We start from the raw sequence: 65,517 nt of genomic DNA, 5'->3' as shown, positions 1-65,517 counted from the left end.
GATCTTTTTGTGTCCACAGAACTGCGTCACATCTTCAAGTTCAGAGAATCTGGCTTAGAATCAGCAGAAAAGGTGAGTGAGGGGTGGGGACTGCACGAGGCCCCACAGCTGGAGCAGTTGGGCTAAAATAGCCAAGGGTAGGGTCAGGATGAACACCTAACTAGGCTCAGACCAGGGATGTCTAGGCAGCCTAAGACAGAGACTAATCCCGCTGGCCTTGACTCCTGCTCCAGCTGTGCCCTCAGCTAAAAAGATATACTTCTGCATATCCTTTCCCCCATCTGTCCCAGGGTCAGGCCCTATGTGACCATCAGGGAACTTCTTGAAGGAAGGATGAAGCAGGGCATATAGCAAGGGTCTGCTCCAGGCCAAGGGAGCATTCTGGGCAGCTTCCTAGAAACCAAAGTCCTGGCAAAGCAAAGCCTGGAATAGGAAACTTGGAACTTGAAGAAACCATTTTATTGCTGGGGAATCAGGCTCAGTGTATTCATTAGGGGAAAGGCGAAGCTGCTGTAATAGACCCCAAACTGCGATGGCTTGAATAAGATGGAACTTTATTTCTCTCTCTCATAACAGGAGGTAAGAAGCTCAGGTTGTCAGGGCTGCTCTACAAGGTCACTCAGGGACCCAGCTTCCTTCCACTTTGTTTCCCTGCATCCTTTCTGGTGTTGTCACCTGCACAGTCAAATCTGGGTATTGGAATGTCTGTATTCTAGCTTATGGGAAGGGGGGGAAGACAGGAAGCCCTGGATAAGCAACGTCCTTGTACACAAGAGAGGGAAAAGTAGCTCATATCTCTCCTGCCTACAGATGAGAATAGTAAGTTGTCTACACCTATTTGCAAGGGAAGCCGGGAAAGATAGTCTCCAGTTGGGCAGCTGCCCCGGAGGGAGGGGAGAACGGAGGCTGGGGACACCAACAGCAGTCGGCCATGCTCGGGAAGGGGAAGTTGCCTGAGATCTGCATGAAGTAGTGTTCGAACCTGCATCAGGATCCAGGCCTGAGCAGTCAGCACCAAGTCTGAGAGGCCTCAGGACAGCACCGCAGGCTCTTTGAGGGTCTGAATTAGCAGCCGGTCTCCAGGCTGTGGGTGACTCAGTCTGCTGGGCTGGGGCATATTTAGTGCACGCCCTCAGTAGTGGCTGACTGTGACCTTCAGCCCTGACAGGACTCAGATATTTCTATGACTGACCACAGAAGGGGCCCAAGTGTGAGGGCTCAATGCCTGGCTTGGAGAAACCCAGGCAGGTCCTGGGTAGCAGCAGCCATAGAGGACTAGGTGCTTCCAGGGTGATGGGTTTTTCTCCAAATTTGTATCATTTGGGAGCTGGTGGGGCCTCTCAGACAGACTGAGCGTGACAAAGAACCACTTGGGCCTCTTCAATTTGCGGCAGGGGTAGGACAGAAGGACCCCACTAGATAGAATCTGGAGGAAGCAGACCAGGAGCACTTCCCCATCAGGTTCATGTACCTTGGCCCCTGCCTGCAACATTGGGAGGACGGCTTCTGGGATGCGTGTGCTGTTGGGACATGCAGTTGTAGCTCCAAGGGGACCACCTGCATGTGGGTGTGTTCACTCTGGTAAGCTTGTCGGAAACTGTCTGTTCTCTGGGACTGAATCACAGTGCTCAGCCCACGGGCCGGTCAGCAGGAGTCCATGAAGCTCTGGGACCAGCCCCAGCCCCACGAGTACGTGGGAATGCCCGGCTTCGGAGACCCAGCCCAGGATCACTCCAGGTCTTCAGCCCTCGGTGGACAGGTGATTAGGAGGACGGGAAAGGGAGCAGAGGACCCTAATCATGCAGGATGATTATTCAGGATTCTGATTGGGATTGGGATTGGGATTCTGAAGCTGCCGATAAGGCTGGAGCTTGGTTCCTGGGGTGGCTGTGACCTCAGAGGGGACAGTGGGGCTCCAGGACGCCCCCGTGGTGAGGATCTCTGATGGGTGGGAGGTGCAGAAGAAAGCCATTTGGAGACTGAGTGTGCCGCACTCGAACTGCCGGGGAAGACTGCAAGCTCACCAGCACCGCAGAGGGCCCTGTCATCACCAGTTCTCAGAACAAGCTAGATGACTAGATAGATAAAAGAGTGGAGGGAAATATTTGAGGAGACAGATTCTCCCAACTGTGGTTAGGGTGGTGGCTGTGAGAAGGGCAAGGACAAGTTCAGAATCTCAGAGCTGGGTTAGACCCCTGGGCCTTCTTGTCTGACCCATTTCTCCCCCAAAGCAGGGGGTTGGAAGAGAAGATGCAAACACTTACAACTTAACAGTTTTTCTTTTATCCCCGTCACACAAATAAGTATACAAATAACTATGTAATTAACTAGATCGTTGTGATAAGAGCTATGGAGGAAAAGCAGAGGGCCCTGCCAGACTGTAAGAGGGAGATCTAACCTAGTCTGGAGGGGAGAGGCCACCCTGACGAAGAGAGTGACATTAAATCCCAGATCCACGGGGTGAGCAAGAGGTGGTCCAAATGAAGAACGTTCCATGTAGACGGAACAGCGAGCCTGCAGGCCCTGAGGCAAGCAGTGGTTCAGACAATGACAAGGGCAGCGACTGCAGGTGGGAGCAAGTGGTGGGTGCCCGTGATGTGAGGTGCTTCAGGAGACCCTACTTGTGCAGAGCCAAGGGACAGGCTGCGGATGGCGGCTTTCTGCGGAGAGCAACGGGCAGCCATTACAGCTCTGACGGTTGGTCGACAAAATCTGATCTGCATTTTGAAGACATCTCCTGGCTGCATACGGGGTATGGAGGCTGTTTTAGTGGGCCTCGGGGTGGATGCGGGGAGGCTAGCAGAGAGCTCTTGCAGCAGCGTGCAAAAGATAATGGTCCCTCAGACTAGTGCAGTCGTGGTGACTATGTGATTGGAGGGAGTGTCAAAAATGACTCCAATTTATTTCTAAATTTTTAAAAATTACAAGTTACTTATTCATTATAAGTAATGAAAAGATTCTAAAGGTACACAGTGAAGAAAGTTGGTACTTTGCCCTTAACTCCCGCCTTCCACTCTCACCTGCTAAGGCCACCCTGCTGACAGCCTGAACAGGAGCAGCCTTGCACATCTTGCCTTTGTGTTCATCTAAGCAGAGAGAGGTTTTCTTTTAAATGGGATATTACTTGCTACTTACTCTGCAACCTACTTTTCTCGCTTAACAGTACATCACAGACACCCTTCGCAATTCCATAGCTGTGGGTCTCACTCCCGTTTTAACAGCTGCATGATGTTCTACAGCTGGGCTGTACGACAGTTTATTTGATCATTGAGTGACATTGATATCAGATAGTTTCCAGTTTCCTGCCACCACAAACAATGCTGACATTATAAGGTTATCCTTAAATACGGGTGATTTTCCTCCATAAGATATATTCCCAGAAGGAGAATTTCTGGGTCAAAAGGTATGTGCATTTCTAATTTTAATCAATAGCACCAGGTTACTTGCCCCAAATTGTAACAGATAGTGCCTGACGACTTGCTCAGCAACAAATGAGAGCACCCATTTTCTCACATTTCTAGCAGACCTTAAATTTACTCCTAATTTTTTTTCCAATCTGATGAATTAAAATAATGAAAACTTATTTTGCTTTAATTTGCATTTTCCTAAACAATAATGAGGGTAAGCATTTTATTGGCCATTTAGATTTCCTCCTCCCACAACAGCCTGTTCATACCCTACTTCCATTTTTCTTTTGGGCATTTGTCTTTTTCTTTACAATTTATAGAAACTCTTTGTATATACGACATTTTCCCTTTTACTGGTTTATATTTTGCATATATTTTTCTGGTAAATCATTTGTCTTTTTTCTTTGCTTATGGTATCTTTTGCCATCAAAGTTTTAAAAATTAACTTAGTATAATGTCTATCCTTTCTTTTGCTACTCTTGCAGATATCTCCCACCAAATTTATTCATGTTTTCATTATCCAAATCTATTCCATTTTTCCTTTAAATTTCTTCTAATATTTTCATTGTTTCATTTTTGTATTAAAATCTCTAACCCATTTGGAACATAATCTTTATGGGAGTGGGTAGGGATCCCATTTGTTTCTTCCAGATGGATAACCAATTATGGCAGCACCATTTTAAAAAATAGCTTTATTGAGATATAATTCACATACCATACAATTTACCCATTTAAAGTGTACAATATAATGCATTTTAGTATATTTATAGATGGGTAAATCACCACAGTCAACTTTAGAACCTTTCATTACCTCAAAAAAAAACCCTGTACCTTTTAGCTGTCATCCCACTATTACCCCCACTCATCTGTTTTCTGTCTCTACTGACTTGCCTACTCTTGACATTTTGAATGAATGGACTCATATAACATGTAGACTTTTGTGACTGCCTTCTTTCACACAGCATAACATTTTCAAGGCTCATCCATTTTGTGGCGTGTATCAGTACTTCATTCCTTTTTATGGCCCAGTAATGTCCATTTGTCAGTTGATGGACATTTGGCTTTTTCCCACCTTTTGGCTATTATAAATAATGCTGCTATAAACATCACTGTACAAATTTTTGTGTGGACGTGTTTTCAGTTCTCTTGTCTATATACCCAGAAGTGGAATTAATGGGTCATATGGTGATTCCATGTTTAGCTTTTGAGGAATTACCAGGCTGTTTTCCAAAGTGGCTGCACCATTTCACATTCCCACCAGCAGTTATGAGTTCCAATTTCTCCACATCTTCAGCAGCATTTGTTATTATCTGACTTTTTGGTTTTAGCTTCTTAGTGGGTGTGAAGTGGTATCTTATTGTGGTTTGGTGTGCATTTCCAATGGTGTTGAGCATCTTTTCAGGTGCTTATTGTCTTATTTGTATATCTTCCTTAGAGAACTGTCTATTCAGATAGTAGTACCATCTATTATTTGTTTTCTCTGATGAATTGAAACTTTTATCATATATTAAATTCCTTTCTAATTTGGATCTATTTATTGGCTCTTTGTTCCTCTGATCTATTTGTCTCTTCCTAGCTTAATCCTGTACTGTTCAGATCACGGTGGCTTTGCAGTATGTTTTATTATCTAATAATGCAATTTCCCTTCAACTAATCTTTCTTTTCATGTTTTCCTAACTAGCCTCAGATATTTATTTTTCAAGTATACTTTAAATTAATTTTTTACACTTCTAAAGTACTTTTAATTTGGGATTCTAATGGAAATTGCATTAAATCTGTTTTTGAAAGGATTCGCTTTTTATGAGAATAAGTCTTTTCCTGGAAACATGGCTATCTTTCTATAAGTTCAGATCTTGTTATATGTCCTTCAATATGATTTCATAACTTTCTTCAAAGAACTTTATCTTTGTGATGGTTGTTGTTTTAAAATCATTCCTTGGTATTTTACAGTTTTGTCACTATTGCAAATGATCTCTTTTGTCATTTCCATTTCTATTATATCATTGCATTGAGAAAAAAAACCTATAGATTTCTATTTACCTTGTATTTAGCCACCTTCCCAATTATCTAACTAATTCTAGTAGCTTTTAAACTAAATTTTATTGGATTTTCTTGATATACAATCACATCATTTGTAAGCAAACATGTTCTTGTCTTTTTTAAAAAATCAGCTATTTATTCCGATTAGTTTATCTTCTTGTCTTATTGAATTAGTTAAAATCTCCAAAAAATGTTAAACATTAGTGATGATAATGAGCATCTTGTCTTGTTCCCAATTTCTGGAAAGAGCTTCTGAATGTCATATATTTGCTATTGGGTTTTGGTAAACAGTCTTTATCAAATTGAAGTAATTTTCTACTATTTTTCTTTGTTTTGTATTTTATTAGCAATATTTGCTGAATTTTATCAAATGATCTTTGGCATCTATTACTATAATCATATTTTGTTCCTTTCATTTGTTGATGCACTGACTTATATTGATAGATTTCCTGATGCCGAATTATGTTTTTGGTGTTAAAATAAACCCTTCTTTGTATGGTGTAAACTTTTGATACTTTTCCCATATCTAGTAGCTAATATCTTATTTCAAATTTTGCACTCATTCAAACTGGTCTGTGATTTTTTTCTTCCTTTTTTTGTTCAATCTTTATAAGTTTTGGGAATTAAGAAAATGCTAGCTAATAAAACAAACCAAGAAACTTTCCAACTTTTTCTCTTGTCTGGAAATAGTTTAGGTAACATTAAAAATCACCTGTTTTTAAAGGTTATATAAACCTCATTTTTACTATAATCTGTGGCTTGAGATATTTTTTGGGTTTTTATTTATTTATTTATTTATTTTATTTATGGCTGTGTTGGGTCCTCGTTTCTGTGCGAGGGCCTTCTCCAGTTGCGGCAAGTGGGTGCCACTCTTCATCGCGGTGCGCGGGCCTCTCACTATCGCGGCCTCTCCCGTTGCAGAGCTCAGGCTCCAGACGCGCAGGCTCAGCAACTGTGGCTCACGGGCCTAGCCGCTCCGCGGCATGCGGGATCCTCCCAGACCAGGGATCGAACCTGTGTACCCTGCATTGGCAGGCAGATTCTCAACCACTGCGCCACCAGGGAAGCCCCTTGAGATATTTTTAATTTTATTCTTAATTATGGTAAAATACACAAACATAAAATCCACCATCTCAACCATTTTTAAGTGTACAGGTCAGTAGGGTTCAGTACATGCACATTGTTATGTAATCAATCTCCAGAACTCTTTTCATCTTGCAAAACTGAATCTCTATACCCATTACACAAAAACTCCCCATTTCTCCCTTCCCTCAGCCCCTGGCAGCCACAATTCTACTTTCTGTCTCTATGAATTTGATTATTCTAGATACCTCAATATAAGTGAAGTCATGTAGTATTTGTTTTCCTGCGATGGTCTTACTTTACTTAGCATAATGTCCTCAAGTTTCATCCATGTTGTAGCATGTGTCAAAATTTCCTTCCTTTTTAAGGCTGAGTAATATTCCATCATATATATACGGCATTTTGTCTACCTATTTGTCCAGTGATGAACACTTGAGTTGCTTCCACCTTTGGGCTATTGTGAATAATGCTGCTATGAACAGGGGTGTACAACTATGTCTTCAAGACTTTGCTTTCAATTCTTTTGAGTATATGCCCAGGAGTGGAATTGCTGGATCATGTGGTATCTTGTAATGTTTTAATAGCAGAGTTTTCATTAAAAAACAAATCTTCTGCTATTGGCCTATTCAGGATATCAACTTCTGTGCTCAATTTTTCACAGTTTTCTACTTTGGTTGGAAATCATCTATTTTGTCTAAGTTTTCACATTTATTTTCATAGGCTTACAAACATTATTGTTATAATTCTTTAACCTTTCCTGTACCTGTGATATACCTCTTTTCTTATATCTAATATTGTATGTTTTTGCTTTCTTTTTTTTCTTAAGCAGGTTTGCCTGAAAAAAATTATCTATTTTGTTGGTCTTTTCAAAGAACCAGGGTTGGACTTTCATTTTTTCTTTTAATTATTTTTCTATTATTTGTTTATTTTCTATTGAATTAATTTCTGATTTTTAACTTTGTTAATTTCATCTATTTTCTTTTGGCTTTGTTCTCTTTCTGATTTCTTAGATTAAATATTAATTAAATTTTCTTTTAGTCTTTTTTTAATGTTAAAAGCATTTAAGATGCAACTATTTTAAGTTTATTTATTTATTTATTTTTGACTGTGTTGGGGCTTCGTTTCTGTGCGAGGGCTTTCTCCCGTTGCGGAGAGCGGGGGCCACTCTTCATCGCGGTGCGCGGGCCTCTCACTGTCGCGGCCTCTCTTGTTGCGGAGCGCAGGCTCCAGACGCGCAGGCTCAGTAGCTGTGACTCACGGGTTTAGTTGCTCCGCGGCATGTGGGATCCTTCCAGACCAGGGCTCGAACCCGTGCCCCCTGCATTGGCAAGTAGATTCTCAACCACTGAGCCACCAGGGAAGCCCAGATGCAACTGTTTTAAAAGACCTCTGTTATAACTGTAATAAATATATAGAAAAAGTAAAAAAGCATTTAAGGCTATATTTTTTCCTCTGAGTACAGCTGTGTGTCATAAGTTCTGTATGGTATGCTGTTATACTAGGTGATTTATAATTTCAGTTTTGATCTTATTTTTGATCCAGTAGTAATTTAAGGGAGTGTTTCTTAATTACCAAGCAGTATATACTTTTGGCCTTGAAATTAGTCTTATTTGACATTAATATTGGTGTCCCTTCTCCCTCTCTGATTGCATTTACTAGGTGTATCTTTGCCCATTGCTTTATTTTCAGTCTTCTTTGTCACCTTGTTTTGGGAATATTTCTTGTAAACAACATTTGGCTATATTTTATGTTTTAACTTAGACAAACTGTTTTTTGATAGGGAAATTCAGTCTCTTCACATTTAGTGTAATATACTGATATACTTTACTTATTCCATCTTATTCCATATATTTGCTGTTTCTTACACACACACACACACACACACACACATACACACTTCTTTTTGGTTCCTTTTGCTGGCTTGGTTGAAATTCTGCTTTACTTCCAGATTTCTGGTGTTAAGAACTGAGTGGCTGGTTTACTGGAACAAGATGAAGAAAGATTTGGGAAGAAAATCATGAGCTCAATTTGTATTTTAAATTTTAAGATACCTTTGAAACAGCCAAGTGGAAATATCAAGGGGACATTTGGAAATACTGGAGTAGAACTCAAAGGAGAAATCCTGAGTAAGGGCTATACACCCCAAGAGCCGTGGACAGAACCCCAGGGGAAGGTGTTCGGCAGGGGGAGGTGGGCCTTTCTGTCTAACACCTCTCATCTCATAGGGTAGGAGGTGACATCATCTGCTGAGACTGCAGTGGAGCAGGGGGATGAATCAGACAATTGGGGAGACAAGAAGAGAAATGAAACAGAAGTTCAGGAGCATGGGAGAGCGTGTGTGGCTTCAGGAGACCTTCCGGGCAGCGAGGGGCAGTGGGAACAAAGCCTTTGGTTGGCCTGATGTTAATGATGCCCTTTGCATCTCCTGCTGATCTCCACCCCCACCAGGGAAAGCTGGCAGTGGGGGCTGTTCCGGCCCATTCCTGCTCCCACAGCCTCTCCCTTCATGCCAGTCACATAGCTACAACAGGTTGGAATATGGAGCCCATACCTATGCTGGGTACCAGATCTTACACATTTACAACAATTAGCCCTGAATTCTCATGCTCTGATTCTCTTCTTCTGGATCCTCTTCTCCAAAAAGGTGTAAGACCTTCTAGGAATGCTTACATGTGTTATCCAAGTGCCCTCTGGACACTATCAGATTTGGAGTTCTGGATAAAGCCATTTTCTCTCTAACAGTCCCAGGGTTGGGAGGTAGGGTTGATGGGCTAGGGATACAGATGCCTCCCATATAACTAGAGCTGCTCCCCAATACTCTTGCCATCTTGTCGTCCATTGCATGCATGTGCTGCCACCAATGCCACCGAGCTGCTGACCCAGTTGCTCTTGTCCCTCTTTACAGTTACCTTTTGTTCCTAGTGACCAGCTCTTTCAGAGGAGGCTTCAATAGTAAAGCCGTTACTGACTTGCTTCCTCATCTGCACCATTGCCCTCTTCCTATGGGAGTGCCAGGTGGAAGTGGGTCAGGCCTCGCTTTGTGCCATACCTGGAATTGTTGACCCTCCAAACTCCAGGCCTTGCTACTCAGTCTAGATGCCCATGAGGATCTCCTTTCAGGAAGCTCACTGTCTCTCCTCCAGCGTGGTTTCCGTTGGGGACCTGGATCCTTACAGTAGGTCTGTCCATGTCTGAATCTCAGGCATGGACTGAGTTCAGTGTCCTTCACCAGTGCTTGCGGCCCATATAAATTCAGAGATGGGCTGGGCATCTGTTTCAGTATCCCTGACCACCCATCATGGTTAAACTCTCTGAATTTTCTCTTCCTCTATGAAAACCAGGAGGCTGGTCTTCTAAGAGCTCACACAGGCCCTTGGTGTGAGTGAGGGTGGGGGCAGAGGAGGCTGGGTGCTCAACCCCTCAGGCCGGCCTCTTTGAGTGTCAGATCTGGCCAAGCAGATCACTCAATTGCAGGGCCACGCTAGTCCACATGGCGCTTCTGTGCAAATTAGCAAAAAGTGCCCTCTTTTGGTGGGTGCAGCCCATGTCAGGCACATGGCTTGGAGAGCAGAGAGAGGGCAGAATTTCAGCCCCCTCTTGTCCTGTTGGCCAGATGCCCTAGTGCCAGGAACAGCCGGCACCAATCCAGGCAGTGGCCATGCCCAGCAACACAGAGAACTAAACAGCATGGAGATCCAAATATTAGATCCAGAGGAAGCATGCACCTGGGTTCTGGTCCCATGCCACCTGAGATCCTGGGGAGGGAGGAAAGATGGTACCCAAGGTTCTCTCCTTCTGAGCCTCCATTCTTATATCTGAATCCCTCCCCTACCTCTGCAGCTCCCATTTTCTCCAGTGACCCAGTGTAGACTCTTCATATGATATCTGTCCTTCCACTCCAGAGGAGAGCTGAAACTATGCCCTCAGGGGCTGACTTTATACTCCAGGGCTCAATGGAATAATCCACATACCACTCAGTAATCCAGACTTCACACAGAGACACTCACTTAGAGAAACGTAGGGGAGATGTTTCCTTAGAGGGCTTTGAGAGGTGGGCAAGGGCTTTCTAAGCAGAGGGATGCCATGAGAAGAATCACTAAAGCAAGAACCTGCAGGGTGTGTTCAATTACAGTAAAGCAGTCCAGAGGGGCAGAAGTGTGAGATTGTTGTTGGAGATCAATAGATAGCAATTGAATTGAAGTGAAGGGCAGTGGTTGTTACAAAGGCTTCCCCAGATCTCCCAAAGGGCCTGAAATGATAGGATAAGTAGTTAGGGCTTTGTCTTATGGACAAAGGGGAGCCATGGAAGCTTTTTGAGCAGGAGAGTAGCAGGGTCAGGTCTTGGCACCAGGAAGATGACTCTAGCAGCTTGTGCTGGATGGTGAGGAGGAGGATTTGCCAGACCTAGTCATGGCATGGCTATATTCAGTGCTCATGGGATACTGAGAGCAGCAGATTTGGGAGATCATCCTGAAGAGTCCTCTCAACAGTCCACTTTTCTTTACTGAATTGAATATAATTAATTCAATCATTTCACAAACTTTTCCCAATATGAACTGTGTGGGTCCATGTGCAAGGATGGAGGAGGGCAGGAGGAATCAGGATGAGCCCTCCCTTCCCCCCAGCCCTCTCTCCACCCCTCAATCAGAATGTGTTTTGATAAGTGGGGGCTTGGGGACAGCATAAGGGTGACAAGCTGTGCTTCCCCCACCAATTAAATTTTTTAAAAAGCGGCTATGGAAGGAGCGAATATTAGTTTCCTGATTTATAAAGCCAAATGGATTAAGCTCATTCATTGCCCGAGGAAACAAAAAGGAAATCTTCAATACCTCTGTGCACATTGAGAACAGGAACAATACAGGTCTTTAGAAAGCAGAAACCTAATTTGGGGGAATCAATTACCCTCTGTGTCCCTGCCTCTGTGGGCTCTCTCACTGGCTCTCTCTCAATAGAGATTTCCTGGGAGGTAAAATGTGGAGAAGTTGGTCGACCATAGGCACACCCTCCATTCAGCCTTACAGACAGGAGGCAAAGAAGTAAGGTTTGTGGAGTTGGGTGGGGAGGTGTGCCTAGATATCAAGCACTTGTGGAAATGGGAGGGGGTGAGCTGGGACTGGGAAGGGCTTTGGAATAAATGCTGGAGAATGGGGGAAGTATAGGAATGTGCAGTGAGAGGGCCAGGGAAGGGGATGATGGGAACCTGAGGTTTATAACTGGGGGGAGGGGGAGCATAGTCCAGTCGGTGCACAAACAGGTGATGGGGGGAGGGGGACACTGCCCCAGCCTGGGCACCGCCTCCTGATTCTTCCGGTTTCTCTTGTGTGGTCTGCACTTGCCCTTGTGGGTTTGAGCGTGCAGTGGGCAATGGCCAGGCAATTAGGCGAAAAGGAAAGGGGATGGGTGCCTACCACAGTAGCCAGGGAGTCACATTTACAGCCACACACAGAAGCACTCGCACAATCTCATACATTCCTGCGCTGGGCCTCGGACCCTCGCCCTCAGTCCCCAGACTCAGAGCCACACCCAGCCCGATGCACTCACAGTCGCACACGTGGAGTCCCACACACAAGGACAGGGTTACAGACTCAGAACGACACCCCACACACTCCCACCCGAAATCACACACATTCCGCCACCCCCAAGTCCCAGCTGAAGCTCACACAGTGGCTCACCACCCCACACAGCCCACACTCTGGCATGTGATCACACACACACACACACACACACAGTCCCTCACACGCACACACTCTGGCTGTGCTTTTGTGTTTTGTCAGAATTAATGAGAAAAGTTCCCGTGCCCTGCGGGTAATTAGTGTCCTTGGAGTTAAATAAGCTAATGGCGGGCACCTCTGGCCCAAGCAATTATGTTTGTGTATTGAATAATTGATTCAAAGGGGGGAAGGGCCGCTAATCAGATCTGAGCATAATGAATTGATTTAATTAACAGGGGAATCTGAGGGGCCCTGGGAAACGCAGGCTTCACTCGGCTGCGCGAGCGCTGCCAGCGCGCAGAGAAGGGCGCGCGGCGGCGGCGGCGGCGGCGGCGGCGGCGGCCCGGCTCGGGCAGCGGCTGCCGGATCGGCTCGGCGATCCCGGCCCGGCGGACGCGCCCCAGCCCCGCCCCGCCCCGCCCCCGGGTTGCGCCCGCCCGCGCGAGCTCCCTGTCCGCTGGGCTCAGCTCCCGGCGCCCGTCCGTCCGCCCCCGTCCGTCCGCCCCCGTCCGCGGCAGCGCTAGCCGGACGCGGAGCCCGCGCGGGGCCGACGGGAGCAGCGCAGGCGGGCGGCGGCGGAGTCCGAGCCGCCCGCCCCTCCGCGTCCTCGGCCCGGGGGGGGAACCATGGTGTTGGACCAGGAGGACGGTAGGTGCCCAGGGGCCCGCGGGCCGCAGGGTGGGGGCGGCGGCGCGGGCCCGGCCGAGGCCACCCCGCGCGGCGGCAGCGCCCCCGGCTCCCGGCTGCCTCGGGCCGCTAGGCTGCTTCCCGGAAGCCGGGCGGTGGAGGTGCGCGCGGGTGTGTGTCGGGGTGCCGGGCTCAGCCCCCGAGGCTTCTCAGCGGGATTAGGAAGTCACACGGGCCACCCCGAGCCCGCCAGCCCCGCACGCTCGGGCCGGGAACTTTCTCACTGGCTCTTGTCGCCTCGCAGACACGGGAGCGCCTCTCCGATCCGCGCCGCGGGCTTCCCCGCAGTGCCCGCTGGCCCCAGTCTCCCCGCCTCCCACTTGGGTATATGCACGCCCTCCCCCTTCTGCACCGACTGCGGAACGACTCCCCCAGGGGGATGCCCAGAGAACCCGGCACTGTCCTGGGGTCCCTCAGGTCTGGAACTTCATAGCTGCGGGATGGGTGACATTGCTTCACCCCTGGCAGGGCTGGGGAGGACGCTCGCCATCAGCTCCCCAAGTCCAGCGTGCTGGGAGGTGCTCCGCTGGCTAGGGCCCGTGGATGGGCCATGTATCCAAGATAACAGGGCCGGATTCACCTTGAAGCTAATGAATTTTAAGCTTCAGAGTCCTTCTGTTGTAATTTGTATTAGTGATCTACTGTTCCTTTTCTTAAAACCCCCCCGCCCCAGTTGCATAAGGAAGCTTGGCTCTCCCAAAATCTGGACCACCCCTGGATCCAACTCACACCCTTCCCATTCTAACTACCAGTCTCTCAGGAGAACTCACAGCGCTGCTGGCCCAAGGATCATTGCCAGTTGCTAGGGCAGTTCTTTGGTGCCCAGGAGATGGAGCCCTGAGGCAGGAGGCTGGGAAATTTGGGGTTGGGAGGCAGCTGCTGGTCTGCAGGGAAGGGTCTGGCTGCCTGGCCTTTCTCTCCGGCCCCACTAGTCCCTTGTCCCACCCTACCACATCCCACTTCGGTGATTAACTGTCCTGGTTTGCCCAGGACCGTCCCTGTTTTATCATTGATAGTCCTGGATCCTGGAAACCCCTCAGCCCCAGGGCAAACTAGGACATTTGGTCGACAGCCTATATCGACAACCTTCTCTGGGCTGTTGTGCAGGGGTGGATTGGACTTCATCAAGTGAGTGGGGAGACTTGTTTTCTGGAGTGCAGTTTCTGCCTAGGCACCCACAAAGCCTAATAAGTTGTAACTGCAGCTTCCTAGAAGGCCTGTCCAGGGCTTCCAGAAACCAAAAGAGGAAAAGTTTGCCAACCGTGTACTTCTCCACTCTAGCTGGTTGCAAATCTCTGTGCATGGGCTGCTTTTGTGTGAGTAGGGGGCAGGGCAGGGCAGGGCATCTGAACTTGGCCAGCAGGCATCCTGATTGTTCTGCAACGTCTGTAGATTCACCCTGTCCCGTCAACTGTGGCGGCCACAGGGAAATGGCCTTTGTCACTCCAAATACCCCTTTGAGTGTCACCTGTGAGGCCAGCTTGTAACCCCATCTTGGAGACAGCTGCACTGTGTTGGGAGCAGGGCCCTCAGGCTGAGGCACATCTGACAGGCTCTACTGAAGAGTTCTGGAATATCTGGTCTGCCTGGGCCCTCGGGCACCAAGTCTCCAACCTCCCCCCCAACCCCCAACCCCGATGCAGGAATCCTTCCTCAGGACTTTACTGCCAGGTACAACGACAAAAACTTTGTAAAGCAGCCAGGAGCACCCCCTCTTCCCTCACCGTAACCTAGGGGACTGATCAACTGGCCTCCCTCTGCTGTCCCCAGAGGCATTTCAAGGGCATTTTGGAGCACTCTTGGCAGTATGGAAGTGAGAGTATATGCTCATCACCTGTGGAATGTGTCAGGTGCAGACAACCTCCCCCAGCCCCAGGGGATCCGAGGCCTGCACCCTGGTGTTGTGGGCGTGCCCCTGGACCTGGAGGCGTAGGAGTGAGCGTGGGCGCAGGAGATACCTGCCTGCACAGCAATTACCCATAAGCTGAGAGGGAGGCCGCTGGATGAGCCAGGCTCGTGTCTGGGTTTGTAAACCCAGCAGGCCTCTTCCTGGCTGGGAGCTCAAGTCACCCGAACTGTCCAAGGCTTGCTGGGTAGCTCTGTGAAGCAGAAGGCCTCTGCAGAGGCACTTCTCCAGGTGAGTGTGGGAACTCAGTGCTCACCACTGGGGCTGCAGAGAGAGCTGCCTGTGGGCACAAGCAGCCAGCCCTTCACACACAGCACCGATCACCTGCTCAGTACCCCAAGGCTGCACCAGTCCCTGGGGTGGGGTGCAAGGCCCCTGACTCCCTAGAGGGATGCTGGCTGTGCGGCTGCTAATTGGGCACCCTGGGGGCTGGGAAGAGCTGGTGTTGGCACGGAGTCCCGAGCACAACACATGGATGAAAGAGTGAGCATGTGGCCCCAGCTAATGGAGTCCAGGTTTGTGGGTCAGGGCCAGACCCTGAAAGTCAGGAGAAGCAACCCTGGAGGTCAGGAGTAGGGCTGCAGCCCTTGTGGAGTGAATACCTCCAGGTAGCACAGAGGTGTCTACAGCAAGAAGCTACCCCTTGCCAGCCTGTCAGACCCTGTGCTTGCTACACTGTCTGGGCCCCTCACTCAGGCTGGGGTGAGGGGCTGGCACTAAATGTGCCAGCGGCAGCAGTGCCAAAGCCTCCCTCAGACCCTCAGGGTACAGTTCAGCTGCAGTGGCAGGGGAGAGATCAAGCTTGCAGTCCTGAGGGATGGTGAGTCTGAGCAAAATGATATATTTAACATCAAATATACTCAAGGACTATTAGGATTAAGTATTCAAGATGAAGGGGAAAGCGAAGCTCTCTGAGCTGCGGATGAAGCAGCTCATTAGAAGCAGCCTCTCTTCTGTTTTCTCAAAGCTTGACTTTCCTGCCTAAGACAGAGGACCATAGGCTGCGGCACCACTCCCCTATCCCCCTCCCCAGTCAAGCACCCTGCACTGGGGCCTCCCAGGGCTTAAGGGGCATGACCTGGCCTCCAAGTCTCCTTTGTACCCACTACGTACCCTTCCATTGTCTGCGGTGCCACAGTTCACAAAGCACATTCACATGCTTTATCTCCTCTGGTCCCCACAGCAACCTTGGAGATAGCAGAGCAGGTCTCCCACTTCACAAACAGGGAAACTGAGGCCTGGGGAGAGAAAATGACTTGCTAAGGTTCACTGTTGGTAATAGGCAGAGATGGGATGAAGTCTCAATTGGTGGCCCTTTGCCCCTCCAGGGACTCCAGCTTCCTTCTCCTTGCGTGGGTCTAGTCCTCAGAAATGACTGCGGGGATGAGCCTCTGACACATCTGTCTGGAGAAAAGCCATTAAGATTTTCATGCCATCCTGGAACTCTGTACTGTCAAGAAAATAATGCTCTTGATATGGAAGAGTGGCCTTCCTGGAGCAGGCAGCCTGGGCACCAGACCCAGGGCTCTGGGAGAGAAGCAGGGGTCAGAGGGAGAGGAGATGAACACTGTCTCCCTTCCTGCCTCCTGAGTTACAGAGCAAGAATTGTCAACTCTGCAATAGCAGGAATCTTTGTTTTCACTGCTGTATCCCCAGGGCCTTAGAATAGTGCTTGGTGCATAGTATATGCTCAATAAATAGTTGTGGAATGAAAAAAGCCTTTAAGGCCATGCTGTGCTTGCTCAGAGAGAAGTTGAGACAGGATCCCATTCTCTATGGAGTCAGGATGCTCTTGGGAGGGGCTGCTGGAGTAAAGGTGGTGCTGTAAGACAGACAGTGGGAAAATTTGTGCCCTGCAGAGGGTTAATTTTGCCAAACAATCCAGGAAGCAACCAGAAACCTCGGGCAGAGGAAGTAGGAAGGGAGGGCACGAGGTCAGAGAAAGATTGCCCTGTGGGAGGGGGGCAAAATCAAAGTTGAGGGGCTGGGAGTGACAGACAGGTGTGGTCCACCAGGCAGTTAATGGGGATGAGGACCCTGGGTCCTGAGCAGAGCCACACGCCGAGTTGGGGCCGACAGGCCTCCAGGCGGCGCTGCGGAGCCGGACAGACGCGCGTCTTCACTCCCCATTAACCCGGGAGGGAGGGGGGCCTCGGGAAATGTGTGCATTTATTCAGTAGCAGGAGTGCAAACCTCATACATTGAGGGAGAAAGGCAGCGGGAGACGGCCGCCGAGATTCCCCCATCTCTTTGAATATAATTTTAGATTGAGATTCAGATTAAATCCGAGGGGAAAACACTTTATGAGGCTGAAAGCTGTGTCGTTGCCAGAGCCAGGGTTATGAGCTATCAAATGCAATTACATTAAGACAGATTATACTGGGCAAATTGAGCCATTTAGAAGGTGAGAATCAAAGAAACGGCTCTGATCCTCTCTTCCCCCTTCTCTCTCCCTCTCCCTCTCTCTCTCTCTAAATTGCAGTTCATAGTTCCTTGCAATTCTGAGGCACAAAAGTAGGTGAGACTGCTTTTGTATCTGCGAAGTGCTTCACTCCTGAATGTAATTCTAGCTGAGTGCAATCTAGGTTAAGAGCAGGGCAAGCGGGTAATTAGAGCCCGCTAGCTGCCCGAGGACCGGCCGCCCCGCCGAAGCGCGCCCGGAGCCGGCGCCCTTCTCCCGGCCGAGCCGAGCTGCGGCTGGACACGGAGCGCCCGAGATGATGGTGCTGGACAAGGAGGACGGTAGGTGGCGGGCGGGGGTCCCGACTCCCCGCACACCCGCGCCCCCCGCCGCGGCGCGCGGGAACACACACGCCAGGACACCGGCGCGCACACGCCGGGCTGTGCCGGGCTTGCCGGGCGGGCGGTCCGCCGAGGGCTGGGGCTGGAGCCGGGGGCGGGGGGAGGACCGAGTGGGACTGGCGTGGGGAGATGAGGGAGCCCCGGGCTGCGCGGCCCCGGGGCCGGGACAGGCCGGACCGAACCGCAGGAGGGCGAGCTGTGCGCCGGCCGTGTGATGCTCTGCGGGGCCGCGTGGAGGCTCCGGCTGCCCTCCGATCTCGGCGCAGCGGTGGTTCACGTAGAGCGTTTTCGTCTTTGCGGCTGCTCCTCTCACCGCAGCCATCAGCCTCGCGCCGCCCGCGTAACCCGAGAGGCGCTGAGCGCCGAGCAAATCAGTGGCTTCGGGAAATCGGACTCCAGAGCTTGCGGAGAGCGGGCGCGCGGGGAAAGACGGTGGCCGCCGGGTGCCCGGCAGGCGAGGGGAAAGGCCGGCCGGACCCTCGGGGAGACAGCTGCCCGAAAGCTCGGTGAGAAAAAGGGTTGCCTCCTGTGATTCCCACTGTCTCCCTGTCTCTTGAAATCGGAGGCAGGAGTTTGGCCCAGAGGAAGAAAGTGTCCTGCTCCCGGCCAGTAGCACGAGTGCAGGAGCGGCATGGACTTGCCCTGGCCAAGAGCCTCACTGCGCCCAGGAGGTCAGAACAGAGGGACCCATGGTGGTCCCACACACCCCAAAGCCTTCCTGACTGGGAGTGCCCTGCAGTAATTGTCCTGGTATGTGCAGGAGAGGTTGGAGAACCCAGTCCCCTTGAGGGTAAAACCAGGGTTGCCCTGTGACCCAAGGGCAGCCCTCAGGGTCAAGAGGGGTCATTCCCTGGCTGTTCCAGGCCCTCCTGCCCTGTAGGTGAAGGTTACCTGGCTTGTTAAGTTTGTTAGTGTTGTCGGGAGGGAGATGTGATTTTAATTGTTAGCACCCACGCCATCACCTGGGTTCTACTGGTAAGGAACTGAGAAGGTGGGTTTTCTGTGAGTCAGCGGGAATCCTCTTAGAGTGACATCTTCTGACCTCTACTAGTGAGTAGTAGAGGTCTGTGCCCTCTTGCCCTCCAGGTCAGTGGTGCTACTGACATGGTCACTTGGTGAAAATCTGAAGTTAAGTGACTTAAGGTCACACAGGATGTTCACTTTGCTGCCACCATGTGCTGATGCCCCTAGCCTCCCCTCCCACCTTCTGAGACCTCCAGCAGGGAGGGACATTTAAAATATCTGGCCTGGGGGTGGCATGTGCGGGAGCCCTGTGGCCCGCAAGGCCATTTCTCAGCGTGAGTGTGGAAAGAGAGGGAGGGGGAACTAAATGCTCTGGCCAAAAGAATCCATTGTCCAGGGTCTGGCTGGGGTGTGACATCCATCTCCTGTATGCTTTTCTCTCTTCATGGACCCCTCCCCTGGAGCCCCATGTGGGCCATCAGAGGGCTGGGCTGGTGTAGTTGTGTACAGATTGAAAAAGAGAAGAAGGGGTCTGGGGTCAGGCCAGATAAGGAGGGAGGAGACCTTGATTTAGCTCCTTTCTCCACTAACTCCCTGTGTAATCTCGGACCAGTCATGCCCATCTCTTCACTTTCCCTCTTGGTAAAATGAGGAGCCAGGGCAGAGGGTCCTTCCTTGGTGTTTGGAGGTACTCCCACCATGGGGAGCATGTGGAAATCAGGGTATGTCTTTAGCCGAGATTGTCTGGCATGCTTGGCTCCCCAGGCCCAAGCCAGAAATCCAGAAGACCCAGGCCCTATACGTGGGCAGCCTCAGGCAGGGAGACTGGTCTCCCGCCAATAAGATGACGCCACCACCACCACCACCTCGGGTCTTGCACTCTGTGCAGGCACCCAGAGTGCCCCGGGCTTTGTGATACTAAAGGTTTCCAGATGAGCCCTGAATGGGAATTGCTCTCTGGAGGTCATTTTAGCCCGTCTCCTGCCTACACCCTGGGCATATGTATTTTCCCTAGTCTTCGCCAGACCTGTGGAGGAGAGCTCGCACTGCCCCACAAGCCCCCCACCCTGTCCAGGCTAAACCATATGGTGCTCTGTACTGTTGATGTCACTGAGCTCTGGGACACATCACAGCACAAGGAAGAAGGCTGGCTTAGGTCCTGAGGAGCCATTTGATTCTTGTCCTGCTCAGCCTAGAGCTGTCTTCCAAAAGCAACCTTTCTGCTCATAAAATCCACCCTCCACTCCCCATTGGAGTCTAGCATCTTCTGGTTCCAGGAAACCTTGAAGGTGGTACCTTCAGTTGGGGGAGGGAGAAAGGCTCTGGATATACTCACCCTCCCCCCACACCTGCTGCCTAAATCCTTCCTTGCACTTATGCCCTCCCAGCAGGTGGCCGTCTGGGCTGGGAGTCAGCATTGGTCCCCAGGGCCCCCAAGGGGTGTGTTCCTCAGGGCTGCGGACTGCACCCTTTGTCTGGCTGCAGCGGGAACTCAGGCTCCTGTTAACCACCCCCAATGCCTTTTCTCCACCTGACAGCATCTTGTCGGAAGAGGCCGGGGCTCCTCTGGTTGAAGTCAGGTCCGCCAGCTGCTGAGGACCAAAGCTCTTGCTCTGCTGGGCTGCAGGGCTTTCATGTTGCACTTCTGAAAGATAATAAAATATCAATCGCTTTGCCGTAGCAACGGGTTTAAGAGACTTTCTGAAGTATTGAATCGTCAGAAAAAAAATTTTTTTTTTTTGCTTTTAAGCACAGTGCATTATTAATAAAGTAATCCATTAGGTCGAGCAGTGAAGGGCCACCACAGAGAGGAGAGATCTGTTTTGCAAACGGTTAAACTTCAGGTTTTAAGATTAATTGCTTTCATTTGGATGCTTGCTCTTGGCCTAGGCAGCTCCACTTTACTGGAACTCAGGGTCCTGCCTTTCTACATGCCGTCGGGCCTGCCTGTCAGCAACGGAAGCCCAGCTCCAACTTTCCTGGAGAAACAGCCCTTCTTCCCCTGGCACCTGCTCTTGGGCTGGCACCAGGCTGTGGGCTTTCCAGGGAGGTTTGCAGCCCCAGGGGAGCAAGGGGAGTTACAGCCCTGAGTCCTGAGAGGCAAATTAGCCCTCACGCTGTGGGAGAAAAGGCCCTTGAGCAGGGGCAGGCAGCAGAGGGTCTGAGCAGCCCCAAGAACTGTGAGAGCCTTGGGTTGTGAGGGACTGGGCAGGGGAGGATGCCAAGGGCACCCCCAAGGGGTGTCCCCAGGTGCATGCTGCAGAAGGACAGGTCCGGGTGTAAGCTGCCTCTGCAGAGGCCCAGCAGGAGGGCTGGGGTGACCACAGGAAGCAGCAGGCAGGCTGTGGAACTAAACATCAGACATAATTCCTAGGGCATTTTTAATAAGTCAAAAACACCTAAAGAGATTGGAGCTGGGCTGAGGAGGACCAGACGGTGCACCTTCAGTTGTCAACGACTACTGAGTGCAGCGTCCACAGCTGACTCGGTTGATCCACGAGGGCAGGCTCTCGGCTGTGCTTGGGTGCTGACCAGCTGGACCTCCTAGAATATCCCGTCATGCTCTGGACCACAGAGGGTACTGGCGGCCTCTCCTGTGTCCAGGACCTCCACAGCCCTGGGGGGAAGGCAGGGAGTGGGCCCTGATGCTCTTCCACACCACAGATCCCAGCCCATCAGCAGGACGGCAGAGCCCAGTGGACACTGCTGCCTGCTGAGGGCTGGTAAAGGCCTTATGGGGCTGGCAGGGTAGGGACCGGGCCTGGCACCCACTGTATGCCTAGAAGAGGAAGGTCTCCATCTGCACCTACCAGGCCAGCCTGGGCTGCAGCCACCTCCTCACTACAGGGAAACAAGGCATCACAGAACCTGAGCAGCACGTACAGCCGTGTCCCCTTCCTGCCTAAACTCAGCCAGGCAAGGAGCCTGTAAAGATGGGTCTCCCCCACCCGCTCCCAGAGCCTGGGGTAAAAAAGCAGGTGCTTCTGTCTGTTCCCTGCTCTTCCATTCATCTGCCCACGCGGAGCACTAAGGGGGGGGACAGGGAAACAACATAAATTGGTCTGTCGTCCAGAATCCGTGTCTTGCTAATGTACCCAGATTAACTCAACTGTAAATTGTCTCCTCGGATGGCAGTGTCTTGCTAAAAGTTTCCCATATGATTCATGATTTGGATTGCTTTTAACGGCTATTGGCTAAGCAAGCCAGTGACTGTACAAGGTGATGCAATTGGCATTAGCAAGGGGAGGCACGGGAGCGTGTAATGCAGTCAATACTGCATTAACTACTGATGCCCAATTACAGGGAGTGGGAGAGAGCCTTTTGGGAGCATTAGGACTGGGGGAAGCTGAGATCACTGGCCGCTGCTCGCCTAAAAGCTTCACCCTTTGCATGCCGGGGCTCAGTGCTGGCCTGGCCACTCACTTGGCCTCTGTGGCCATAGGAACTGCCTCTCTCTCTCTCTGTGTCTCTCGTCCCACAGTGATGCTTTTAGCACATGGAAATGTGCATTTTCCTAGAGCCGGGGCCTGCCTCTCATCCCTCCTGAGAATTGATTTCCTACCCGACTCCGGGTCCCAGAGTCAGATGGGGTGGTGCCCCACCCACTTCCATTTAAGGAACCACTCAGCAGGCCTATCTGAGAGTAGGGCCAAGGGGAGGTCTATTTTGGTCTCTCCCCCTTGGAACAGATGGATGATTGCCAGCAAGCACTGGCGGCCGACCTTCTGTGGCCGAAGGAGACACAAGGTTTAGCCTCAGTGCAGCTGTGCTGCTGGGGCAAGCAAAGCTGCTGGACCTGGGAAGTAGTCCTGGCTGGGCCTTCTGAGCAGAAGACAGAGATGGAGAGGCTGATGGGGGAGTGACCCAAGCCAGGCTGGGGTCCTCAGCAGATGCAGGCCCCCTCCAGAGCTGCATCGACACAGGGCAGAGGTGCCCGCATGTAGCCAGGAGGCCAAAGCTGTAGTTGGGGTCCATCTCCAGGGGCCAGAGGGCCTCCCAGGAACCCCGATCAGACACATTAGGAAGTTTGGAAGGAGTTAGGGAAGAAGGTAGATAAAAGGACCTGGGTACCCCAGTGTGTCAAGTACCACGGGATTGGGACTGGTTTAGCTGCTATAGTGCTAAACTGTGCAGGTCCAGTACATCCACTGTAGTTCTGTGTCCTGTGCCCACCCAATGCTGAGATTGCTTTGCCTCTATACCTTCTCATCTCTGCAGTGAGAACAACCACATCTAACTGGCGTGATTGTTATCAGGATTAAATGAGATAATGTCCATGTACACCCTTGATAAACCAGGAAGCCTCATGCGTGTGTGAAGAGACAGTGCTCTCTACACAGCCACAATATGATCTGAAATAGTCCTGTGCCCAGGTCAGTGCCTTGCTCACTGCCAGGCACTGGGTCCTAACCCTCCCTCTTCTAGTTTATCCGTAATGGCCATCAGTCACCACTGTCCAGGAAGCAGGGTAGTCTCACTACTCACCCCTGTCCAGATTTCCAAGGCGGGTAGCACCATGGGAAGAAGGCTCCAAGACCACTCTTTGCAAGCCCTTCCATTTACACGGGCATGGTTGAGGCTGGGCAAGAGAGTTGCCCAGGGTTATGTAGGGAGTTAGAGCCCAGAGCTTCTGCATCTTGTAGTGTTCCATGCCCGGCTTCCATGCCCTCTGCCTGTACCCAAAACACGATAAGGCTGAATGGTAGAAATCTCCAATGAGGAGAAATGTCAGTTGGAACAAGGCCATGTGTCTGGGCATCCTACTTATGACCCTACTGACAGCCCAGGGCGCATGGTGCTGTCCTCAGATGTAGGTCCTCCTGGCAGGTGTTGATGGTTGCTGACGTGGCCTGAGACTTCACGGACTGGAGAAGCCCCAGAGGTGCATGTGGCCTGTAGCCCTTGCGGCCTTCCTGCCCTACCTGGAGTTGAAAGACATTGAGGCACACAGGGCATCCTTCCCCGCTCAGGCTGAGCTTTTCGTGGTGCTGCTAGAGTGAGTTTTCCTGGTAGGTCTGTACTCAAGATAAGACTCCACCAGGGGAGTCAACTTGCACTGGCTTGCAAGAGCTGATTTTGCACATCTCTTCCCAGCTTTGAGTTCAGTGATATCACATGGGTAGCTTGACATCAGCCATAGTGGAAGTATGAACACCACGGAAATTGGCAAACACTACAAATCAAGGGTTTTTTCCCCAGAGAATCAGTTGTGAGATATCTGTCAGCATACCAGTGGATTGCATTCATCTGGGACTCTGGACCCAGCTCTTTCTGTTCTGCCACCACCCTTCTCCCATCCCATCTACCTCCTTTCAGAGGACCCAGCCTCTGCTACCCTGACATTCTGCCTGAGACCTGCTGCCACACTAAGCTGGGCAGGTCTAATATGTCCACTCTGGTTTTGTGTCCCATGCAGACCTGGCATTTGCCTCTATACCCTTGCTCATGTTGTCCCCTTGCTGCATCCTCTCCCCTTTGGTTGGCCTCGTAGGAGCCTACAGGCGGTCAAGGCCTCTTACAGACCATTCCAGGTCCTGCTCAGAGTCACATCCACCCAACCTAGCAGCAAGCTCATCTCTCATTGGTTGGAGTATGTGTATTTTGTGTTCTGGCTAAGGCAGGAGCCTACAGTGGCTGACATAACTGGGGGCAAATTAAAAGCAGATGGTAGAGAAGAGTAAGCAGGCTGGTCCAGGTAGCCGAGGCAGATGCCCCAGAGTGCAGGCCTACCGGGTCAGATTGGGTCCCTAGCTCTACCTCCTGCCCCTTCCTAAGTGGGCTTTCTTGAATGGCCTACTGTCTTCAGGTGTAGCCTGCTAGCATGAGTCAGGAGACCTGGCTTCTAGTCCCAGCTGACTGCTGTGTGACTTCAGACAACTTCCTGAGCCTCAGTTTTCACATCTCTACAATGGAAGCAACACCTAACTGACACCTAATGTCCATGTACACACTTGATAGGCCTGGAAGCCTCATGCCTATGTGAAGTGACAGTGCTCTCTACACAGCTACAGGATGATCTTTTTGGCTTCAGCCTCTCAGTCTTTACACAACAGTTCTTGTTTCAGTGAACCCTTAGTTAAAAGTGAGCATTGTACTGTGCATGTGTATCAGTTAGTTATTGCTACTTAACCAACCACCCAAAAACTCAGAGGCTCAAAACAACAAACATCTATTTAGCTTTCGAACCTGTGGGTCAGTGATGGAGGCTGGGCTTGGCTAAGCAGTTTTTCGGGTCTCGGCTAGACTCACTCATACCTGAGAGATGGCTGATCAAACTGGATGCTGGGGATAACAAGACTATGTCCCTCATCATCCAGCAGGCTCTTCCAGATTGTTCTCAGGCTGGAGGCAGGTCCAGGAGAGAGAATGGACGCAAATCTTCTTGAGACCTAGGCTTGGCTCTGGGATGTTGTCACTTTACATTCTGTTGGCCAAAATAAATCACAAGCCCAGCCCAAGTTCAAGGGATGGGGAAACAGATTCTATCCTTGAAGGAAGGAGGTGGAAAGTCACATTGCAAAGGGAGTGGATAGGGGAAGGGGTAGAGATGTGGTGCCGTGTGCAGGTCTCACAACTCGCAAGCCCAGGGCTGGGCTGGGAACCCAGGCCATCTGCTCTCCTCTGTGCTCTGCCGGCTCCCAGCTCCCCCGTTGTGGCTGGCCGTCTTGGGGATGGGGGAGAAGGACACTCGGGGTAGGGGGAGCTCATGGGAGAGGGGTGGAGCCAGCAAGAGGATGACTTGGGGTGGGGGTGAGGGAGGCTTGCGGTTGGGGCACTTGTTGGGGGCTGACATCAGAGCCCTGGCCCATTCCTCCATGGGCGAGCCTGGAGGGGGACCACAGTGAGGTCAGTCCCCGCTGCTTTCTCTGGCTTTTCCTCTGTCCTGCAAAGCCACCGATTGGTTAGAAGGGGCGTGAAGCTCCGTGGTTCCCAGAGCTGATTGAAACCTGGACATACATGCAGATGCAGCCAGGCGGGAACCAATTCATTGGTTAGCCCCTTGCCTCAAAGCAGGGCAGTAGGTGGGCTGGTGAGAGGCCCGTGTACATTCATAAACCAGCTGATTGAAAAGCAATATTTCAGATAAATACAAGCCAGCGATCTATCAGTGGTTGTAATAAAACCCAGGCTTCAGGCTGTGATTTTATTTTGAAATAATAAGAATTGCTTGATTCTTTTTACTTGAGTTACCATGGTAATTCCAGCGTGGAGCAGTGTTATATTGATTTAGAAAGTGGACAGTAATATTTCTTTTGTGTTATTCTGTTTCTAGGCCTTGATTTCTAATTTCCACTTGGAGATTACTTTTATAAATTTCTTAAGTCCTTCCACTTTTTTTCCTCTCTCAGTATAATTTTCCTCTCATACGCCGCTATGTTCTGAGCTTATTGGTTTGCTCTTATTTTAAATTAAACTTGCTGGTTTCAAATATTGAAATGACATCTTTGTCTGTGTCTGTACTTTGGTTTAGCAAAATATTACAGTCTGACGCTTTCTGCTTAATAATTTAAGGGAGGCATTCTGTCGGCCCTCACTAGGTGCTGATAACTTATGACTCAACCAACGCAAGCCTTAAACTCCTGACATTTTAATATTGTGTGGTAGGAGCGGCCACCCCTCTGCTCTGAGTCTCAGTGGAGAAAAATCCATGTGGTACCCCAGAAGGGAGTTTTAATAATTCAACTTTGCTGGTTGGCACAATGACTTGATAGAGAAGGGGAGGGAGGCCAGTTTTTCTCGGGTAAGTGGGAGCAGCTCTGGTCTGGGCTCCGATGGCTCCCACGAGCACCTGTCTTTCCTCTCCCCTGAATCTTTAAAAACTCCAAATCCTGATCCCTTGGAGACAGATTGTCCAGGAAGGATTTGGGGCGGGGGGGGGGGTGCCTGTGGGTGCCATCATGAATTCTTAAACTCTCTGTTTCTCAGTTTTCCCATTTGTAAAACAAGTGGAACTGGCTCGGGCTTTGAGTCAGACAGCCTGGGTTCAAATCCCGCTTCGGCCACTGAATAATTCTAGATAGTAAACTGAATAGTAATTCTTACTGGTAAAATGGGTATGATCATGAACACCTTTTAGGTCTGTTGAGCCTTCACCCAGCACATCTCTTGTTGGTCTTAGAGATGGTTGGTGCGGTCTCCCTACCCTTCCTAGGGTTTTAGGAGGAGCAAGGGAGAAAGCAGATGTGGGTGTGCTTTGGAACGTTTACTCTGCTCCGGACATGCCTGGGGTTCAGAACTCTGGCAGGACTGTTCTCTGGAGAGGACCCAGGGTGATGGCTCCACGAGGAAGTGGGTCAGCTCCACCCACTTTCCTGGTCTGCCCAGTGGAGAGCAGGGACCCTGCTGTCCTCTGTCCTCTCCTTACAACACTACACAGCAAGGATGGGGTTCCAGAAGGAAGCTCACAGCAGCAGGGGTTGTGGGGCAGAGATCTGTCCACAGGCTCTGTCTCTCTGGCCTGAAGAAAGGTCCCTACTGTCCTGTGTGTGTATGCCAGTGTGGTGGTGTATTAGTTATCTCTTGCTGCATAACAAATTATTTCACAATTTAGCAGCTTAAAGCAACACCCATTTTTTAATCTCACAGCATCTGTGGGTCAGGAGTCCAGGTACAGCTTAGCTGGGTCCTCTGCTCAGGGTCTCTCACAGACAATGATCAATGCGTTGGCCGGGGCTGTGGTCTCGTCTGAAGGTTCATCTGGGGGAGTGAGCTTTCAAGCTCACTCATGTGGTTGTTGGTGAGATTCCGTTCCTCATGGGCTGCTGGACTGAGGACCTCCATTCCTCACTGACGGCTGATCAGAGGCTGCCCTCAGTTCCATGCCTCGTGGGCTTCCCCGTTAGGGCAGCTTGCTTCCTAAAACCATCAAGAGAGAGTGTCTGCTAGCAAGCAGGAAGTCACAGTCTTTTATAAGATGTGACACATGTAATCACAGATGTGATAGTCCATCAGTTTTGCTGTATTTTCTTCTTTGGGAGCAAGTCTCTAGGTTAAGCTCATACTCAAGGAAGTGGAGGGGGTGGGGTTACACAGGGTGTGAAGACCCTGTGTAACAGAGGATCATTAGGACCATTTTAGGAACTGACCTACTGTGAGAGGTCAGCCTCTGGAACAGCATCTTAGGCCCCAAGGTGTCCAAGGTATTGGGAGGCCTGGTACCTCTGTTTTCTGCATCACCTCACCCCAGGGAAGGCCACAGATGTCTCAAAGCCTTTCATTTCATCTTCACAGCACCTTTGGGAGGCTGGAGATCAAACACTAGCCCCATTTTGCAGAGGAGTAGGTTATGCCCAGAGAGGGCAAGCTTGCAAAGCAGCCATCCATTACTCCAGGGCCTCTCTTCTGACTCAGAGGAGTTGAGGGTGGTTCCTTCCTGAGCCAGCCTCCCCACAGCTGTTGGACTGAGAGCCTCAACCCCTCGCTGGCTGTTGCCGGGCCAGGTGGAGACGGTGTCTTTGAGGTGGCCTGGGCAGAGGCCACTTCAGCAGTTCCTCACGTGGGAACAGGGCTGAAGGAGGCTCTCCTTTGGGCTGGGACCAGAACTCATGCATCCTCAGCCTGGCTCTGCCACCAACTCACGTTCCTTGGGAACGTCCCAGTACGTCCCTGGGCAGGCCTCTTTTCCTCTCTGGGTTTACGTTTTCCCACTGATGTTTCAAGGGTCGCTGGCTGCTTGATGCTTAGTGGTACTGTGCATGCAGACGTGACCACTGGTGGGGAATGGGTGGGGTGAGGCCAAGGCCAGGAGAAAGAAACCACCCTGTTGACATTTCTGTGTCTTTCTTTGGTCTCCTGGGGTCAGGAGAAGTAGAGATCCCAGGTGAGAGCATTTGTGGCCTCCGGCCCTCCATACTTGGTCTTGCCATATTTGAATCCAGGTGGACGGTCCCATCCCTGGCTGTTCCCAGGCAGAGCCTCAACTAGGAGGCAGAGGGGACCCTTGGAGTAGGCCCAAAGCCTGGAGACCAGTGAGCAAGTCACAGCCTCAGACCTGAGAGGACCCTGGTCAATTATCTCCTTTTATCGATGGTTGGAGGGCGGGGCACTGAGGCACCAAGAAGCATCTATTTCCTCTCTCAGCTGACGTTGAGATACTCAGCTGAAATCTCAGCTGAGATACTTTCTGAGTAGAAAAGTCTGGGGCCCAGCAGAGGCTGCATCCAACCTGGGATGGGATATCAGGGCTGAACCCCATCTCTTTGCCTGTCAGTCAGAGGCTGTCTCTTGCAGGTGGCTGCTCTCACCCCAGCCAGAAGCTGTTTCCCAACTGCCAGGCATCTTGGCAGGGGCTAGGGCTCCAGAGGAGCAGAGGGCAGTGGGCAGGGCTACCTCGGGCACCAGGTCCTGACCTGGTACTCAGCCCAAGTGCAGAGTGTGATGTTTTGACCTGCCTTTTTGCCCCGAGGATGTGTTCACGCTACTCTTTGATCCTCAGAATGCTTTATCAGAGTGGTGCTAAAATATGCCTTATATAACGAGAATAACATCTCATTAGTATTACTGTAAATGTAAAAGAACAAAATGATCCAGGAAAAAACTTAAATTGGTTGAAATAACTAACACAAAGCAAAACTGGCAACAGCTAAGACTGCACCTGGCAAAATATGTTATTGACTAAAAATTGACAGAGGAATCAAATCTTCCTGATAAAATTTATCTGCCGAAGTTGGCTCAGGAAATATTTTCTGGTAGAAATAATTACTACAAAAGAAGTCTCAGCAACAATGGAAGTTCTAATTTGTAAGATTTGATTTGAACCCAAAGCTGATCATAAACCAAATAGTCACTTAAAAATTTAAAAATAATTTATCCCAATGAAAATAATTTCAATAAAATGAAAATGGAGAAAGAGGAAGAAATGGTTTAACTCTAGTGAATAGAAAATTGATCAAGACATTGAACTGACTTAATGAAGCTCCCTAAGAACTACTTTCTTGATGAAAAATCATCAATGTTGATATAATTCTTATTAACATATAGGTGTTAGGGGCTAGCCCCTAGTAGATGTTTAGTAAATATTTGTTGAGTGACCTGTGAGTGAATGAGTTAACAGGAGAAGGAGGGCAGGAGGAGAGCAGAGAGGATCATAAGAGTTCCTTTATCCCAGAGAGAGGGCACATTTCCATTTTATTAAGATCATTTGGGCTACTCTGGAATGTTTTTCGACACCACCAAGCTATTCTCCAATTCTCAATGGTCACCTACTGTGTGTCCTACAAATTTAACTCAATTCTGACACTATCTACCTAGAGATGACAGGTTAAGGGCTCAGTCCCACCAGACTGCTTCCACTTCAGAGGCCAGTCGCAAGTCCAGGTTGTCACCTGTACTTCTGACCAACACACTGTAAATCGGGGTTCACCCCCTCCTCAGGTGAGATAGTTTCCTAGAATGGCTCACAAAGCTCAGGGAAACATTGACTTACTTTTACCAGTTTACTCTAAGGAAATGATAAAGGATACAGATGAACAGGTAGATGAAGAGGTACATAGGGTGAGGTCTGGAAGGGTCCCGAGCACAGCAGCAGCCTCTGTCCCTGTGGAGTTGGGGTACGGTGGACATGTTCACCAACCCAGACCTTATCAAATCTTGTTCAAGACTTTGTATAGAACTTCATCACTGGCCACTCCCCAGCCTTTCCTGGAAGTGAGTGGGTGAGGCAGAAAGTTCTAACCCTCTAATCATTTGGCCTTTCTGGTGACCAGCCCCATCCTGAGGCTACCTAGGGCCCTCACCCTAAGTCACCTCATTAGCATAAACTCAGAGGTGCTCAAAAGGGACTCCTTATGAATAACAAAAGATACTCCTATCACTCAGGAAATTCCGAGGTTTTTAGGAGCTCTGTGCCAGGAACCTGGAACAAAGACCAAATATATTATTATACTACATCTACTCTGTGGAGAATAATTGGAGGGCATAAAACTAGGGGCAGAAAATAAAAATAAAAAACAGCCATGATGTAGGAGGGAAGCGTTCTTCCTTTGGAGCTTTATAGTGTGACCACTGTAGTGTGACCTCCAGCCTCAGACTGCCCCCTGCTCCTTCCTGCAGTTTCCTTCCTTCCAAGCTTGCAGTCTGGGCCTGGGGCAGTGGCGGGGGGATGCAGATGGGGGTCCAGATGGTCAGAGAGGAGGCAGTTGAAGTCCAGGAAAGAAATGGTGGAGGGCATGACTAGAGCTGTGGCCTTGGGAATGTGGGGGGCTCCTCTGAAGTCTCCTGGTGGTCAAGATCTTGGCTAGAGCGTCTCAGCTACCAGCAGCAGGGCCTGAGTTTCTGAAGTTGAGCCCTAGGGAAGGCAGACTCTGACTGCAAGCCTGTCCATACCCACTCTTGTCCCGGAGACCCCTGCTGGCCCTGCCCAGCTTTGGCCTGAGGCTTCCGCGGCCCCTACACGTCCTCTTCTGTGGCTGCCCTGTGACTGGACCAAGATCCTGGCTTTCCAGACTACAAAGGAGTGAGCCAAAGCCTCTAGGCCAGAGGCAGGCAGGAGCACACCAGGGCAGGGAAACAGCAAGTCCAGACCTGCCCAGCTACCCACTTCCGAACTCCTGTGATCTCATGTGATCTGTCTGTAAAATGTTTCATGGCCTTCCCAGCTCTGGGCCGGTTTTCTTTCTCAGACTGGCTTCCACGAAAGCTCCTGATTCTGGGAAAGAGCTAAGTCTCCCTACCCTTATCTGTGTCTAATACAGTCCGCCCCCTGATTATATATGTGAGTAGGACTGGCCCGAGAAGAGCAGAACTTGTGTCTAAGCGCACTTCCGTGGGGAGCTGAGTCTAAGGCCCTGCCTCTGCAGTGAACTGTCCCTCGGGGCATCTGTGTACAGCACCGCTCCTGCCTGGCTGCCCAGGGCCTAGAGAGCCACCCAGCCCAGTCCACACTGGCCACACTCTTCTCCCCGTGGCCCACATTCCCAGGTGCTCTGCCTTCCCTTCCAGGGGGAAGGCTTTGGATTCTTTCCCTCAAGAGGAGAGAAACCCCAATAGCGTCCGTCCAGACCCCAGATTCAGGGGCAGCTGGGTGCACCCTGCCACAGCGCAGGCCTGACTCCCTCTGCCGGCCACATGCTTCATCTCGAGTCACCCTCTCAGATTAGCCACAAAGGGTGCTGCCCTAGCCTGGGCACTGAGCTCTCCCTCCAGCAGTTTTCATTTGACCCAAAGGCAGCCTTGTTGCCTTCCTTCCTGGCCTGTGTGGCCTGGATCTGAGCTTGCACACCCTGTCTTGGGCGGGGCTCTCAGGCCCTGGGAGAGGATAGCACTCTTTACTGAACCTCGGCTGGGGGCCTGGAGGGCCTCACTCTGATCCTATTCATACTGCATGTACCGTAACTTGTGGTACCCGATGTAGGACAAACTTGGGGTCTAAAACAGGGACCCTACCCAAGAGTGTGCCCAGTTTGCAGGTGGGGCATAGGCCTCGGAGGATGCAGAAATTTCAACAAAGAGAGATCTAGGAAGACAAAACACGAGTGTAGTAGTGGAAGCAAATGGGTCAGAGAAGAGTGATGGATCCAGTAGGGTCTGAGTTGCCTAGGAGCAGGGCTGGAAGAGTGGGCACAGTCAGATTTCTGGATGGGAGGGACTGGGGAGGGAAGCAAGGGGGTGATCTGGAGCCCTTCCCTATGAAGTAGCTGGGGTGAGGTCGGGTGACCAGGGCCCGGCCTCTCTGAGGGCTGGCTGCTGGACCTCCCAGGACCCCTCTCCTGATCCCAGGACTTAATTTTTTATGAACTGGTTTCTCCTGTTCTCAAAGGAATATTTGTTTTGTTGTTTGTTTGTTTTGCCTTTCTTTATAACAACTTTATTGAGAATAATTTGTATGCCACCAAATTAACCTTTTAAAAATGTGCATTTCAGTGGTTTTTAGTATATTTAGAGTTGTGTGACCATCACCATTATCTAATTCAAGAACATTTTCATCACCCTAAAAAAGAGACTCCATATTCATTAGCAGTCACTCCCCATTCCCCTCCTCCCTGGCAACCACTAATTTACTTTCTGTCTCTATGGATTTGCCTGTTCTGGATATTTCATATAAATGGAGTCATACAAGATGTGGTCTTTGTGGCTGACTTTTTCCCTAGCATAATGTTTCCAAGGTTCATCCATGTTGTAGCATGTCTCAATACTTCATTTCTTTTCATTGCCCAATAATATTCCATTATATGTATATACTACATTTTATTTATCCATTCATCAGTTTATGGGCATTTGAGTTGTTTCTCCTTTTTAGCTATTGTGAGTAATGCTGCTATGAACATTCATATACAAGTTTTTGTGTGGACATATGTTTTCATTTTTCTTGGGTATATATTTAGGAGTGGAATTGCTGAGTCATATGGTAATTCTATGTTTAGGGATATTTGTTTTTCACTTTAAATAAACAGTACAAGAGTGTTTAGGAGAGAAAGCATCCTTGACTGTCTGAGCTTTGGGAAAGGAGCTTGCCTGCAGCCTGGTCCCCCGGGCTCCTAAGGGTCAGCGGAACCTTGGGTAAGTCCTTTCCCCTGCTGGCTTCAGTTTTCTGATCAGTGAAATGGGGTTCTTATGGATCCCTGCTCGCCTCAAGGGCTTTTGTTAGTAATTACTACTTACATAGCGTGTCAAGGATTGCAAAGCACTCCGCTTGTTTTAGCTGCTTTGCTTCCTTGGCCCCACAATTTGGGTATTATTACTTGAGTTTTGCTGATGGGGAAGCTAAAGCTCAGAGAGGCTAAAGGACTTGACTGAGTTTACATTGTGGGTTAATGGCAGAACCTGAACTTGAACCCAGACTCATCAGAGTTCAGGTCCCTGGCCTGAACTCCTGTCTCACCTGTGTCTCTGGGCAAAGCAGGGCATTATGCAAGGGAGATCCCTGTCTGAGCAGCCATCACGTTCTATTCTCCATCCTGGGTGCTGGGAAGTCAGGGCCCAGACGTGGCAAGGTGTGGGCTCTGAGGCAGAATGGTGCTCTAGGAATCAGGACTTTGCAAAAGTCCCCTTTTACCTGTGTGACTTTGGATAAGTTGCTCCACCTCTCTGAGCCTCAATTTCCCCATCCACAAAATTGAAACAGTAATTACTACTCATAGCACTGGAAGGGGAACGTGGTAAGATGTTGTATAGGAAATGCCAAGCACGATGCCAGGCAGGGAGAAGGTGTTAGGTTATAGAACACCCGGGGAGGGCTGGAAGAGGGTGCAGAGCGCTGCGGGACCTTTGAGGAGACGTGGCTGGATTCTGGGCTGGTCAGAGCCGGTGTTAGGGAGGGAAGGTGAGAGAAAGTGGGCTGTGCCAGTGTTCTCCAGCCTGGGGCTGCCAGAAACCAGGAGAGGTTTCCAGGGATCTCACAAAAACCTCCCGTCTCCAGGAGAGCTTGTAGACAGGCCCTGCTGGCACCAGCAGTCCTCACCCCCAGCCTAGCCCACAGCTGCCTGAGAGGGGGGCTTGCATGACTGCCTAAGTTAACCCAAATGGTAAGAAAACACTTTAAATTTATTGTGACATTTGGATTTAATTAAAAAGTACACACTTAGGGAAGTAGAACATAATGGGGAGAGAGGCAGGGTGGCTTTTCCCCTCCTTTCTTCCCCAAACTAATTAGCGTTGTATTTTAAATTGTTTATGTGCCGCTAATCATCGTAATAAATCATTTATACTGAAAAAGACACAGTCGGCTGTGCCCGCCACGTAGGTTCCGCTCTCCGGGCTCTATCGCGAACAAATTGATCTGGAAGTGAATTTATTAACCACTGGGGAAGAAATCATTAGTGCTTTCTCTAAACATTCCCCAGGTACGCTTTATTGCCGCAGTTTATGCTGTAACTAAAAGGAGCATTACCCAGGCCCATGTTGTAATTTCCTTACAGAGCTGACAGCCCACTCCCAAGCCAGGGGGTGGGAGGGGTTGGCGAGGCCCTGCCTCCTCGCCCATAAGTGGTCTGGTGACCCCAGCCCTTTCCCAGGGCTGCTCATTCCAGAAGGGGCCCCTTGAGGTCTCTGCAGGCCCAAGGCCTTGGCTACCTTCCTGGGGCCTCTCAGAGGAAGAGTGGTTCACAGTCGATCGTGTTTCTGTCTCGGGAGTGTGGCTTACAGTTGGGGGTTTAGCCTCGGGTTTGGAGAACTGAGGGGCAGGGGCTGTGAGTCATTGAGGTCATACAGGCTTGTTGTGGACCAGCTTCCCCACCCGGAGACGGGAAGGCATCAGCGGTAGGCTGATCGTACGCTTAGAGGAACCAACGTGGCTGAGCAGGAACCCCGGCCGGAACAGGGGCTGCCAGGAGCATCCTCTGCCTGCAGGCGTCCCAAGGCCCCCCTCCTGCGGCCCCTGGGACCTCCTCCTAGGATTGGCTGAAGCAGTCTGTTCTGCTCAGCTTCCTGCTGAGGCCCGCTGCCCCGTGTGTCCCCATGCACCTCACAGCGCAGGGCCAGGATGGTGCTCGGTGTGCCATACATGGTCTGACAGGTGACAGGCAGCATGATTGTCAGCTCCCTGGTACAGATGCCATGCCTCAGATCATGCAGCCTGTGGCCACAGCAGGCTGGCTACCCTGTGATGCTTTCTCTCCCTTTGCACTGGGGGCTTCAGACCACTCTCACCTCCCAGGGCCTGCACTCCAAGACCCTCACGGCGGGCTTTCTCCCACCAGGTTTCTTGAAGGGAAATTCACTTCTGAACCAATACCTTCTCCCTAGGAGCCCATGGCTGCTCTAGGATACAAATCCCTGCCTGTCTGACTCCAAAGCTCATGTTCTTAACAGCTTCATCCACTGGGGCCCCATGAGCCTCCTCAGCCAGGTTGGGGGTGCATGGGGATCTAGCTCACGTGGGCCTTGCCTTCGGCTCTTTTCATCCGGGTCTGCAAAGGAGGGGGGAGCAGCCCCCAAGGCCTCAACAGGAAGCCCCAGGACGGCACCTCAGGCAAGTACCCCAAGGTCGTGCTGGGTCCTCAAGAGCCGAAGGCACTCCTGTCCCTGCGGCTCCCGGGGTCTTTCTCCCAGCTCTCTCACCCTCCCCTCCCTCATGCAGCCCAGTGGCTAGCAGATGGGCCCCGGCTGCTTTGAGAAGCAAGCAGGACCCAGCAGCTGGCTAGACCAAGCCTGCCTGGAGGGTCCCCTCCTTGCGTCTAGAGAACACATTTAAAAGTTTGAATTCAAAATTGATTTTGAAGGGCCCTAATCTCCGATCCCCTGGCGCTCATGGTGTGTCTGCAGCTCCTGCCAGACTCTCGTTTTCTGGTTCAGCGCATTGGTGCTCGCGTCTCTGTTGCTGTGAAATTGAGACTCGTCTGAGAGTCGGTGCCTTCCTCCTCCTCTGTGGAGACTGCAGGCCCCTTGGGAGCCATGTTTCATTAGATGGGTGACGCGAGCTTTCCGGGTGCCCAGGGAGCAGCTGAGTTGCTGTCTGGGGAATGCAGCTTCCAGACGCTTCCCCACTCGTTCCCATAGCTGTGCAGCTCCGAACAGCATCCTGCCAAGGGCTCTGGGGGCTGGCTGCAGCAGCCCAGGATGGGATGGGGCTTGGAGGAGGCTACAGATAGAGAAAGACTTGGGACCTGGGGATTTTCTGTAGCAAACTTCAGGGGCTTTTTCCTCCTACTGGCCCTCAGAGGCTCAGACTAGGCGGGGAGCGGGGAGTGGGTTACATCGTTAAGCCAAAAGGACCCTCAAGTGGAGAGTTGCAGGGGCTAGATATACGCCAGGGAGGAGGGGTGCCCTGGCCACAGGTACAAAGGGAAAGACTGAAATGCCAAGGTTACACAGATGCCTGAGCTCCAGGACTCCACTGCAACCCGAGAGTTGGGATGTAGTATTTACCCATGAGGAGAGGCACCGAGGGGGGGCTTCATTCCTCATGGGTCTGCAGGGCTGAAGGACAGGATTGCTGCCCCTTTATCTAAGGAGTAGAGGGTTTATATTTGCACAGGAGCAGTCATTTCTCAGCTGGAGCCCTGGGGTGGGCCTATTCAAATTCCAGATAGTGGCAGGCGGGACCTAGGCACTGTCACAGTTGAATCTGCATTTGTTTCTTAGAGCTGCATAGCTACAGGTGTGTGGCACGGGGCAGCACCAAGCCAGATTAAGGCTCCCATCTCTGGGGAGCCTGCCTATCTGCGTCAGCCCACTCTGCCCAGCAGACTCTTGCCAGTAATATCTGGATAGATTCCATTCAATCTCTTCATCCATCAATTGAACTGATTAAAAAACTGGTTAAAAAGTGACCGCTATGGCGTTCAACCCTGGGGACACAGTGGTGAACAAGACAGAGCCCCCAAAATAGGCCTTCATGGGACTTACATTCTTATAATAAAATTCTTAAACATTTTCTTAGGTAAAATCACAAAAAAGTAAAACAATTACAGATTGTGGTAAAAAACTGAGAAGGAAATGACCAGGGAGTCATTTAAATAAGGAAATAAAGAGATCAAGGCTGGCCTCTCTGAGACGATATTTAAGCTGAAGCCCCCAAATGAGAAGGAGCCAAGCACATGAAGAGACAAGGAAGGGTGTTCTGGGAAGAGGGAAACAGCAGGTGCAAAGGCCCTGAGGCAGAAGGGAGATCTGGAGTGTAGCTGAAGCACATTGCGGGTGGAGGAGCAGAGGCCAGACCACGTAAGGATATCATGGGCTTAATGAAGAGTGTGGATGATATTCCCAGCCCACTGGAAGTTAAGGAAGGGTTTCAAGCTGAGCAGTGACCTGACCTACTTTGTTTTGAAAGATTTCTCCAGCTGCTGTTTGAAGCTGGATTGTAGATACTAAACAAGAAGCCAGTGGGGTGCTTAGCTGAGAGTGCAGTGAAAGATAGTGGTGGCTCTGGAAATGGAAAGAAGCAGGTGGGACGGGGTGGGGACCAAGCAGGGAAGAGGGGATGAGGATGATGGAAGGTCTGAAGATGACTCTGAGTTTCTGGCCTGAGCACCTGGCTGGATGATGGTGTTAGGACCGTGAGGGGAAGCCTGGGTAAGGGTACAGGTTTTGGGGGAGGAGATCTAAAGCCCTATTTTGGATCTGTTGCTTTCTAGATGTGTCTGGGGCTTTACAGAGACAACCTGAGGATGAGAAGAGAAGGCCTACACCCGTGCCGGAGGAGCACACATTGCAGATAACTATGCAGTTAACGTAGGCATCATTCCCTGTGACAAACTCCAAAGAGCACATGCAGCTTCTGATGTTTCAAAGTGCCCCTCAGATTCTGTTTGCAGCTGCTCCCATGTCTCTCGGTGCATTGCCAGGTCCCCTTCAAGTTATCGACTTGGTCCCCTAAAGCCGTTGCCTAACAGCAGGCTGTGCTGGGTTCAGCTTCCCTCAGCAAGGAAGACCCGTGAGGTATGTGTGGAAACGCCTCAGCCCCTCCATCTCTCCACACTGCAAGGTCCCCGCGGGCTCAGGCTTCTGGACCCACCATTCCTCAGGATGTTTGTCTCTGCCAGAACCTGCTGCAGAAATGCCTGCTGCTTCGGACTGCTGCATAGGAAATGGGTCCTCTGGGGGGATACTGGAGACCAGAGGCCCATCCTTCCCTGATTTGTCCCTGTAAGGTGTGTTTCAGAGCTGCCTTCTTTTGGCAGGGCCCAGTTTGGGTCCAAGCAGAAGTTCACTTTCCCCATTGCTTAGGAAAAAAATGACACGATGCTGCCTCTAGAGAGAGCAGGAAGGGGGTGGGGCACTTCCTGGCCAGCAGCCTGGATCCAAAGCCCTGCTTGGCCACTCACAGGATGCCCCTGGGCAGGTTGTGTGATTTCCCTGACCTCAGGGTCATGATGAGAATGAGCATTAACGAATATAAAGCATTTGGCCCGTAGTAGGCATTCGGTGCGAGGTGTTGTCATGTGGTCAAACGCCGCAGTTGTTTGGGGATGGGACTGGACAGTGCTTTCCTTCGGCCTCTACTGTGGTGATCTGTGGAGACCAGGAGGAACTTGGCACTTCAGAGACGGCAAGCGTTTGCTGGACCCCCTTTAAATTTCTTACCTTCAGCCGGGCCCCTCTCCAGCTCCCCCCACACCCTCCCCTCTCCCCTCATTCACACAGAGCCCCTGGCTGTTGACTGAGACTCCCCGACCCTTGTGGCTCTGCGTCTGGAGCCACCAGCTCTCCCCTCACAGCTCGGCTCTCCCCAGTGAGGCTTCTTCACCTCTCTCAAGGCTGCAATGCAAACATCTCTGCTCTGCCTCTACATGGCCTTCCCGCTCCCTTCCCAGCCCTTGTGCTGTCTTTGTCCTTAGATTCTGGTCTGTGTCCCCTTTCTGGCCCTGCCAGAAGCCCTTTCAGGATCCTACAGCAGCAATAGCTTCTGAAGGAACAACAGGTGAGAAGCAATAGCCTGTGACCCACCAGAGCCTGGAGACAGTGCACTGCCTGTCATCCCTCCGGGTCTTAGTCCGGGCCCTGCTCTAAGCTTGCCCCCCAGAGTCCCGCCCTAGCATCTCCTGTGTCCAGGCTGCACAGGAGAACCCAGATGCTGCCCCAGCAAGCCTTCCTCACCTGGGCTGTTCAGGGAGGCCACGGGGTGTGTGCTGGGTGAGAAACGGAACTCTGGATTCTGGCAGGCCAGGGCTCCGATCCTCCCCCTGCCGCCTGTCAGCTGTGTGACCTTGGGTAATGGCCTGAACCTCTCTGGGCCTCTGTTGAGTGGGGTAATCATTTAGTGCCTCAGGGTTAAAATGAGGATTCACTGAGACAACAGATGTAGTGAACAGTGGGTAAATGGTGGGTTTTATGAAGAGGCATATAAAGTCTTGACGGAGACTGAGGGGTCCCCTTCTTAGTTTTTTTGTTGTTGCTGAGGTATCATATATATGCAGTAAAAGGCACAAGTCTCAAATGTTCAGTTCAGTGAAGTTTTCTGCATGTATGCACCCATTTAAACATCACCCAGATCAAGATAAAGGACATTTCCAGGACCTCAGCAGGCTTCCTCACACCTCCTGCCAGGTGATGATACACCCCATTATTCTGACATTGATCACCATGGATCGGTTTTCTGTTTGGGAATTACATATAAATAGAATGATACAGTATCTACCTTTCTGTGTCTGGCTTCTTTTGTTCCACATTATACTGTCTGATTAATGCATATTGTGGTGTGTACTGGTGATTCATTCTTTATCATTGCCGTGTACTATTCTATTGTATGACCATAGCATAATTTATTATCCATTTTACTGTTGATGGACATCTGTGTAGTTTTCAGTTTGGGGCTATTATGAAGGAAACTGCTACGAACATCGTCATACATCTCTTTTGGTGGATATAAGCTCTCATTTCTGTTGGGCGCATACCTAGGAAGAGAATTGGGGGTGGTCATCAGATGTGCATAAGTTTTCTTAGTTGATTTTTTTTAAGCTACTGTGTCCAACATTGTTATAAGTATTTCATGTCCATTATCTAATTCAGTCCTCCAAATAATCCTTTAAAGTAGTCTGTTCTCATTTAGCGGGTGAGTATATTGAGGCAGAGCTGGGGAGTGATGGAGTCAGAATTCCAGCTGAGGCCATATTGTCTGCAGGGACCACCGTCAGTGTGTACCTGCCTGCCTCTTCTCTCGGAGCCCGTTGAGGGGCACTGCTAGAGTCAAAGGGGCCAGTCCCCCCCGCCCCCCGCGCTGATCGCCATCCCGGGAGCCGAGCCCCCCAACCCCTAGGGGAGTTGGAGGCCACAGGAACCCCACTTCCCTCCCTCATCAAATCCAGTGAGCAGCTACCGGCGAGGGGTTGTGCACAGGGGCAGTAATGAGCGTGCTCTAGGTGGCTGTAGCCTTGCACTTCAACAGTTGTTCTCGTTGGCTTTTGATTCCAAATGAGTAGGAAATGCTATTAGTTCAGGCCTCGCCTGGTGCATGGCAAGGCCCTGGGATAGGAGTGCAGTGAGACGAGAAATTGTGGAGATAAAACTGGTGTGAAATGGAGGCCTTCGCATGAGGCTGGATGTGTCCGTGCGAAATGAAGTTACTTCTGAGAAAACGAGATTTAAAGAGATTCTGCAAAATTAGATTACACTTTCAAATTTCCTTATTAAACAGGATTGATGCCGAGGAGGGGCCGCCGGCTGGCTCTGTTTGGGATCCTACTCTGCAGTTCCAGACCCGGGTGTGGGCCCCGCTGGGTACAAGCACCTTGCAGGTGGCAGGGACCCAGACCCTACCCCTCCAGCAGCTGACATGGGTGTGACGATTGTGGGACTGATCACTTCTGGATAATTTCCCCTGCTTTGCATGGGTCCATGTGGGCGAAACCTCAGGGCTTGTGCTCCTCTGTTTCCTGGGGAAAGTGGAATTAAAAACAGAGCACCAGGCCTCTCATTCAGGGGTTTAGTTCAAATCAGAGCTTGATTTATAGCTACGATCCACTTTTTGGAAGTGTAGTTTTTTAAAAGGCAGTAAATGTGCATGTGACTGCTCAGGCATATGTGTGTACATTTTTATGTGACACCCGTGCACGTGTGTCCTTGGATGCAGGGGTGTGTCTTTTCATTGCAACTTACTGAGCACCTACTGTACGCTAACGCTGTGCTGGAGCCTGGAATAAAGCTGTTCTGGGGAGAATAAGCAGACACAGTCCCGCCTCTCGTGGACCTTGTACGCATGTGTGTGATTACACGTATGTGTGAAAGTATGTGTGCAGCTGTGTATGTTTGCACGTGTGACCTGCATGTGCATACCTTCTGTGTCTCCTAATCTCTGTGATGTCTCCCTCCCGGGTCTACTAGCATCTCAAGGTAAGCAGCGCCCCGCCTGGCATCAGAGCAGATGAGTCCAGTGCTCGGGCCCTGAAGACAGGCTGCCAGGGTTCAGATCCCAGCTCTGTCTCATTCTGTGTGACCCATGACAAGTCACAACCTTTCTTGTGCCTTAGTTTTCCCATTGTTGAAATGGGAATAGGTTTCATCTGGAAGGGTATTTGCTGGTTTCTGTGATGAAAGAGGTGCATTTAATGCAAGGTCTTATCCTACATACGCCTGAGGACATCCTTAGAAGTACATGCTAGAATCGTTCCCACTGTGCAGGTGGGGAGACAGACAGGCCTTGAGAGACACAGTGATTTATCCAGGATCAAGAACAGGGCTCCACACAGGAGGCCGGACAGCAGCTGATCCATGGAGCCCCTGCTCTATCTGCCTGCAGGAGGGGCAGGTGCCCCACACCACCAGCGGAGCCTAGGACAGGCTCAGGGGGGGAGACGTGTCAACAGTAGACAGCAATGGGGCCTGCATGGTACCCGTCTCATAAAGCAGTTGTGAGCTGAGCACTGCTCAGTGTTCAGTCAGTGATATGTCCCTGCACAATGCCCTTCGCCCCCAGGAGAGTCCAGCCCAGGCTCCCTGCCTGTCCCCCAGTGTGAGGAAAGGAAGCCCCAGCACTGTGCTGGGCAGCTGTGTTTTGCTGTGTGGGCGCAGATTTGGAACAGTACTGAGGCACGTGGAGAGATGATGAGAAATCCCAAGCCTACACCCGCCTGTGTCCCAGGCCTCCCAGGGCACACAGAGGGACCTGCCCTGAGCTGCCACAGCCCCCTTCTCCTCTGACTGGTCCCTGAAGCAGCCTGTGGGACAGATGGGGCTGACCTCCTGCACACATTTGCAGTGGCCACTAGACTACCCTTTGGGTAAGACCGGGCTCTAACCAGTGCCTGCGTGACTTTAACCACGGTTGCACATTCAAATCAGGTAATTCTCCTCCAAATGTGCCCATCACTGTTGTAACGGCCTGAGATGGAGCTGTGACTAAGGTCATCCTTCCCCGTGTGCTGAATGGGGTGACACCAATCAGAGCTAACTTTTGACTGCCAGGTTCGGTTAGTCCTGAGCACTTCACACGTATTAGCTCCTGGATTCCTCACGGAAACTCTATGAGGGCTATTCTCATATTCATTTTATAACAAAGAGGTACAGAGGAGTTGAGGTCACATAGTCAAAGGTGTCAGATAAACCCAAATTGAAGGAAACTCCATAATAACTGGCCCGTACTCTTCAAAAATGCTAGTGTCTTGAAACACAAAGAAAGGCTTAGGAATTCTTCCAGATTTAAGTAGACTGAACTTGACAACTGAATGAAATGTGTGATCCAGACTTTTATTTTGCCATAAAAGATATTGGGGGAACTGATTAAATCTGAATGGATAGATAATAGTATTAGATCAATGATAATTTCCTGGTTTTGATCATTGTACTGGAGTTACGTGAGAGAATGTCCTTGCTCTCAGGAAATCAAACCAAAGTATTTAGGGGTATAGGGGCTTCATGTCTGAAACCAACTCTCAGATGAGTCAGGAAAAGAATTATAGGAAGGGAGGGAGGGAGGGAGGTAGATGGATAGATAAACAGAGAAGGATAAAGGAAATATGGCAAAATGTTCATATTTAGAGAATCAGGGTAAAGGTTATACAGGAATTCTTTCTATTCTTGCAAAATCTGGAAGTTTAAAATGTCAAGATAAAAAGTTAAAAGAGCAAAAAAACAAGTGTCAGAACAGGAAAGGCATCCCAGGGTGCATGTTAACAATATACCAGTTCCTGTTTGTTGGTCGCAGCTGGCTGCCAGACCCTGTGCTGTGGCTTCCTCTGCAGAACCTTATTCTACCCTCACTATAGTCTGGTGGAAGGAGACTAGTATGGCCCCATTTCACAGATGACAGTCGGAAAGGTAGAGGGGTTTGTGTCAAGCCCTCCAGCTACTTGGGAAAGTTCCCAGATTGGAAAGTAGGTTCTCTGAGTTCAAAGTCTGTGCTCTTAGCCTCAACTCCACTGTTGACTCTGACCTTTGGGGAAGAGTGGGGCAGGCAGGACAAGGCATTTCTTCCTGGAGCAATGGCGGAGGGAAGGCTCTAGGGCAGAAGCAAATGAGATCCGTTTGCAGGATGGAAAGGGATATTATTCCTGGGATTCTACAGGGAGCAGAGCCAGCAGTGCCAGGCAGGAGGTGCTGGCATGTGGGAGGGGACCTCGAATGCCAGGTAGAGTTCCCAGTGGTGGCCACAGTGGCTTCCAGCAGGGGAGCCACAGGGCATGACCTGGAGTGACACGGGGCTGGATGGGGTGGGCATTCTGGAGAGGAGGACCTGCCTCAGAGGAGCTCACTCTGAGCAGAGGGAGTGCTCCACAGCCGGGCTCAGTGTGCTGTCCAAACTGGAGGCACGGGTGGGACCGGGAGCCGGTGGCCTTGGCACCTTAGAGAAGTCCCATCTGAGGGACACGCTGTCCTGGGATAGGTGGGCAGGAGTTGCTGAGGACTTGGGTCTGGCCTGGCAGACCACTCTCGGGGATGCGGGAAGAGCTGAATGACCTCTGGCAGTGCCTCCCGGTCACCGGGACTGTCTGGCTTTTCCCCAGATTAAAGAGCTGAGGGTAAGTGTCTGGCAGCTGGATGAGTCAGACTGGGAGGCTGCCTCCTTCCACCATCAGCCCGCCCAGGGTAGAGGCGGGGTAGGAGTCTGGCCCATCTCCTCGCAAATGTCGTCCCCCTCACACCCCGAGATTTGGGGGAACACACGGGGCTGAGTGAATTGATTTATTTTGCTGGGTCCCGTGTGTGCGTCTGAGCGTGAGCCCACACGCGCATGCAGGGGCAAACATCATCCATTGTAAAATATCAGTGTTTTCATGGGTGAGTAGTAATTACTGGGTAATGCTTTAAAACCTTTCCTGAAGGAGCGCAAAGCTGTTTTTTTCTAAAGTCAGGAGTACATTAAAAGGATTACCATGTAGATTTGATTTTTAGATAACACTAAAATGGGTCCCAAATGGACTTCAGCAAAGGGATGCTATCTCCTTAATGGAAAGTGCATGGCCCGAGGCTCAGCTCCCAGAGCCGGGCAGGGGAGGGAGGGAGGGAAGAGGTGTCTGCAGGGCCGACAGGCAGGCTGGGTGGGAGCTGGGGAGGTAGGACAGGAAGGGAGAACCCAGACCCTCTGGGGAACATCTTGCTCTATTTGGGAGAAGGAGACTATAGATGCCCCCCTTAAAGCCCCTTCACCTTTCCAGGAGTGTTTTCAAGTCTCCTGGGCTAGCCCAGTGAGAGCAAACAGTGTGGGTGCTCGGTAAAGAAGGGAGGGGTGAGTCAGACTTCTCCCAGGACCTCAGCCTTCCCAGGTGAAGAAAGCTCAAGGTCCCCAGATGCTCTGGGACCTCCTCAGCCAGGCTGGGCCCGGTGTTCCGTGTCTCAATGGATATCAGACACTGGCAGAAGCCATGTGGCTTCTTAAAGAGTTCTCTGGGGCCCAGGAAGCAGAGTCCAGCACCCTAAAGCAGGGTATTCAGGCCTTACAGAGCACTCGCTGTATGCCAGGTGGGGGACCTGGGGCAGCGTGTGGCTTTGCTCCCCATATCCTCCCTGCATCCTGTAGGGGCTCGGTCCCACTGGTGATGGAATGACCGGCTACCATGTGGTCCATAGCCCTGCAGGCTCAGCCTCTCTAGGAGCCAGGCCAGATGGAAGATGGAGCAGGACAGACGCTCCTAGTGCTGGGATCCCCCTTCATTTGGGGGCATAACTTAGTGGGCCAGATGTATCCCCTGAGTCATGATGTTCCAGCCACTCACCCCCCTCCCAGTGATAGCACAAGTATAGAGCCCTGGGAGGGCTCAGGGCTGCTGGGAAGGGAGCCAGGCCTGCTGCTAGCCCTGGGGAACAAGGGGAAAATCAGCCGTGGGGGGACTAGAGAGAGGCTTGGTCTGGGGTTTTCCAAGCTGGAATGTATATGCATAGCTATGCTGGCTGGGTGCTCCTTCCACAGGCCCCAGGGACAGTAGTTTTACCCTGGGAGCCCCCAGACCTTTCCGTATCCAGCTCTTTGAACCCCTCCCCTATTTGATCCCCATAGGCCAGGCCGAGGAAGGACCCTCTCAGGCCCCCCTTAGCTCTCGGGTGGGCCTGCTCCCCAGCGGCCTCTCTGGGCTGCTCTGACTCTGTGACTGGGCTGGCCCCTGTCAGAGGAGACGCAGGCGGGCCTGAGGACACAGTCATCCTGAGCCCCATCACTCTCTCAGACCAATTAACCTTTAGAGCTGCATTAAGGAAATTAGGCAGCAAACTTGCCAGCTAACAGATGGGCCCGCGGGCACTGGAGGAGGGAGTATGCTCTGCCTCCTGCCTGCTCTCACCTGTCCTGCTGCTCCTGGGGGCCGGGGGGCCGCCCCCTCTCCAGGAGAAGTCTGAGGAGGCAGCGAGGCTGAGAAAGAGCATAGGAGGGAGGAAGAACCCCAGAGGCCAGCTTGATCAGTGGCTCACACTAGCTCTGTGGACCGTCTGGGCCTCAGTTTCCCCATTTGTAGAATGACAGCATTTGCCTGTACAAACTCTGGGGGCCCCTCTCACCTGACATCTGTGGATTCTGAGACTGAGGTCCTTTGGAAGCTGGTTCTCTCCTGGAGCCTGAGGAAGGGTCACAACCCAGAAGAGGGAAGGGAAAGGAAGCAGGTCTGACTCCCGGGCTGGGAGCAGTGAGGGGGAGGGAGGGAGTGGAGGGATGCCAGGGAATGGGAGCTGAACCCAGAGCCCTGGAGAGTGCAGGGGTCCTGTGGAGACCTTGGGCCCAGGGGGAGGGAGTCTTCAGGGGCTTGCTGGAAAACTGTGGAGGCAGGAGGGCGTGGGCTGTTCCCCCCAGCGGTGACCCCTCAACCCATCTGAGCCCTTGTGAGGGTTGCTTAGACTTAGACAAGTGTCCCAGGCAACCCCACCATCCAGCTGGGCTCTGAGACTCTCCACACTTCCCTCCAAGCCTAGTCTTCACCACTCTCGAGCCTCAGGACTCCACGTGGATGTCCAGGTTCCCAGACAACATCTGTCCCACCTCCTTCTCAACTGCCCCTCCCTATGGCCTCCGGGCCGGGGGCTGGGAGCCTGTGCCTCTGTGCACACACATGCCCACGCCTGCACACCCTGCCTGTGTGCACAGGGTATGCGTGAGTGTACGTGCTTGCCTGCTGGGAGGTCTGCCCCTCCCTCCGGTCAAGGCCATGCTGCAATTCCTGTCTTTTGTACTTACCACTTTCTTGTATGTCGGGAAGCTCATATGGGCCCTGGGAGAGGGCCAGTGTCTCCAAGATTCTTATCCTGGTAGGATGAGCAAGGATGCTGGGGCACCGATGCTCCCCTTCCTCAGGCTAGGGCAGGTAGGAAGTTTGAATCTAGCTAGAAACATTCCTGAGGAAAGCGTCAACTAGGCCAGGCCCAGCTACCTCCCCAAGCACTGACCAGGAGCTCCAGAGCTCCTGCTGCCCCCTGGGAGTATCACAGGGGCATCTCACTTTCTTCTCTTTTTTTATTTTTTTAAATTTATTTATTTTTGGCTGTGTTGGGTCTTCGTTGCTGCGCGCAGGCTTTCTCTAGTTGCAGCGAGCGGGGGCTACTCTTCGTTGCGGCACGCGGGCTTCTCATTGCGGGCTTCTCTTGTTGCGGAGCACCGTCTCTAGGCTCGCGGGCTCAGTAGTTGTGACTTGCAGGCTCTAGAGTGCAGGCTCAGCAGTTATGGCGCACAGGCTCAGTTGCTCCGCGGCATGTGGGATCTTCCCGGACCAGGGCACGAAACCGTGTCCCCTGCATTGGCAGGCAGATTCTTAACCACTGCGCCACCAGGGAAGCCCTCACTTTCTTCTTGACGCCTCCACAATCAAGAGGCTGTAGGCTGACGTGTTAGGTTAAAATGGTCAAGCACACAGCAGTGTGAGGAAGTCTTGAGGTGGCAAAAAGATCTGGGAGTCCTAGTGGACCCCAAGCCCGAGATTCCATTCTCAGGGCTGCCGAAAGAGCCAATGGATGGTGGCTGCATGAGGAGGCCTCAGGCCCACCGTGGATCACACGGCACAAGGGGCAGTGGCTGGATGGAGAGGAACCACTCAGGGAGGCGGGCCTGAGGACTAGCTGTGTGCCCTGCAGCAGAGCAGACGCGGGGCTCCCGCAGCTTCTGGAGGACCGTCACGGGGCAGGGGAGGAGGCCGTGCCATGCAGCCCACAGAGGGCGGGACCCAGGCCCAGGGGAGGCAGCTGCTGGGGAGACAGGGAGGGCTCCTGGACGGGGGCAGCAGAGAGAAGCAGAGGGATGTACCCTGAGGTGGGAGCCGCAGGGCCCACCGTGTCCACTGTCTGTCCATCCGCAGGTATGCCCATGCTCTCCGTCCAGCCCAAAGGGAAGCAGAAGGGCTGCGCGGGCTGCAACCGCAAGATCAAGGACCGCTACCTGCTGAAGGCGCTGGACAAGTACTGGCACGAGGACTGCCTCAAGTGCGCCTGCTGCGACTGCCGCCTGGGCGAGGTGGGCTCCACGCTCTACACCAAGGCCAACCTCATCCTGTGCCGGCGTGACTACCTGAGGTGGGCGGCCTCCCACCCCATTGCACCCCAGCCCTTCTGCTCAGAAAGCCCCATCCTCCAAGGCTGGCACCGCCCTGCCCTGCTCTAGCCCCAGCATCCTGCCTGCACTCATCCCCACCCCTGCCCTGCCCCTTGGACTCACTGCCCAGCACGGGTCCTGGGCGGGCACGTCTGTTACCATTGGGCACCCAAGAGAAGCTTCCCGAGGGCACCAGTCTGGCTCTGGCCCTGCCTTTGCCAGGTGTTTTTGACCCACCCCATCCCTGAAATCTGGGAAGGGACGCCCTGGAGGGGCTTCCAGGAGCAGGTGGGGAAGCTCTGGCTTCCCTGGGCCCCTCTGGCCTGATGGTCTCCTTCTCAATCTCCCCAGGGCCCAGCTCCCCATCTTCCAGGTGGGCCCTGGGATTAAACACCCCCACGCCTGGGGAGCCTGGTAGGTAGCCAGACCCTAGAAGAAGAGGTGCTGATGTTGGAACTTAAAGACCTGGGTTTGAACTAGTTCTGCACCTCTTCCCCCACCTCAGGTTACCCCTCTGCGAATGGTGAAAAGACTAACGCTTCCCCTCCTCGCATTCCTCCGAGCTCTAACCCCCCCTCCTCCACAACCTGGATCCTATTCCCTGGGGCTCCCCCTCCCCAATTAACCCTCCCTTAGGCCATCTATGACATCAGCAAGGCTGGAGGGAGGCCACAAAGCAGGGGCCTTGGCTGAGACCCAGCATCTGCATTTGGCTCCCATGCAGGCTGCTGGGTGGCGGCAGGGCCTTGCGGGGAAGGAAGGCCCATCGCGTTAATTAGTAGGTCATGGCCAGGGCTTCTTGGGGCTCCCTCTGCTCAGGACTGGGCATGTTGGGGGGAGGGTGGGGTTATCAGCAGAGGCTCCCCTATTTCCCCGAAGAGCCTAAGATTTACCTGCCTGCACCTTCGCTTTTAACTTCTGCCTTTGCAGGAGTATTTTTTTTTTTAAGTGGTCTAGAAACCAGGATGTGTGACTCAGTGCTCCTGACTGGGGCTGGAGGAGAGATGCTGAGGCCAGGAGGAGGGGTTAAGGATGCTCTGGGAACTCACCCCTCGACAACCTGGAAGGGGTCTCCAAGTCTGGAGGTTTAGGACATCACCCGGGGGCTGAACCTACCAGGTTGAGGGGAGGTGGCAGACCATCTGACGAGTCCACAGGACCTAGAGAGGGACGACCACAGTGCAGGATGGGCTCATCTACAGAGCTGATGCACCCACAAGCATCCCGGGCCCTTGCCAGCTACTGGAGCCTGAAGGTATTCTCCTGGACTCTGGCAGAGGCTCAGGAATGACTTCGGGGCCTGCTGGGCCAGTGGGCCAGGGTGGGCGTGGGTATGGGGCTTCCTTGAGCTGCTCAGCCCCAGAGAATGGCTGTCCAGAGCCTGCCTCTCTGCAGTCACTTCTCATTGGACTGGTGGCCAGAAAGGCCCCTCTTGGCAAGCAGATGCTGTTGGCCCGGCCTTTGTCTGCCTTAATCTGAGCCACAGGCAGCTCAGGCTGATGAATAATGGAGCCAAGCTCATCTGCAGGCGCCCGAGCTTGAGCTGGACAAATCAGGGATTAGAGGGCCTCCCGCCCGCCTCTCAGCCCCCTTGCCTCACTTGGGGCTTGCTCTGCCAGTATGCAGAGCAGAGGCCTGGCTGGCTCAGACCCCTGGAACATTCAGCCAAGGACTGGCCTCCATGGGGAAGGAGTGAGTTCCCTGTCCTCAGAGCTTTGCAACCAGCAGCTAAGAGGAGGGGTGCCTGCCCCAAAGAGGCGTTGTGCCAGATGGCCTTGGAACTTCCTTTTGGCATCAGTCCTGTTTTAGAAGCATCTTTGAACAAGATCATCTAGTCCAGCCTTCCCATTTTAAAGAAGGATAAACTGAGGTTCAAGAAAAGGGAGTTAGGCAAGTCACACCATGAGTTGGTAGCAGAAAAAGACCACCCCGTAGGGTTGTTGTCAGGATTAAATGAGTTGGTCTTTGGAGAGCCCTTAGAACAGTGCCTGGCACATAGCAAACACTACATAGGCATTTACTAAAGGAGCTGTGACTGAGAGGTTACAGTTTTCACAACAAGCCTGTGAAGAATGTATTATGGTCCCCGTTTTACCGTTGAAATAAATGAGGCTCAGAGAGACTCGGTAACTTGCCTGAGGACACACAGCCCATGATCAACAGACTGTCTCTAAATTCAGGCTTGTGTGAGTCTGGAGTCCTTGCTCAGGGCCCAGCCCAGTGTTATTCTGGTGACCCCAGGTGCTTGAGGGACCCCAGTGGAAGCCTGGGAGGGGACATTGTCAGTGAAGCGGGGGGACGGGCAGTGTCAGCCAACACCTGGGTCCCCAGAGTCTCCTTCCTGGGTGAATGTGCCAATTTCTCTCTTAGCAGAATCTAGACACTGTCGTCTGTGCTCCTTCCCTCTTGCCCAGGCCCACCTGCTGAACCAGGGGGAGGGCAGGTGGGGCCCTGGGTGGAGGCAACTACCCTGTCCCCCACACCACCCCAGCAGGCCCCTGAGCCCTCTGCACCCTTCCCTCTGCAGGCTCTTCGGCACCACAGGAAACTGCGCCGCCTGCAGCAAGCTGATTCCAGCCTTCGAGATGGTGATGCGGGCCCGGGACAATGTATATCACCTCGACTGCTTCGCCTGCCAGCTCTGCAACCAGAGGTGAGTGCTGGCCTGTAACAAACCCAACATACTCAGCAGACCCCAGCTGACACCTGCTGCCACAGACCAGGAGTGCCATGGAGACATGCATGCAAATGCGGGTTCTGTGTGTGCATGTTGTGAGCATGTATGTTCACGTGTGTGTTTTATGTACACCTGAGCCCTGTAGCCAAATGTGTGCCCTCCAATACCGCATGTACATGTTTGTGGAGTACAGCTCTTTGCAAATGTAATGGACGGGGCCATGCATGATCTGTGTGCAGTGTGTGTAGTGTCCATGCATGTATTTTTATTTTTTATTTTTTTATATATTTATTTATTTATTTTTGGCTGCGTTGGGTCTTCGTTGCCGCGCGTAGGCTTTCTCTAGTTGTGGCGAGCGGGGGCTACTCATTGTGGTGCGCGGTCTTCTCATTGTGGTGGCTTCTCTTGTTGCAGAGTACTGGCTCTAGGCGCACGGGCTTCAGTAGTTGTGGCATGTGGGCTCAGTAGTTGTGGCTCGCGGGCTCTAGAGTGCAGACTCAGTTGTGGCACACAGGCTTAGTTGCTCCGCGGCATGTGGGATCTTCCCAGACCAGGGCTCGAACCCGTGTCCCCTGCATTGGCAGGTGGATTCTTAACCACTGCGCCACCAGAGGAGTCCCATGCATGTATTTTTAAATGTCCATGTATGGGGCTGGGGGGGGGGGCAGCGGGGTGGGTGTCTGTGTGTGCATAATAAATGAGTATGCCTGTGCATGCATGTTTTAAATGTGTGTGCACAAGGGTTCTGTATGCATGTCCTGTGCCCTGTGTGTGTGCTACATGCAGGAGCACGCATGGACATTCTAGCGAAAAAGGATTCCCAGACCTGGAGGGTGAAATCCCCTTGGGGAACGGTCACCACTTCTGTGATTCTGGTTCCAGCCCAGCCTTGTTTCTGGTCTTTTGGCCCCTACTTTGTGCCCCAAGCCCTATGGGAGACCCTAGGGACCTAAGGAGCCAGAGCCCTCAACCCTGGCTGGGGGCCGGGCCCCAGAAGGCAGGCCCTTTTCTCAGGAGCCCCCAGGTGAGGAAGGAGCTCATACAAGTGTTCCCAGAGGGTGAGGTCCAGAGGGACCTGCAGGGAATGCTGGTTTGGCTGGGGCTCTGCCCAGACCTACTGCCGGGAGGACTCGATGAAGTTGCAGCGCCACCTGGTGGTTGAAGTGGGATCTGCTGGGACTGAGCCTGTGACCCTGGGGTCCCACTACAGCCTCAGACACCCTGGGGACGTCTTTGGGGGAAGGGCTGAGTCCTCCAGTGCTTGAGGAGGACTGGGAGGGGCAGAGAGGCAAAGCAGGGCCTTCTTTGGCTTAGAGGGAAGATGGTGGGACAGGGTCACCTCCTCCTGGAAGGATGTTCCCGGAAGCCCACAGATTCTGTTTAGAGGAAGAGTGCCCTTCACTGAGCCATTTCCTTAAGCTGGGGAGGGGAACAAAGGGTTGGAAAAGTCAGCCATTTTATCCCTTCCTCCTGCTCCATCTCTGCCTCTCTCCTTCCCTCTCCTCGGCTGGTCTTTTCCTATTTCTTTGTTCCTTCTCTCTTTCTCCCTCTCTGGCACTGAGGTACATTATTTCTACACCTCCCCTCCGACCCCACCCCTGCTCCCACCTCCACAGGAGCTCTGACTATGTGGAAGGGCTGTGCCCCGGGCTTACCTGTCTGTCTTACACCCCAGGCTGCAGGGCCTGGCCGAGAGACTTTCAGGGGTCCCCTCTGGACTGACCGGGTTTGCATGGGACTTTCAGGGGTCCCCTCTGGATTGACCGGGTTTGCATGGGACTTTCAGGGGTCCCCTCTGGATTGACCGGGTTTGCATGGGACTTTCAGGGGTCCCCTCTGGATTGACCGGGTTTGCATGGGACTTTCAGGGGTGCCCTCTGGAAAGCTCGAGGAGCAGACTTCCCCGGGACCTCACTTCCCACATGTCCACTTCCTGGCCCGGGTGGGGTCCTGTCTGGAGCCTCCACCGTCCACTGGGACCCCTCCATGGCCTCTCTCTCCTGCTTGGATTTTCCAGATTTTGTGTGGGAGACAAATTCTTCCTGAAGAACAACATGATCTTGTGTCAGATGGACTATGAGGAGGGGCAACTCAATGGCACCTTTGAATCCCAGGTTCAGTAACGCCCGGCACCTGGCCTCCCGGCCCGTCTGTCCGTCCGCCCGCCTGCCCACCCGCCTGGCTGGCCAGCCACTCTCCTGCCGATTAGAACTCCTCTGTCCTCGATGGGAGGAATGGCCCTTCCTCCACCGCCGCCCGTCTGTGTGTGACCCCTCCTGGGGCCAGGCTGGGCCTGTACAGTCTGTCTTCTGTATATAAATGGGAACATTTATTTTATGAGAAATGTAATGCGATTTTATTACTGGCGTGGATTAAACTTATGAATGTTTCCGGGGAGGTTATTCTGCATTGATCACATGACTGACACAGACCTGGGGCCCCTCCCCTTGGCTTGGGAGTAAAACAAGACCCTCCCCTTGGTCCTTGGTGGGGAGGGGGCCCTGGAGCAGGACACGGGGCTCTAGCGTATGCCGTTGCCGGCAGGGCGGCTCCAGGTGGGCTTCAGCGGGAAGAAGCTGGAGGGGAGGGGACAACCCCAAGCACCCCCTCAGCCAGAAGGGGGAGCTAGGCTGTCCTCCCCCTCCCCTGGCAGAGCATATACCCTGGCCCCCAAGATGAAAACCTCCCTTTCCTGGGCTCCTGTGTTACATCCACCATTGAAACCCCCCCAGACTGCCCAGACAGGGACCCAGCTCTGGTCTACCTCCATGGTAGGACCCCAAATCCTGAGCTCCCTGCCATGGGAGCACCATTCTTAAACCCCTCTTAACCTTCATGGGGACAGACAGCATTTGCTGTCTCTTCCTTACAGCCTGGGCCCAACCTGGGGCCTGCCTTTCTGCTCCCCTGGATGAGTGAGAACAATTCTGTTTCCCTGTAACTCAGCCCACGCAGGTGGGAGGTTTTCGTTCATTCAGTCGGCAAATCTGTCTGTCTCAGCCCTGCGCTGCAAGTACCAGACACAAGGATGAATCATGGACTGGACACAGTCCGTGCCCTTGAGGAGAAGGGGGAAAGCCAGGAAAACAAACAGAGCACATCAAGGTGAGGATGAACACCATGGGGAGACCTGGGACAGGCTGGTTCCCTCCAGCAGACATGGGACCGTTTGTGACGACCGCAGAGTCAGACAGACAAGTCAACAGACACACAGTCAGACACATACGTGTACTGGCAAGCAGGAGAGATGGACACACAAGTAGACGGATGTGTAGGCAGAGATAGGTGGGGACAGACAGAAGGCCGGCAGGTACTCAGACTGGAAGACAGCCAGACATCCAGCGGCTGAGCTAGGCTCACCCAGGCCAGCAGGGAATCCAGGGAATCTTGGTCATGGCTGAAGCCATAGTGCCGAGCACATAGCCCGGAACTGAAAAGGTGTCACTGAACAGTATTAAAAAGAGAGGCTCCTTGGGTCCAAAGCCTGAACAGAGAAGGCTATATGGACAGGCTCCCCTGACCAGCAGGCCACTCACTCCTTCCCCAGGGACGGTTTTTATCCTGGCCACAGACCAGAGGCCAGATGGAGTCAGCCGACAGCCTCAGCCTCTGCCTGCTCCTGGGCAGGGACCTGGCGCCTGGGCGAAGCGGGGATGCACTGCCATCTCACGTCACCTGCCCCCGGGCCTGCTCCTCCGCTTGAGTGAAGCGGGAGGATGGCTGAGCTCTTACGGGCACTTGGAGGAGGCTACGTCTCCAAGATATGATTTTGTGGCCGGTGGCCCAGTCCGTGGGAAGCGATCTCTAGGGCCAAGGATCTTGGGGTAGGAGTTCTCTACTTTGGGGCTTCCACCGTCTATGAAGGAGCTGCACCCGTGTATGTGAGAGAAAAGAGAGGCTGCAGTGGGTATATCTGAGTGAGTCTGGTGAGGCCAGGGAGCTGTCGTCTGTGTGTGACCATGTGAGATTGTGAATGGGTTTGAGCACATGAGCCTGAGGCTGGAGTCTGTAATGAGGGACTTTTTTCTCGCTCAACATGAACATTATTTCCCTGGACTGTAGCAGAGCCCTCAATGCCAGACCCTCCCTGGGCCCTTATATCTAGGATGGCTGTGCCCACCCCAAGGACCCAAGTCCTAACTTCGGAGTCTGCTGCAGATAAAGTTGTAACAAGTTAATTCCATGGTTATCGAGAGATAATGGAACCACTCGAATGCAGTTTCTGGGCAATTACAATTGTTTCCAACAGAGTTACCATATTGCAGCCATGAAATAACGTGTCATTTTGCAGTAATTATGTAATTAACTTGTCTCACACTCTAGGTTGCACCACAATTAATTCACTCACAGTGAGATCGACTCAAAGTCAGGCAGCCAGGCTTTGAAAGCCCCCAAGAGCAGAGCTGGCCTTCTAAGATGACCCCAGCCCCACTCTGCTTGCCCCATACCCTGACGGGGTGCTTCCTCAGCCTAACGTGGTATGGAACGTTCCAAGTTCAGCATCATGGCTCCACTTACTGCTGCCTCACCATCCTCATCCAGGAAATGGGGATGATCTGTTTCCTGGGACAGCCACAAGGCTGAGATCTACACTGTGAAGTGCTGTGCTTACATGAGCTGGGGTCACCATCCTGGATATCATGAGGTCCTGAGTAGGAAACCCTTTGCACAGGAAGACCCATAGCAGTCCACAGCTGCCCCCAGGAAGAGGCCACACAGGCGTTGCCTTGGCAGGTGTAGAACCAATGGTGGGGGGGAGGGGAGAGAGCCAGAGAGGAGACCAATCTCTCTCTGTAGCAGGGCAACCAAGCTGGGGCTGGAATGGCTACTGGGGGCTAGGGATTATGCACCTGGAGAGGATTTGCAACCCCCAGAGGAAACCCAGGAAAAGCCTGACCTCCCCCGCCTCCCCAGCCACTGTGTATGAGAAACTTGTTTAAGTGTAGGGCATGAATGGTCCTGACCTGGTTCTCCTTGAGGCCGTAGCTCACCACAGAGGATTGAAGTTGAGGAAGCCAGGGAGCACTGAACGTGAACCATTAGAGGCTGTAGCAGCTCAAGCCTCAGCCTGGGGCTTGTGGGTAGTGGGGATGTGGAAAGCCTTGCACTAGCTATGCACAAATCCCCTCCATCCCCAGCCAGCCCCTGGGACCCCATCTCCCCACCTGCTTTCCTTAGTGCCCTGGTGTCAGAGATACTCTAACAAGGGGCATGGGACCCATGGAACATGACACCTGCTTATGCCCCCACTCCTTGGTCTGAAGCTGGACCACGTAGTCTGTGTTTGGAAAGAAGTTTGATTCTAATCTTGACACTGCTGCAGGGCCCATCATGGAATCTCATATGGGTCCTCTTCTCCTGGGCCTGGTCCCAGAAACCATGCCCCACATCATGAGACATGTAGGAGCCACAGGTGGAATCCACGTGAAATTCCTGCCTGGGAAATCTCATCTCTACATGGAGATAACTGCTCTCTCAAAGCTGTCAGAGATAGTCAAGGCCAGACTAAATCTGGCACTGAGTGATCCCCAGCACCACCCATCTGCGGAGGCTGCCACCAGGTGAGGGTAGGTTAAGGAAAGATGCTTTGTAGCTGTGATTGTGCATCACTCTTGGTGAAAATTCCAGTGAGAGAATTCTGTCAGTCTGCAAGTCAATATTTAGCTATATGTTACCTCCCAAACTATAATTAGCTTAAAATGAATGAATAAAGATGAGCTGATGCGAAGGTAAGTTGGTCCAGAAAAATACTTGATCAAGACTGGTTTATCATGAGAAAATGATCAGATGAACCAAACACATACACGCACACACACAGACACGTGCACACACAGCTAGAATCCAGAAAAGAGTGCTGGTTCATCAGCACCTCATGAGCAAACCTTATCTCTGCTCCTGGCCCCTGGGGCAGGCTCTCATACTGCTTTATCCCAGCAAAGGTAGCAACCTCCTACCCCCAGACATGAGGTTGATGGGTGTCCAGATCTCTTCAGACTCTTGGTACCTCCAGAGTAGATTGTTCCTGAGCTCCCTCCTGTTGGGGCCATTTTCCGTCACCCAGCAATAGCCCCTCCAACCAGTGGGTCTGCCCGCAACCTAGCAACACCCCTCTGTTTCTGCTGCCATGTTGAGCCCCGAGGCTCCAGTGAGATCACACTCACCAACTCTCCCCTCGGGGCTGGGTCCAGTGCTCACATAATAAGTTTCACATCAAACCTCTCCACCATGTGGTTTCTCCCTTTCACCACCTGCACCCCCTTCTTGGATCAGGGGACGTCCCTTCCTGGGGCTCCTTCTACCTGGGTTAGACCCTCATGACCCTCTCTAGGGGCTCAGGGCTGCACCTAGGAAGGGGAACGCCATTGCTGCTCCGGGCATTCATCAGGGGTGCAGGGCAGAGGCGAGAGGCACTTTACTATGAAACTGCTGTAGCAGGAAGAGGGAGAAGCTGGGCCAGGCCTCAGAAAGGAGGGAGAGAAATTAGCTTTTAAAACCTATTTCCAGTGGGGGGAAGAAGACCTGGATTCAAATATTCTGGACTCTACAAAATGGTTTTTATTCTGGGGCAGCATCCGTCTTTCTGAGAACTGATGGAAACCCTCTGTGCTGCTGGGTTCCCCAAAACACTGGTTTCTCCCTCTCTCCAGACCCCAGGCTGCACACCTACCCAAGGCTTCCAGTAGGTGCTGCCTAGACCCCGATTCTCTGAACTCACATGCTCGGAGCCCAAGACAAGCAGCCCAGTCCCAAGTCTATCCCACTGGCACCGGGTTTGGCAGAGATTATGGCCTTTGCAGGGAAAGCGTGAGTCCCTCGGGGGCTCAGGCGCCCTTTGGCTGCCTGTGGCGCCCAGGTTGGGGGTCTGCATCCCCCCATTCCCCTGCCTTCTTTGCAGGCACAACCAGATTTCAGAGGAGAGCTGGGCCAGGGGCTCTTCCCTCAGCTTGACTCACAGACTCACACCTCCTGGGTCTGCTCTGTGAGCAGTGGGAAGCCCTGTGGTGGCCAGAGTTCCCTGTGGTTCTGGACGGCAGGTACACTGTTGTCTTCCAGAGTCTGAGGTGCTAAAGGGACTGAGGCAGTTCCCAGGCCACACCTCTCGTTCTACCTGGTCTGCTGCACTTGGGGACCACGGGGGCTCTCCCCACTGGGGGCCAAAGGCTTCCCCCAAATGACCCAGGCTCCCCTTCTCCCACCTCCCTCCCCATCTGCCAGCACAGATCAGGGACCACTTACCTGAGACAGAGGAACACAGAGACAGGGAGAGGTGAGGGAGGGAATGAGAGAGGGGGCAGGGAGGGAGGAAAGGAGAGAGTGAGGAAAGGGAGGAGAAAGGGGACGTGGGAAAGATGAGACAGAGGGCAGGAGAGAAGGGAGAGAGAGTGGGCAAAGAGTCTGGGAAGAACCTTCTAACTGCAGGGAAGGCGTGGGGTGAGGGCGACCGTGGTGGCAAAGGACGGTGTGGCATGTGGCTCAGGAGCCAGATTACGTGGGTTCTGATCATAGCTCCTCTGCTTGGCAGCTGTACAGCCTTGGGCAGCTTACTTAGCTCCCATCTTACAGATGAGGAGTTTTCTCATCCTTACAAGGGGCGTGTTGATGGTACCTACTTCTCAGGGCTGCCTTGAACATCAGCTGAGTCGTCCCACGGACAGCACATACTCACAACTGCGACTGGCTCGTGGTAAACACCAGAACATGTAGTCACTGCCGGAACATTCACTCTACACAGCCAGGTCTAGGTCCACTTGTTCTGAGGCCTGGGACCCTCCCACAGGAGTCCTGGGCTCCCCACAGCAGCCTCTAACTGCACCCCACAGGCTGTTCCTGGGCATCGGTGTGTGCTTTCTGGAAAGGGCACTGCACCCTGGGACCAGTGTGGGACAAACTCAGTGGGCTTTCATAAGTAAGAACACGCCTAACCCACTTGAGCCACTCTGTAACTCTATTAGGGAAGTGCTATTTTTATCACCCCCATTGCTATGGGTGCTATTGTTATCATCATCCCCATTTTGCCATTGAAGAAACTGAGGCTCAAAGAGCCATTCTAGTAAGTAATAGAACCTCGATCTGAATTCAGATCTGGTCTGACTCCAGATTCCAGACAGGTAATTCTCATGTGAAATGGACACCTAGAGGCAGCCCTGTGCAATGGAAGGATCTAGGAGTGCACGGTAGCTTTTACCCATGACAGAGCCCCTGGACCCCCTGCCCCACCCCTGTTTCTCACTATAAACCATCCCCCAACTGAGAACTTGTTTCTTGGGTAAGGAGGGCCCTTGGGTACTTCTGTCCCTTATTGCACATCCTAACTGAGCCTGTCACTGGTCCTCGCCTATGCTGGGTGCTGAGTGGGATGAGCAATTCCAGATGATGGAGTCAGAGGCAGTGCAGGGTGGAGCAGTGGTGGGACTCCAGGCAGCTCATCCAGTGCCCGGGCTGGAGGTTTCTCAGTCATCCAATCGCTGGGCTGGAGTTTTCTCAGTCATCCAGTCCCTGAGCTGGAGGTTTCTCAGTCATCCAATCCGTGAGCTGGAGGTTTCTCAGTCATCCAATCCCTGAGCAGGAGGTTTCTCAGGGAGGCAGTCCCCAGTGCATCATCATTCATTCAGTCAGGGAACCAGCCTGCCAGCCAGTGAGCAGACATGAATCAAGTGTCTGCTACATGCCAAGCATGGTGCTGGGTGCAGAGGAATGGAAATGCCAGTGGAGAAGGCAGACAGGGTCCTTCTCTGTGTGTAGTTTACAGCCTAGTGGGGGAGACAGATGATAAACAAATAGATCAATAACAAGCTAAATATAGTTCTGAGTGGCTAGAGGGAGGCCTACTTTAGACAGAGTGGGAAGGAATGACCTTTTCTGGCCCATTCTTATGGACCATCTTAATCAAAGGGCTCACTTTGGGGAAATTGAGGACCAGAGAGGAAGCAACGGCTAGGGCACATTGTAGCCAGCCTGGTCTGGAAGCCTGCCTCCTGGCCCTCAGCCTGGCCCGGGGCTCTGTCTCCTGCATCCTGAGACCTGCATTCCAGCCAAGGGTCCTACTTGGGCACACAGTGCATGGAGGAGAGAAAGCATCACTCAGCCCTGACGCCTGCTCGCTGCTTCTCTCCCTTTGTTTTCCAGGTTAACAAGAAATAGTTTTCCTTAAAATACCAAGAAACTGGGCTTGGGTTCTTGGCTGCCATCACAGGTCTCCCTGCCCCATAATACCACTAACTTGGGACATGTTGGCTGGATCCATGGCTTCTGGGGAATTCTAGCCTGCTTGTTCTGAACACCTGGAATTACTGCCTTCCACAGAGGAGGCATCAAGAAAGTAGGTTTCTCTGCAGACTCTGCATGACCAGTTTTCCAGGGAAAAAGAAGATTTGCTGTAAAAGCAGGAATTGGCAATGCACAGGACAATGGGAGCAGCATGAGCAATCCTCCCTTTCCTCTTCTCCAGACCTCACCACCCTCAGCCTGGCTGGGCTGTTCTGAGGGGAGGAGGTCCAGGTTGAGTCTCAGCCTCAGGGTTCCTAATGGACTGTCCTGGCGCAGAGAGGGGCCAAGGGAGGTGGGTTTCTCTTAGCTGTGCGTCACAGAGCTGAGGCTGGGGGCTCCTGCTGCTGCCAGCAATGCACCCCATCAGGTGCCCCCCGGAGGAAGGGTTGTTTTGTCTGGCTCCTGTGGACACCCCTCCTGCTTCATCCTGGCCTTTCATGCAGGGCCACAGATTTCCAGAATCCAGCTAACACTAGAGCCCCTTGCTTCTAGGCTGGGGACACCAGGCGACCATCCACCCCTACCCTCTCACGGTGAAGAACTGCGGGGGAACTTGGCATAAAGTAGGGCTGGGGTGGACACTGGCTCCGTGAGGCTCAGGAGACCCTGGACCCCCTTCTCCAAGTTCCCACAGGCTGGCCGCCCCTCAGCCTGGGGCCCAGCTGGCCTGGCCTGGCCTTCACGCCCTCCCCTGCACCTGTCTTCTTGTTTAGGGCCTGTTTGGAAGCTAATCCCTGTGTTCATTAACTGACCCCTCCTCCCGCCCCTCTGCTTTCATTAGAAACAAGAGAGCTAATTACTAACCGATCTGAGGCCCCACCACAGGCCATTTTAGAGCTGACGTGGCCCTTAAAATGGGATTTAAAAATCTCATTTCCCTGTAATGAAACGGGCTATCCTTCCCTCCCTGTTAAGGCTAATTACTACCACTTCCCATCTGAAGAGGGACCCTGCTCCTCGTCCTCCCACCCAGCCTCAGGCCGTGGCTTTTTACAGAAGCCTCCAGGCTGTTGGGCAGGAAGCAGTGGAAGCATCATCAGAGGATCCTCTCCTTCCAGGCAGATGCCCCAGTGAGTTCAGGAAGGCTGAGCTTGGAGGAGACTGGGCAGGGTGGGCCCGAACTGGTAGGGTTGGATGAAGAGAGAGTGAGGAGGAGGGGTAAAGGGAAAACCAGTGCTGAATCGTGGCCATCATCCCCTCTGGAGCTTCAAAATTTCCCTGCTTAAAGGCAAGGCTTGAACAGGCCCTGCAGAAGGGAGAATGGGATTAGGGCTGTGGCGCTCCCTGGAGCTCTCCATGGTCCTGAACTTTTTGAGGCCGAGCCCTTTGGTCCTCAATCAGCCGCAGAGTGGAAGGCGTGGTGGAAAGCACCTCCAAGTATTATGATGTGGGCTTCGCCTGGAAGACAGGAGCTCACCGCCTCCAGAAGCAGCTGGATTCTAAGGGAGGCCCCTGTTTAGGCCCCTCTAACTTCGGGAAATGATGCCAACAGTGCCCTTCGTTGTGACCTGTCTTCTTCCCCTCTGCCTCCTGTCTGGGACCTGCAAGGTGGAAAAACCAAACTAAAAAAGGGCAATCTTTTTTTTTTTTTGGCCATGCCATGTGGCTTGCGGGATTAGTTCCCCGACCAGGGATTAAACCCGGGCCCCCTGCAGTGGAAGCGCAGAGTCCTAACCACTGGACCGCCAGGGAATTCCCAAGGGGCAATCTTAATTTTGTCATATGTGTAAGTTTGTTTCATTTCAAAAACACGACTTTCTTTTGCACTTTAGATATTATATTTATTTTAAATCATACAGGGGGATGCCCTAACATTGTTTCCTTAACTTAGGGCCTCTAACTTGGGCTCCCAACTCCCATCTGGCTCTGCTCCCCTGTGTTCACTGGGGGATTTGCTACATAATCCTAGAGGTCCCTCCCCTCCCACATTCTGGGAGCCCTTGAGTCCCCTGTCAAAGGACATGTGGTGGTACGCTGTTACTGCATGCTCTCTTCCCAGCCCCACCAGCAGTAGGTGTCCACCAATGTGTAGCCCGTAACCTGTTAAAGTGGGAATATAAGAAAAAAAGTGGCATGGCCTGTCCTGCTGGGGACCCCCAAGCCTCCACAGTGCAAGCCCTGCCTCAGGCCAAGCAGGGGTCAGACTCTACCTTCCACCACTGGCTTTGTCTCTTGTGACCCTCACCACCAGCAGCACTTTGAAGAGTGAAGCATCGTATTCCTAACCCCCCATCCTCTACTCTACCAGTCCTGTACACCTTCAAGCTTCACCTTCTGATTTTTGCAGGAAAACAGGCAAGGATAAAAGCTCCACACAGAGGAAGGGGCACAGATCCCAGAGTCCCATAATACATGTAAATTCCGGGCTCCTGACTCCACCTGGGTGATGAGCAGATCCCCATTACACTTCTGGTTGTTTTTATTCCCTAAAGGAATGCTCACATTTCTACCTACCCCCACTGCTCATCAGTAGCCCCTTTGTCCAGCAAAATAATGCCCTTAGGCCTGAAGAGACTTTAGAGGCAGGATGTCAAGAGCCCCTTGTTCCCTGTGGACCGTCTACATTCCTGAGGTCACAGGCCTGTACCCTCTGGGAACTTATCCACCCAACAGCACAAATGACAACTCCCCATAATGGAAATGTCTCTGCTTATTAAATTCACGTCCCCTCCATTGCTGTATTTGTCTCACAACCTCCCTGGGAGAGCACAGGTTCATATGCCCTTTTTACAGGTGAGGAAATAAAAGACATTGTAATGTGGCCAAGTGGTGCAGAGGAGGGAATAGAAGTCAGCTCTTCTGTATCTTGGGACAGGACGCCTGCTCTGTGCTTCCTCGGGCATACATCATCAGTATAAGCCATCCACAGTGAGGATGAATGAATGAGTATCATGTTGTGAGAACTCTGAAGAGGAGGTGTGGTAAAAAAATATCTGAGAAGAGGTGGATACAGAGTTGCTTCTTACAGAAAGAATAGCTAGAAATATGAGGGAAGCCCTTACAGGTACAGGAGGAAGTTGACTGGTTGAGACTGAAGACAGGACATGGGGAGGTAGAATGTGTTTAGAGATGACATGGGAGACAAGAAATTAAGAAGAGTTTAAGCCTTTATGTACAAGGCAATAGAGAGCTATAATAGGTTCCTGAGCAGGACACATGGCACACAGGGAAGTAGGCTACAAGTAGAGAGCTACAGTTCACAGAGATAGCCTGGATGGTCTCTGGCTTGGGGGACAAGGCACGTGATTCGGTAAATCGGGGGTGCCCTTTACTGCGGAGGACTCTGAGGTCTGATAGACCAGAAGTGTTCAACAGGTGGCAGAGTTCAGCACCATGGGGTGATATTTTTAAATGCTGCCTCTCCCGAGGGGTAATAATGCTAATTGCAAGCAGAGATGATCACTCTCTTGGCTAAAAATTGGGCATGACGTGGCCTAGGACAGAGCTCTGTGGCTGGTCACTAGGCACCTCCTATCAGGCTACCATTATTTGGTGCTCTTTGGGGGCAGTTCTTCAAAGAGCTGAGTAGTACCATGTCACACAATTTTCCATCACAGGCACGGATGAGGTTGTGAAAGAATTTATCTGAAGTACAGACATCGCAAATCATCCCTGATAGCTGTCTAGTGACACAGGCAGAAAAGAGTGAGGTTGGTTTAATTCCTCCATCCATCCTTCCCTCTTTCCATTCCTCTTTCCATCCACTTTTCTATCTATCCAATGCACGTTGAGCATCTAATACAGGATAAGGCAAGAGAGATACAAAAGAAATGGAGCAAAGTCCCTGCCCTCAGAAACTCTCACAGAAAAGAGGGGAGTCAGGAGGCAGCCAGTGAAAATGTCATAACTCAGAGTTGTCGGTGTCATGATAGAGCTTCAGAAAGAAGGGAGAGAAGGTGATAACTCAGCCTGGGAAACAGGAGAGTTTCTGAGGAAAGGACACTTGAACCATCAAACAAGGGAGGATGAGCATGGCAGGCACTGGTAAAGACCCAGAAGTGGGAGAGAGTGGGCTTGGGTGGAGGGCGTCCGGGAGCTCGGTGTGCCTGCAACACAGAACACAGAGGCCTCAGGAGAGAGTGGCCAGGCTGCTTGCAGGGGCCCTCATGCCAAGCAGGGGAGATGGGCCTTTATCCTCGAAGCAACAGGGAAATGTCACAGCTTTGTAAATGGAACAAGGACATGATCAGATTTGTGCTCTATGAAAGATCACTCTGGGGTGATACACAGGGTGAATCAGAGGGAGCAGACACCAGGGGTGGGGACACCTGCAGTTTCAGTTGCCCAGGTGAGAAATGAGTTTTGCATAACTTGCTCCTCATGGGCCCCTGCTGGGATTTTTTATTTTTATACCCATTCAAAACCCATATACTAGAACCCTCCTGGGGATGCAGAGGTGAAATGCTCTACCTGCCATAGCCTCTCAGGTCTGCTTTTTCCCTTTTCAGAAAACCCAGCCTCCCGTATCTCCTCCCAAGGACTTTTACCCATGTTCTGCTCCTAGGGCTTCTGCAAGCACAGAGAATAAAATAGCCAAAGGAACGGTGTTCATATTGGGTAAACAATTTTTTATGAGTTGAGATGGACTGTGGCCACCTCCTCAGTACAACCCCCCATTACCAGGGAAGACATTTGGGGCTTACAGAGAAAGGAATTGAGAATGGTGCCAATATCTCAAATGACTCAGGGGGGAGCATTTTCTGTGAATGGAGGAACCTGTGAAAGCAGGATCAGAAATGAGTCAAACACTTCCTTAGTACAATAATTCCAGGTCGTAATTATTGGAGAGAAATAAAAATCAGGTTATTAGGAGGAATATGCATTCCTCTGGTGAGAATCAGCTTTGTTGCAGTGGTGAATTTCTCTTAGGTAAATCCAGCAAGAAGCAGTGTATGTCTGGTTGAGAGACTGAAGTGGAGCCAAAGCTTGAACATCTTTTTCTCTCCCACAGGAACAAGGGAGCAGCTCCCTGAGACACCCTATATGGTGGACATTTGGTTGACTCCCAATCTCCGTCCCACAGGTGATCAGTCTAAATCAAAAGAGTACACCTGGCCCCTATTATTGGCCCAGAGTGAGTAGGTATACAAGTTGTCCTGAGGAAGCTCTGTTTGCCACTGGAAGCATCTTATGACCACAAAGGAAACCAGCCTTAGAATGAAGCTGACACTCAGGAAGGCAGAATGGAGGAATGGAAACCCCTATGTCCTTGATGGCTTCATTAAGCTGCTGGAAGTACATACTTGGGGCATGCTCTATTTCTGGTGTCTTTATTCTTTTTGGCTCCTTTTCAAAACAATGAATCTGAACCTTGGAGGATAGGAGGTGTTGGGAGGAGTGGGACCCCTTGCTAAGAACTTATTGCCAGCTAGGCTGCATTAACACAATACAGTGTCTAAAATGTGGAAGGTGATGGGTTCACTCTGCTCTCTCCTGGCCAGACCACCTCTGTGCTTTGGACATCGGAAAGGAGGTCCAGGACAGCAGGGAGAAGGGAGACCTTGCTAGATGATGAGCATCTGCAGCAACTGAGCTTGTTTTTTTGTTTTTTTGTTTGTTTTGTTTTTGTGGGGGGGGGTGTTTGTTTGTTTGTTTGTTTTGCGGCACCAAGCGGCTTGCAGGATCTCAGTTCCCCGACCAGGTATCGAACCTGAGCCCCTGCA

General features: G+C 51.9%; 1 protein-coding gene across 4 annotated transcripts; it reads left to right on the top strand.

The window, feature by feature from the left end:
- The first annotated feature begins 12,760 nt into the window (after window positions 1–12,760).
- Window positions 12,761–65,112, top strand: LMO1 (LIM domain only 1). 4 transcript variants are annotated; one of them, XM_059929535.1, is made up of 5 exons: window positions 12,761–12,889; window positions 17,317–17,576; window positions 47,678–47,891; window positions 50,438–50,563; window positions 64,806–65,112. In XM_059929535.1, the coding sequence occupies exons 2-5, from the start codon at window positions 17,552–17,554 to the stop codon at window positions 64,825–64,827; spliced, it is 387 nt and encodes a 128-aa protein (XP_059785518.1). In that variant the 5' UTR covers window positions 12,761–12,889; window positions 17,317–17,551; the 3' UTR covers window positions 64,828–65,112. The 4 variants fall into 4 exon arrangements, with proteins under 4 accessions (XP_059785518.1, XP_059785515.1, XP_059785516.1 ...); XM_059929532.1 differs by lacking the exon at window positions 64,806–65,112 and adding an exon at window positions 52,605–52,982; XM_059929533.1 differs by lacking the exons at window positions 17,317–17,576; window positions 64,806–65,112 and adding an exon at window positions 52,605–52,982.
- Window positions 65,113–65,517: the final 405 nt, after the last annotated feature.

Source organism: Balaenoptera ricei, chromosome 8 (genome assembly GCF_028023285.1).
Source record: "Balaenoptera ricei isolate mBalRic1 chromosome 8, mBalRic1.hap2, whole genome shotgun sequence".
NCBI classification, from domain to species: domain Eukaryota; kingdom Metazoa; phylum Chordata; class Mammalia; order Artiodactyla; family Balaenopteridae; genus Balaenoptera; species Balaenoptera ricei.
The sequence above is the reverse complement of the archived record's forward strand: the minus strand, read 5'-3'. Positions and strand labels throughout refer to the sequence as shown.

Bases quoted from the DNA above. Each gene is read 5' to 3' on its own strand.
- LMO1 (XM_059929532.1), top strand. From the start codon at position 17,552: ATGATGGTGCTGGACAAGGAGGACG. The intron at 47,892-50,437 runs GTGGGCGGCCTC...TTCCCTCTGCAG, and splicing joins TGCCGGCGTGACTACCTGAG to GCTCTTCGGCACCACAGGAA. The intron at 50,564-52,604 runs GTGAGTGCTGGC...TGGATTTTCCAG, and splicing joins TGCCAGCTCTGCAACCAGAG to ATTTTGTGTGGGAGACAAAT.